This window comes from Salvelinus sp. IW2-2015, linkage group LG26 (genome assembly GCF_002910315.2).
Source record: "Salvelinus sp. IW2-2015 linkage group LG26, ASM291031v2, whole genome shotgun sequence".
Taxonomy (NCBI): Eukaryota; Metazoa; Chordata; class Actinopteri; order Salmoniformes; family Salmonidae; genus Salvelinus; species Salvelinus sp. IW2-2015.
In genome coordinates, this window is record NC_036866.1 from 13611326 (window position 1) to 13673279 (window position 61954).

Consider the following 61954-nt stretch of genomic DNA (forward strand, 5'->3'; position numbering starts at 1 on the left):
CATATGGATGAGTAATGTAGGGTATATAACCATAAAGTGGCATAGTTTAAAGTGGCTAGTGATACATGTATTACATAAAGATGGCAAGATGCAGTAGATGATATAGAGTACAGTATATACATATGAGATGAGTAATGTAGGGTATGTAAACATTATATTAAGTGGCATTGTTTAAAGTGGCTATGTACATTTTTACATAAATTTCCATCAATTCCCTTTATTAAAGTGGCTGGAGTTGAGTCGTATGTTGGCAGCAGCCACTAAATGTTAGTGGTGGCTGTTAAACAGTCTGATGGCCTTGAGATAGAAGCTGTTTTTCAGTCTCTCGGTCCCTGCTTTGATGCACCTGTACTGACCTCGCCTTCTGGATGATAGCGGGGTGAACAGGCAGTGGCTCGGGTGGTTGTTGTCCTTGAGGATCTTTATGGCTTCCTGTGACATCGGGTGGTGTAGGTGTCCTGGGAGGGCAGGTAGTTTGCCCCGGTGATGCGTTGTGCAGACCTCACTACCTCTGGAGAGCCTTACGGTTGTGGCGGAGCAGTTGCCGTACCAGGCGGTGATACAGCCCGACAGGATGCTCTTCGATTGTGCATCTGTAGAAGTTTGTGAGTGCTTTTGGGACAAGCCGAATTTCTTCAGCCTCCTGAGGTTGAAGAGGCGCTGCTGCGCCTTCTTCACAACGCTGTCTTGTGTGGGTGGACCAATTCAGTTTGTCCGTGATGTGTACGCCGAGGAACTTAAAACTTACTACCCTCTCCACTACTGTCCCATCGGTGTGGATAGGGAGGTGCTCCCTCTGCTGTTTCCTGAAGTCCACAATCATCTCCTTTGTTTTGTTGACGTTGAGTGTGAGGTTATTTTCCTGACACCACACTCCGAGGGCCCTCACTCCTCCTGTAGGCCGTCTCGTCGTTGTTGGTAATCAAGCCTACCACTGTAGTGTCGTCCGCAAACTTGATGATTGAGTTGGAGGCGTGCATGGCCACGCAGTCTTGGGTGTACAGGGAGTACAGGAGAGGGCTCAGAATGCACCCTTGTGGGGCCCAGTGTTGAGGTCAGCGGGGTGGAGATGTTGTTACTACCCTCACCACCTGGGGACGGCCCGTCAGGAAGTCCAGTACCAGTTGCACAGGGCGGGGTCGAGACCCAGGGTCTCGAGCTTGATGACGAGTTTGGAGGGTACTATGGTGTTAAATGCTGAGCTGTAGTCGATGAACAGCATTCTCACATAGGTATTCCTCTTGTCCAGATGGGTTAGGGCAGTGTGCAGTGTGGTTGCGATTGCGTCGTCTGTGGACCTATTGGGTCGGTAAGCAAATTGGAGTGGGTCTAGAGTGTCAGGTAGGGTGGAGGTGATATGGTCCTTGACTAGTCTCTCAAAGCACTTCATGATGACGGAAGTGAGTGCTACGGGGTGGTAGTCGTTTAGCTCAGTTACCTTAGCTTCTTGGGAACAGGAACAATGGTGGCCCTCTTGAAGCATGTGGGAACAGCAGACTGGGATAAGGATTGATTGAATATGTCCGTAAACACACCAGCCAGCTGGTCTGCGCATGCTCTGAGGAGCGGCTGGGATGCCGTCTGGGCTGCAGCCTTGCGAGGGTTAACACGTTTAAATGTTTTACTCACCTCGGCTGCGGTGAAGGAGAGCCGCAGGTTTTGGTAGCGGGCCGTGTCAGTGGCACTGTATTGTCCTCAAAGCGAGCAAAAAAGTTATTTAGTCTGTCTGGAGCAAGACATCCTGGTCCGCGACGGTGCTGGTTTTTCTTTTGTAATCCGTGATTGACTGTAGACCCTGCACATACCTCTTGTGTCTGAGTGTTGAATTGCGACTCTACTTTGTCTCTATACTGGCACTTAGCTTGTTTGATTGCCTTGCGGAGGGAATAGCTACATGTTGTTATTCAGTCATGTTTCCGGTCACCTTGCCCTGGTTAAAAGCAGTGGTTGCGCTTTGCAGTTTCGCGCGAATGCTGCCATCAATCCACGGTTTCTGGTTTGGGAATGTTTTAATCGTTGCTGTGGGTATAATGTCGCCGATGCACTTTCTAATGAACTCGCTCACCGAATCAGCGTATTCGTCAATGTTGTTGTTGGACGCAATGCGGAACATATCCCAATCCACGTGATCGAAGCAGTCTTGAAGCGTGGAATCAGATTGGTCGGACCAGCGTTGAACAGACCTGAGCGCGGGAGCTTCTTGTTTTAGTTTTAGTTTACCATGCACTTGGAGCAGTGTTATGGAGCCCAGCGTAGCCTGAACACTCCCTCTAATGGAAGTATTGAGCCCAGCAGCTCCGTAATGCAGTGACCTCAGTGCTTTTACAACACTGCCAGATGATAAGTGGCAATATGCTGTATCTTATAAAATTAACAAGACTGAGGTAGGGAGAGTGGGCTTGGGCTATGGGGGAGGCAACATTCTACACTTGAGAATATTGCCTGTGTGAATGAAGGGATTGATTGAGTTTACATTCCTGACTGAGGCTTTATTGTCTTGTGCGTTATGATGATTTTATATTTTTTCTCGCTGTCCTTTTTGCTGTCTTAGAGGGTTTTAACTGGATATGTTTACAAGGCTATTTATGTCCCCATAATGTCTTTCTAGGCATTTTAATGCGGTGGAATTTATGAAAGCTACTGTCGGAACAGGCGCTTGTGAACCTGACAGTGGCTGGCTATCAAAGTGACTGCAGCAGGATCTTACCCAGAATGCCTTTGCAGTGCCACAGGGTTGTCTGACTGCACTGATGGGCAGCCATATTCTCCCCCTCTACTGAGCCAGTACGCTCTTGTCTGGGTATGAGCTCAAAGTGAACTGTTTCACATTGCTCCATTTTTCATTGTATTCCTAAACATCTAAACCTGGTAATGTGGCATGTGTCATAATCCGATTGTTTTTGAGGGATCGCGGTGCACCCAATGCACCTTCACAGCCATTGTATTATTACGTGGGAAACAATATTAACCAGACATGTATCCTCCATCTTAACACATTCGAATCAAATGCATTTCCAAGCAGCATACCTCCCAGTATAACCTCCTCACCTCTCCCACACAGTCATGGGATACAAGGGGTAAGAGGACCAGGGTGCAGATGTTTAAACTGCCATTGTTTGCTGCCTGCGTTCCAGGGCTGGATAGTTAATTATTCATGCAAGATTTGAATACATGCAAATGCATTGCTCTCCTCTCTGGCACGGTTCCAGGTACCTATGGCAACCGCGCCTCCAACATGAATCTCTGTCCCCGTCCCACTCTCACAATCCCAGGCCCCCTCTGTCCATTTTATTGCACAGTTCTATTGTTTAGATTGTGGTGGTACCAGGTTGGCTGTTCACTGTTGGGTGGCAGGGTATCCCAGAATTCACAGTCAGGGTCACAGGTAGGAGGGAGGGAGGCAGAGAGACAGGGAGGCAGAGAGACAGGGATGGAGAGTGATAGGGAGGGAGAGAGACAGAGAGGAAGGCATGGAGGCTGAGGCAGAGAGACAGAGAGGCAGAGACAGAGGCAGAAAGACAGAGAGGCAGAGAGACATGGAGGAAGGAAGGCAGAGAGGCAGAAAGACAGGGAGGCAGAGAGACAGGCAGGACGAGGCAGAGAGACATGGAGGGAGGAAGGCAGAAAGACGGGGAGGCAGAGAGACAAGGTCAGAGAGACGGAGGATGAGACTGAGGCAGAGAGGCTGAGAAGCAGACACAGGGTCCTCTCTCCAGCCAAGTGGTCGGTCAGTTGGTCTGTCAGGTGGCAGCAGACACCCAGGATCACACCCACTGGTGTGTATCATTAACTGGCCACAGAAGGGGGGTTAGGTGGCTCCACATTGGGCACAATATCGCCTCACCATACTTTGAGGAGCATGAGCAATACATAGAGTGTACTGACTGGATAAAGCACACTGAAGCAAATGCATTTGTCAAATAAAAGATTGCAAGATATGACACTGTGAAGGTATTATTTAGCTATTCAGAAAGTTATAGTAACATTTGGGTAGGAGCACCTGGAATTTCCTGGTAATTTAAGGGACTACTAACATTGTTGTTTTAAAATTGTCTTTTTTTAATCTCCTAAAATTAGTTGAGATATCTTCAATGGTTATCTGTGCTTGTGCGGGTATGCCCTTAAGTGAAGTGCCAATTCAGTTCAGCCCTGACATTGTGGCACCTCACAGGTTGACTGATAATTGTTAAGCTTTGGTAAAAAGCTTTGGGGAATAAAAACAGTTATATCAAAGAAAGAACTCAAGGTTGAAAACTCTATAAAATGGTGCATAACTTGACTAAACTGCAGATATTCTGTGGCACTAGAAAGAGTGGCGTGGGTTTGCACTCAACTACATTGACATAGTAATATGTAGGAAATCCAACCAGTATATTGAAAATAAAAAATGTATGATATAAAATAGAAAGTGTTTGTGTGAGAGGATTTGTTCTGCACATTAGTGGGTGTATAAATGTGTAAAAAGGTATAGTTTCAGTAATGATCCTACTCAAACCCCACAGTGACCAGTGTGAAGGTCAAGGTAAGGCAGGGTGTAATCAGAAGCTGAACTATGTCCCATCAGGGGCTAACCTGAGGTTCACCAGGGGATACTGACAACTAGTGATGCTTATTTACATCAAACCACTGTCGCTCTGTGGCTGCACCGTCTCAGAGGTATAGCCGTAAAGGATAGGATCAAATATATCAATATATATATATCAAAATATATCAAATAAAATGACAGATTTTGAAACAAAATACTATAAATGATCTAGAATTTTGCACATTTTATTTTAGGCTAAGCAATTATGACTTGACTTTTCAGCATAGTTAACTAGAATATTTCACTCTAGTATAGGCCAGCTTTTAGTTTGCTGATCACTTGGCTCCACCTTATGGACAAATAGAGATACTGTTACGAAAAAATATATTTTATTTCAAGTACAGTTCTGTTTTTCCTGTGTTTTATTGTACAACAGCTGATGAAACTAACACAATAGAAGTGTGAAAATGTGATCAGTGTTATTTTCTGAATGTTTACCAACCAGCCATAATCTACAGAGGAAATTCTAATCAGCAGGTTTGCATGGGCGGGGGTTTTGGCTTTCCATGCTCAACTCAACATGCAGTAAATTAGTTAATAGACCAATAATAACAACGACAGTTCCAAACCTCTCTGCCAATAACAGTTAGTTTTCAGTTTTCCCCTCCCCACTCAGAACACTAACAGACAGTCCTAGCAAACGTCTTCTTGAGAATTTTTTTGGGGCTAAAAAGCAATATTTGGCCATTATGATAGAAAATATATTACATTAAGGTACTCAATTGTTACCCAAATGATTTGATATTGATATAAAAACAGCTGCGTTGGGCCTTTAAAATGTGCCCTTGCCAACATAATACCCCAATCTCAAACAAAGATCAGGCCTCGAAACAAAAAATCTTTCACATTGTCATACCTCTCATACTGCAGACATCTGCACACATCTACCCAGTTTGAGGACACTTATTTTGGCCCTAGCGCAGACACTCCATCCATCAACAGCAGGAGTGGGGGTCTGGCTGTGCGTGCTTAATACGGATGTGCGTTTAAATAAACTGACAGCTTCTGCCTCCTCCTGTCTGTCCAGTACAACCCTCTCCTTAGAATTCCTATTTGACATGTAGTGCCCTAGGTCTACTGAGAGGATCCATATTGTGAGTAGACAGATCTGGTATATTATTGCCATTCTAGTCCCCAGGGGCACAACTTTGGTTTTAGAAGTGCGGGGGGCATATTTTTTGTATTTTGTAAAAATCCAGTCAGAAAAACACTCCAAACAGCCTACCCGACCGCTCGGAGGCGTCCACATGGTCCTAAAGCACACCGTTGCCTCATTTTGTATCACAATCCAATGATAAAACTCGGGGGGACAAACATGCAATTTCAGAATGGGGGGGGGCATGTACCCCTGTCCCCAGTGAAAGTTGCGCCCGTGCTAGTCCCTGTGAGCGAATGACTGGTCCCAACAGTGAGCTTCTCATCTGGCTCCCCCTGCTGGCTCAGTATGTGAAGTATCCCAGCTGGTGCATCTTGTGCAGGAGGTTGTGCATAAGGTCAAAGGTGGTGAAGCTGACCCCCACAGCGATTGGCCCTTTGATCCAGCTCATACTGAGGCCCTTGTAGAGTCCACGCACCCCCCCTTCCTGCACCATGATCGTCTTCATGGTGCCCAGGACGCTGCCGTACTGTTGGCCCGTCACCCCGGCCGTCTGCATGCGTCGGCGAACCATGTCCAGAGGGTAAGAGGCCGACTGGCCGATCAGGCCGGCGCACGCACCGAACGCCAAACGCTCGTAAGAGTACGGCTGGGACCGCCTAGTTCTCTCTGGAGAGAGGGATGGGAGGAGAGAGAAAGAGAGGGATCAATTTAAGTGAATCTCAGCCCTTCATTAAAAAGTTGATTATCCAATAAAGATAATTTAAAAAAAATTAAAGTCTGTACCTGCATGCAGTTTCTTGAGGGTCTCGTATGTGAAGAAGGTGATTCCTGAGTACGGGATCACTCCCAAGATGGTCGGGCAGAAGCCTCTGTATAGGGTCTTTATGCCCTCCTCCTGCATGATGCGCACAAAAACGTGCATGATGTTGCTGTACCTGCAACCGAAACAAGAACGATAAGAGAAGGATATTAACCTATAAGGATATTGATTAGGATAGTAATATGACCTATACTAACTTACAGTACATGCCTGTTGAACACTGAACAAGTGTGCAAAGGGGAGCCACATGCAGGTATGTTTTTACATTCAAAGATAAAAAATGACGAGCGTTATCGGAGTGCCCTACATTTGCCTGGGCGTCACCGCCATCCTGGCCCGCACCATGTCCAGGGGATAGGTGAGCATGACCGCCGTGGTGCCAGCTAATGATCCTGCCAGGAAACGTGGAAAAGGAGGCAGGGCTCTGAAAAAGACAAGATGGATTCCATCATGTTACAGAACATCTATGTTTTCTACAATGAATGCGTATCATTTGTATTATTAGGAATTGTCACAGTAGAGAAAATGGTTTGTTCTGTTCAAGAACGATCACTGAAGGGTTGCTTTGGAGGCTGATGGAGACCACCAGAGGTCAAATGGTGCTACATTAAACAGTGTGTGTATTTGCGATTCTTTACACTGATGGGTACTCTACTCACTTTCCCTGGAAGCCGTAGTATCTCCCCAGTATTCCCTTGTACTGGTCATAGAAGCAGAACTGGATGGCAGCGTAGGGGATGACCCGCACCATGGTGGCAGAGTTGCCCCTCCACAGGCTGAGGAAGCCATCTTTCATGTACGTACAATATATGAGTCTGAAAGCTTCCTGGGGGCACACACAGCAACACAATAATGCTACTGTACCTGTAGACTTCCAGTCATTGCGCTAACGCTGGTTAGCGTTCGCCCACGAAACTACCGCTAACTTCCTTCATACTGTACACAGAGACATAAAAATGGTATCCACTAATTCATCTGACCCTGGGTAAGTAGAACAAGGGCTTAAGCGTAGTATCCCTTTAACACTAGCTCAACACACCTTGGGGCAAATCCTACCTTTTTCACTTAGTCATGCATTGAAGTCAATGGGAGACTAGGTGAATTTTTTATTTAAGTGGAAGTTAGGATTCACCCATATGGCAGCATGCGTACTAAACATCAAGTACATCTTTATTTAGTGTAATGCAAGTTATATAGGAGACTTGTAATAGACTCACCTTAGCAGAGAATTTTTGTGAGGATACTAAAGTAGGAGGAAGAAAATATGTATTAAGACATAATAACTGGTAAAGATACCAACAATGAAATATGTATTTAGCATAATAACTGGTAAAGATACCAACAATGAAATATGTATTAAGGCAAATAACTGGTAAAGATAATAACAATGAATATGTATTAAGACATAATAACTGGTAAAGATAATAAACAATGAAATATGTATTAAGCATAATAACTGGTAAAGATAATAACAATGAAATATGTATTAAGACATAATACTGGTAAAGATAATAACAATGAAATATGTATTAAGGATAATAACTGGTAAGATAATAACAATGAAATATGTATTAAAGCATATATATTGGTAAAGATTAATAACAATGAAATATGTATTAAGACATAATAACTGGTAAAGATAATAACAATGAAATATGTATTTAGCATAATAACTGGTAAAGATAATAACAATCAAATAAGTATTTCCGAAGGGAACCCCTACTTTGTGTTCCTAATGCATGTTCTTCCAGAGAAATGGACTTACCTTGGAAGATGATCTTGGTTCTGTCCAGGGGGGCTATGAATGTTTTGGCCACAGCACCTGCGGACGCTCCACATAGCAGGGTGTCCAACACTGTCAACACTGTCAATCTCTGCACACAGAAAGAAACACTGAGTACTCAGCTTCACACGGGACACGAAAGACAAACACACTTTGAAATGATATCAGTCAAAAACCTATTCCATAACTCACACCCCTGCAGTAATGGAGACTCTAACATGGCATTATCACTGGCTGCAGATATAGGCTAAAGGTATCAGATGGAAAGACATGTAGGCTTAAGGTTTCTTATGTGCTTGGACTGCCAGAGTGTAATCTGAACTGTCTTTCTGCAGATTCCTAACCCACTTTCCTAACCCACTTTACAGTAGACTTTAGTAAACCTCTACACCATTTATACATTTCTTCATGTTCAAGTTTTATTGTCACATGCAGAAGTACAGTGAAATGCTTAACTTGTGACCTTTACCCAACAGTGCAGTAATCAATATTTAAATTGTATAACTAATAAAATAAATAAAATATATATTTATTTAATTTAACTAGGCAAGTCAGTTAAGAACAAATCCGTATTTACAATGATGGCCTACCCCAGTCAAACCCTAACCCAGACAACGCTGGGCCAATTGTGCGCCACCCTATGGGACTCCCAATCACGGCCGGTTGTGATACAGCCTGGAATCAAACCAGGGTCTGTAGTGATGCCTCTAGCACTGAGATGCAGTGCCTTAGACTGCTGCGCCACAATATGTTCTTATAGTCTGGATGGAAGATATCCATATTACAGGGATCTAAACTGGAGCTACCTATTTAAGAGATGTATTACAAATAAGTAATGTAGGGATTCAGAGTGACATAAGTACTCAATATTATTATCATAATCAATCAATGCAAGGAAAATGTAAACATTGCTGCACACCAGGCTGAAATGAATGCGCATAACAAATCCTTCACCTTTAATCTGGTTTACTGTGTGTGTGTTTGATGAAGATCCGGCAAATCTTCCAAATTATTTCACATTCAATGTTTAACTCTACTGTCGTCTTCCGTCCATATTTCCTTGTTTGTTTGCTGTTGTTCTGTCAATCTCTGTGGTTTTGCAACGCCGCCGTCTATTTGTCAGTCTTTCAGTCTTTCACACCGTTGAGGTTTTGACTAGATTGACATTCTCCCAAACTGAGACAGGCGGTGGTTTAAATCTAGGTGTTGTCTGCCTAAAAGTTATTGGAGTTTTTCTCGCTCACGAGATTATTATAGCACGTAAGGCACGTACTTGTTTTGGACTACAAATATAGATTATTACGGCACGTACTTGTTTTGGACTACAGGTACCATAGATGTTTTAAAAAACAAAGATCTCGCTTGTAGTCGAAAACACGCGAGGGTGACACGGTGCTCAATAGTTGTTGTTATTGGGAAAATGGCGTCCAACGTAGAGGCCCCGGAATCTTGGTACCTCGCCCTTCTCGGCTTTGCAGAACATTTCCGCACCTCAAGCCCACCCAAAATTCGTCTGTGTGTACATTGTCTTCAAGCTGTTTTCCAGTTTAAACCTCCGCAAAGGGTTGAGGCAAGAACTCATCTTCAACTAGGCTCGGTCCTCTATCATCATACGAAGAACAGCGAGCTCGCGCGGAGCCACTTGGAGAAAGCGGTGAGGAGGGAGAGTTTGAGAAAGCTCGAGGATGGAGTCAGAGATGCGCTAATCGGGGTCTCCTATAGTCAAATGGGAAAAAGTTGTATTGCTAGCTTTAGATCCTGACCCTTTGATAATTTCATTCATATGTAATTGCATTCAGAATAGTATTTGTTAGTTAGCTCGCATGATATTTTAGCCGCCAGTCCTATTGCATCTACATTTACATTTACATTTAAGTCATTTAGCAGACGCTCTTATCCAGAGCGACTTACAAATTGGTGCTGTAACGTTAGCTAGCTTCACTGTGTTACAAGTTGCTAACAGTTGATTACTTTGACTAAGTTATGCATCTATAATGTGTATTTTGTCTCTAACATCTCTTTTCTTTTTAGTGGTTCATTTCACAACAAGTATCCTTTTCAATGATATGGTTTCAACCCCAACACTAGCTGGGGACCAACACAGAGCGTAGTCCTCTGAAACTCAGTTGGTAGAGTATGGGTTGTGGGATCGATTTGCGTACGTAAAATGTATGCATGCATGACTGTAAGTCGCATTGGATAAAAGCGTTTGTTAAATGGCATATAGTATATTACCAACTAGCATTACAATGTGCAATTCTTCAGAACATTTCTCAGATATGTGTTTGCTGCTCCAAGCACATCTCAGTAGTCAAATTACATGTCAAGATTGTGCATATTGCTAGGTATTATTACAGCAATGTTGGAGCTAGAAACACAAGCATTTCACTGCACCAGTGATAACATTTGCAAATCTGTGTACCCGACCAATACACTTTGATTTGATGAGGTTTCCTTCATGGAATATCTCAGATCCCACAGTTTGAAGATGTTAAATTTGAGGCTGCAAGTCTTTTATCAGAACTCTACTGTCAGCAGGTACCGGTAAATAAAGCTAAAATACATTTGAAATCTTTTGCTGTCTGGAGATCCATTTGAAAAACATGTTTATATGCAAGTGTAAGGTAGAGTAGTTATGACTCTACATGTTCTGTTTTCAGAATCTGGTGGATTCTGCAAAGCCTTTACTGCGAAAGGCAATTCAGATCTCACAGCAGACTCCCTATTGGCACTGCCGCCTGCTGTTTCAACTGGCGGTACGTTGTGTCGTGCTTTATTGTAAATACTGACTGAACTGAATAGTTGTATTTTTTTTAACCCTTATTTTACCAGGTAAATTGACTGAGAACACATTCTCATTTACAGCCATGACCTGAGGAATAGTTATAGGGGAAAGGAGGGGGGATGAATGAGCCAATTGGAAGTTGGGTATGATTGGGGCCAGATTGGGAATTTAGCCAGGGCACCAGGGTTAACACCCCTACTCTTACGGTAAGTGCCATGGGATCTTTAGTGACTACAGAGAGTCAGGTCACCCATTTAACGTCCCATCTGATAGACGGCACCTTTCTGTTGGATGTTTGGTTGTAGACTGATACATTGCAATGCATTGAATTTCTCTTTTTTTTAACCCTATCAGCAACTGCACACTCTAGAGAAGGACCTTGTGTCTGCATGTGACCTCCTGGGTGTCGGTGCTGAGTACGCCAGAGTGGTGGGCTCGGAATATACCAGGTGCTGTAACCTTGATGCTATGAACTATTTACTTTTTATGTCCACATTGATTCATCATTGAAACAAGAGCGATGTTATTCAACATGCCCTCCAATAGACTTCATTTACATTTACCTATAACGATAGACTGAATAGGTGATGTCTGCTTTCACAGAGCGTTGTTTCTCCTGAGTAAAGGAATGGTAAGTCTCAAATTCTTTGTTATGAAAATGCATAATTTTGAATGGCTGTCTTTTGCATTTAATAAGGGTAAACAGATATCTTGAGTATGTTATGCACTTAAAGGGATACTTCAGGATTTTGGCAATTATCTATTACCCCAGAGTCAGATGAACTTGTGGATACAATTTTTATGTCTCTGCGTCCAGAATGAAGGAAGTTAGAGGTAGTTTCGCAATATACCATAGACGTCCTTCCAGTCTGCGCTAGCACTAGTTGGCAATTTCCTTCAAACTGCACACAGAAGCATAACAATGGTATCCACGTGTTCATCTGACTCTGGGGAGGGTCTCATTGCCAAAATTCTAAAGTATCCCTTTTAAAGGATGGAAATAAAAAATAATTTTGCACTGGATAGTCTTTACCATAATGTGTCTTTTTGTCCTGTGTATCAGCTCCTACTGATGGAGAGGAAGCTGGGGGAGGTGCACCCTCTGCTCACTCTGTGTGGGACCATCGTGGAGAACTGGCAGGGAAACCCCATCCAGAAAGAGTCTCTTAGGGTCTTCTTTCTGGTGCTGCAGGTCACACACTACCTGGACGCTGGACAGGTAAGGACTCCTCTTGGCTAAGACCAAGGTGCACAACGCTTGTCAAGGACAGTGAATTAAGGACACCTATGACAACAGGGGTGCACCCCTGTTCAAAAATAAATACTTTCCCTGTAGTTTGTATCGCAATTGTTAAGTAGTTGCATTGATAGTGACCCACCCCTTCCTTACGTTGTGTGCTGCAGGTGAAGAGTGTGAAGCCCTGTCTGAAGCAGCTGCAGCAGTGCATCCAGACTATCTCTACACTCCACGACGATGAGATCCTGCCCAGTAACCCGGCTGACCTCTTCCACTGGCTGCCCAAAGAGCACATGTGTGTTCTTGTCTACCTGGTGAGCCCAATCTCTTCCTCATTCACCTGATGCCTGAGGACTGATTCCGCCCTAGATACTTGTGCAGATCTGAAAGGATTGGATGGCTATACTGTGGTAATATCAACATGTTACATGGTAATAACTAGGGCAGGAATGATCCCAGTATCCCGATAGTAAACAAAACACAATGCGTCTTTACTAATCTTGTAAACAAACATCATCATGTTTTCATCCAGAGTAAAATGTATTTATTTTACAAGCTATTGTACACAATATTCTACATACAGCAGGTTCTTAAAACCTCTCTAGGGTACGTGAGACGTTAGCCCACCTCTTCAACAGCCAGTGAAAGTGCAGGGCGCCAAATTCAAAACAACAGAAATCCCATAATTAAAATTCCTCAAACATACATGTATTTTACACCATTTTAAAGATACACTTGTTGTAAATCCAGCCACAGTGTCCAATTTCAAAAAAGCTTTACGACGAAAGCAAATCAAACGATTATGTTAGGTGAGTGCCTATTCACAGAATAACACAGCCATTTTCCCAGCCAAAGAGAGGATTCACAAAAAGCAGAAATATAGATAAAATTAATCACTAACCTTTGATGATCTTCATCAGATGACACTCATAGGACTTCTTGTTACACAATACATGTATGTTTTGTTCGGTAAAGTTCATATTTATATCCAAAAATATGAGTTTACATTGGCGCCTTACGCTCAGAAGTCACAAAACATCCTTTGATTTTGCAGAGAGCCACATCAATTTACAGGAATACTCATAATAAACATTGCTAAAAGATACAACTGTTATGCATGGAATTTTAGATGCACTTCTCCTTAATGCAACCGCTGTGTCAGAGTTTTAAAAAGCTTTACGAAAAAAGCAAACGGTGCAATAATCTGAGTCGGCGCTCAGAGCCCAATCAAGACACAAATATAGCCGCCATATTATGCAGTCAACAGAAGTCAGAAGTAACAATATAAACATTCAATTACCTTTGATCTTCATCAGAATGCACTCCCAGGAATCCCAGTTCCACAATAAATGTTCGTTTTGTTCGATAATGTCCATAATTTATGTCCAAATTCCTCCTTGTTGTTCTAGCGTTCAGTACACTTTCCAAACTCACGACGCGTGGGCAGGTCCAGCGGAAAGTACGGACGAAAAGTTAAAAAAGTTATATTACAGTCCGTAAAAACATGACAAACAAAGTATTGAATCAATCTTTAGGATGTTTTTAACATAATTTTTCAATAATGTTCCAACCGGAGTATTCCTGTGTCTTCAGAATTGCGATGGAACAGAGCTTGCTCTCACGTGAACGCGCATGGTCAGAGCATGGTCACGTCATGGCAGACCTGACTCATTCCTCTCTCCTTCGGCCCCACTAAACAGTAGAGGCATCAGACAAGGTTCTAACGACTGTTGACATCTTGTGGAAGCCTTAGGAAGTGCAACATTACCAATATCCCACTGTATCTTCAATAGGAGCTGAGTTGAAAATCGATCAACATCAGATTTCTCACTTCCTGGTTGGATTTTTTCACAGGTTTTTGCCTGCCTGATGAGTTCTGTTATACTCAGACATCATTCAAACAGTTTTAGAAACTTCAGAGTGTTTTCTATTCAAATCTACGAATAATATGCATATTCTAACTTTTATGGCTTTGTAGCAGGCCGTTTACTCTGGGCATGCTTTTCATCCGGACGTGAAAATACTGCCCCCTACCCCAAAGAAGTTAAAGGTCTGCTTCGTGTTTTCATTTTTGCCATGGATAAACTATTGCAATACTGTATCGTCACAGCCTTAGTAATAACCAGGGTTGGGTAGGTTACTTACTAAATGTAATCCGTTAGTTACTCGTTACCTGTCCAAAATTGTAGTCCGTAACGTAACTTTTGGATTACCCAAACTCATATTTAATCTGACTTGCCCCTTAAGAGGCATTTGAAGAAGACAAAAAGGATCCACCAAACGCATTTGGTGTGTCATCATAGTGGTCAGACTCGCTCAGGTGGAACAAACCTTTTTTCAATGCTGAATTTGTCACAGAGAAAACAGAAAGTAATCCAAGAGGTAATCATAATTGTTTTTTCAAAAGTATCTAATCTGATTACAATATTTTTGCTGGTAATGGATTAAAAAATAATTATATAAAAAAAAAAAATCAGATTACATAGCTGATTACATGTAATCAGATATTCCCCAACCCTGGTAATAACCTTGTTCTCTATATGTTCCAGGTGACTGTCATGCACTCCATGCAAGCAGGGTATTTGGAGAAGGCACAGAAATACACAGACAAAGCACTCATGCAGCTTGAGAAACTAAAAAGTATGTGATTTGAAGCCCACTTATCTCACCTCTGTTTAACACTCACTGTTGTCTAAAAGGTCTTCTTGGCTCAACCTCTATTTCAGTGCTGGACAGCAGTCCCATCCTCTCCACTTTCCAGGTCATTCTGCTGGAGCACATCATCATGTGCCGACTAGTCACTGGTCACAAGGCCACCGCATTACAAGAGGTAGTATAGAACCAACTGTTGACCCATTTTTATTTCTGTTCAACTTTACTCATTCACTCTGAAATGAAGTTATAGTGGAATGTTAAAAGTTTAATCAAAGTAGCTACGGAACTATATGATAGGCATTTTCGTGCCCATTGGCAGTTGAGATAGGATAGAGATTAGGAGCACCATGTCATTTATGAGGATGATAACTTTTTCTCCCCGTATCCCAGATCTCCCAGGTCTGCCAACTGTGCCAACAGTCCCCCAGGTTATTCACCAATCACGCTGCCCAGCTTCACACTCTACTAGTGAGTATTTTAAACCTTCACCCAGAAGACATACCCTCAATTCACTGCCTTGAATAACAGTTACCACCCCACTTCTGTAACTGGGGCCACTGTATCTCTAAAACACTCAACTTTGTGTATATGCTGTTCCATTTCTCAGGGCCTGTATTGCATATCTGTCAACTGTATGGACAATGCAGAGGCACAGTTCACCGCCGCTTTGCGGGTAAGCGACGTAAGTCGTAACGCTAAGCTTATTATACGGGTTTATGTCTGCATGTGTTTAATATGTTTTACATTGTCACATTTGTGATGGTGAGTAAATCTGTGTGTTTTTTCCCCAGCTAACCACACACCAGGAGCTGTGGGCGTTCATTGTAACAAACCTGGCCAGCGTCTACATCAGGGAAGGAAACAGACACCAGGAGGTTGGTAGATACACATACACACACACACACTATTCATTTTTACTCAAAATAAATTGTCAACTGTATTAACTTTGTTCTTTCTTTTAAAGCTCTACAGTCTCCTTGAGAGGATAAACCCTGATCACAACTTTCCTGTGAGGTGTGTAAGCGCGTATTGCATAACAGATTTTAATGGTTACTCAATCTTGCTCATCAGAACCAAATACCTTATTTTTTAAGGCTACGTGTGCAGCCTGTTGGTGAGAAGGTGTATTGACTTCGAGTTGACTGATGTGTGTTTGTTGCAGCTCTCACTGTCTCCGCGCTGCAGCCTTCTACGTCCGAGGACTCTTGTCCTTCTTTCAAGGACGCTACAACGAGGCCAAGTAAGTCTCCCCCACCTCTTTTACTGAGTTGCTGAGAAGTGTCCCATAAGTTCCTCAAACTTTCAGTGGGAATTGGGAAATAATAATTTCATAATGATATTCTTATTGCAGACGGTTCCTTAGAGAAACTCTGAAGATGTCCAACGCGGAGGACCTGAATAGACTGACAGCCTGCTCACTGGTTCTGCTAGGCCATATATTCTATGTACTGGGAAACCACAGGGTAAGATCACTCCACAATGGTCACAAATGGATCTTTTGCCAGAAATGTCTACCCTGCCCCTGTTGGTTTATTTATTGGTATATTCGGATCCCCATGAGCCTTTGCTGAAGCAGCATCTATTATTCCCGGGGTCCACAAGTAACAAGACACTGATAGACTGATAGACTAGGAAACCAGGTCACACAAATTTAAAATACAACGATATACTAAAAATAAAAACATAATAGTACAAACAATACAACAAAAAATGTGTGCCTGTGTCCCATATACAAACCTTTCACCTTTTTTTGTTCATGCCGTACTGTTTATACATTTTATTCAACGTGTTTGCGGCAAAATATTTTGCTTCTGTAGGTTGCATAACAATATGTTGTTGTTTTTCTCCAGGAGAGCAACAACATGGTGGTTCCAGCGATGCAGCTGGCCAGCAAGATCCCTGACATGTCTGTCCAGCTGTGGTCCTCGGCCCTTTTAAAAGGTATGCCCACACCTGCACATTTTCTTTCTTTGGTTTGAGCTTCATTACTCCCTACTAGGCTTAAAGTATTTGAGGTAGGTTTCCTTGACCACATTGTTTTTGTCTTGTCCTTGTAGATCTGAATAAGGCCCTGGGAAACACCATAGATGCCCATGAAGCAGCTCAGATGCACCAGAACTTCTCGCAGCAGCTTCTCCAAGACCACATCGCTGCCTGCAGCCTCCCCGAACACAACCTCATCAGCGTACGTATCAACTTATCCATGTTAACTTTTTATCTTTCATTATTACTGCCATCAAAGTTGTGGTTTGTAGATCGATGATATAGCTTGTTTAGCTGTGTTTTTCTGTCTGTCCTTTGTCTTCTCTATCAATCTGTATGACTGTCTGTCTGGCTCAGATGGGTAATTAACAACTCTAATCTGTCTCTCTCTTCTCTGTGACAGTGGACGGACGGCCCACCACCTGAGCAGTTTCAAGCCCAGAACGGCCCAACATCCAGCCTGGCCAGCCTGCTATGAGCACCAGGCTTGTAACACAAGGGCTGCCTTCCTAAAGGCCTCAAAGATGTCTAGAATTGAACCATAGTTTCTTTCTGTCTTATGAAAATTTGAGGGGGAGTGTGAAAACATTGTAGCAGTTATATGAATAAGGTATTCATGTTTTTTTTCTCTCCAGCTTTTCTTTGTATGAATGCAATATCTTCTCATGCATGGAAGTTCCTGATATTGATTTACTCTACACGTGTTGCTAACCATCTGCTGAAGATTTTCACAGCTTCATTGTTTTGTACCACCCCCATCCCATCCTCATGAATTAGTGTAGGTACAATTGCCATCACTTCTCATGTATTGAACCAGTAACATGTTTTGTTTCATGCTAAGTTTGGACTTGGATCTGAATGTTAACTGGGTAGTGTTGTTGAGCTCAACAGTTTGAATTTCTTGCTGAAAGACTGCAAGTGAGAATAGCGAAATAATTGAATGTTCAAGTGCAGTTACTTAATGGAACAGCAGGTGTCCCTGTTGAGCTTTCCTTTGAAAAACCTGCTTTGAGAGATTTTGTTAAATTTGGCCTGTCATAGATTAGCAAGATGCATCACAAACTCATCTGTTTTCTGTACATATGAACTATAGTTAATTTAATTTCCATAGATCATGAAGTTGGACATTTTATGAACATACAAGGAACCTCAGATAAAAAAAATCTATGCTACTTTTTGTAATATTAGAATTTGTCTTTATAGTTCTAGTTAAGGGTTTTCTTGACAATACATTATATCGATATGCGACATACGAAACCTTTATTGTACAGTGACATTTTATAACGTAAATGTAGTCAAGTGTGTAATGAATTTTAAACTCTCAAGATGTAGTACTCCAACTCAATGCTTGGCATTTAAGTCAATCTTAATGAGTAGACACATCAGAAGCTTGAGTACTTGCCATATTCTATTCAATGCCTATACTTTTATTGCTTGTTTCAATAATTTTTCTGACTAAAGTCAGAATAAACATGGTATTTGCAACCATAATTTTGCATTGTTTGAGAATGATTGTCAGTGGGTGATCTTAGCTATCTTTAATTAAAAAAAATGTAACTTTTCTGACAAATGTACTGAAAATACAACATGCATACAAGTAGCATATAATGATTTCATACCATGATAACTATTTATGAAAGATATTTATGTCCACATGGTCCATAGATGAGAATGCAATTCACTAAGTTAATTTAATTCTAAATGATTGACCCCCAACTCCCTGCATAGTGCCGTGCTGTGTGTGCATCAAGACTAAATTGGAACTGGGCAAACGGGATCAATGAAAAGAATAATCAGAAAAGGGCATGTGCCTGGCAGATGCTTCATTCAATAATACGTTTTCACTTTGCACCATTCCATGTATTCTCAAATTATTTTTGTAATCATACATAGAACAAACATTTTTGCAACCACTTCAACAAAGGCTGCGTTTACACAGGCAGCCCAATTCTGATATTTTTTCCACTAATTGGTTGTTTGACCAATCACATCAGAGCTTTTCACATCGACACTTTTTCAGAGCTGATCTGACTGGTCAAAAAACAATTAGTGAGAAAAAGATCAGAATTGGGCTGCCTGTGTAAACGCAGGCATAGTAAACGGAAATCCGGGACACTCAAATTAGTATAATATGTTATGTTTGGAATGGTATTTTTTAATTTGTGTATGTCCATCATTCATTTGTATAATATGTTACGAATTTTCAACATGAATTATATGGTAAGAATTCGCTGGTAAGAATCATTCTCAGTGTGAGTAAAGATGCTACAACATAGGCCCCATAATAATACTAGATGCCTCTGTTTCATGTGATGTTGCTGCATTAGGGATCTGATGAGAAGCAGACAGAGAAGTCTGTTTCTATCATTGAGGATCAGTGGAGGCTGCTGAGGGGAGAACGGAACAGAGCAAATGGAATAGCATCAAACACCTGGAAACCACGTGTTTGATATATTTGATACCATTCCACTGATTCGCTCTAGTCATTACCATGAGCCTTTTCTCCCCAATTAAGGTGCCACCAACTTCCTGTGTTGAGGATATGCAGGAGAATTCTGTCTCTGTTGTTGAGGATGTGAAGGAGAATTCTGTCTCTGTTGATGATGTGCAGGAGAAGTCTGCCTCTATCCTTGAGGTAGTGCAATAGAAGTCTGTCTCTATTGTTGAGGAAGTACAGGACGTCCAGGAGAAATGTACATCCTACAAATGCTCTGCCATCTTTGGTTCAACCAGCCACGGTGTGGAGAACAGTTCCATTGAGGAAGTCAAGGCCCCTAGTCCCTTCCATCCTGAGGACACTGGTAAGAATCATTATACCGTTATTCTTAATGTGAGTAAAATATGCTCTAAGAGTGGTCACATACTAAAATTAGATACCTCTGTGTGATGCTGCTTCCCCTACCACTATTGTTGAGGAGAGGCAGGAGAAGTCTGCCTCATCTATTGTTCAGGAGGTCCAGGAACAGGCTGCCTCTTCCACATTATCTGCCTTTACCAGCAAGAAAAAGTCTGCTGAGGAAGGGAACAAGTAATCTTTGTCCCTTGCTGCACGTCCATCCCATGGGGAGGATTCAGAGTTGGCTGCACAGAGGGAGGCTCTGAAGAAGGAGAGGGCAGCTAAAGCTGTTCTACAGGCTTCACTGGACGAGGAGCATTGCACAAACACACAGCTCCGGCTGAGAGACAACAAAATTGCATCAGACTTTAAAACGGAGCAGCACAAGATCAAGAAGCTTGAGGCTGAGGAGCTGGAGCTGAATGGCCAATCAGGAACAGAGCAAAACCAAGGATAATCTCTGACCAACTGGCCTCTGAGCTGGCAGAGGAACAAGGCAGGAGCCAACAGCTATGGTGAAAGACCTATATGAGTTGAAGTCTGCTACATCTGCAGATAAAGCTCAAAGTGACCAGCTGAAAGAGAGAGAGAGGGATCTCTGAAAAGCGAGATCTGAGCTCCCAAGGGCAGGACCTGAGGGCTCAAGTAAAGGCCTTCCTTCAAGTAAATGCAGAAATTAGTCTAAGCACCATCAAAATGACCTCTGAACTATCAAATGAAAAGATCAGAAGACAGAAGCTCCAGACTGACCTCGAGGCGACCAAGCATTAGAGTGTGTTGGAGGAGCTTTATGAGACCAGAGCAGTCTGCAGTGACCTGGAGGAGTCTGTGGCCTCGGAGATTGTCAAGGCTGAGAAATTCCATGAGAAGAGTCTAGCCCTGGAAGGTGAGGCCATGGTCAAAGATCTGAAGTCAGCTTTGGACACAGCAAAAGTCTACAGTGTCCAGCTGAGTGAGAGGCTCCAGACAGAGAGCTCAGCATATGAGGCTCTGAAGGCACAGCACCAAGCACTTATGTGGCAGCACCAAGCCCTGATGTGGCAGCACCAAGTCCTGATGTGGCAGCACCAAGTCCTGATGTGGCAGCACCAAGCCCTGATGTGGCAACACCAAGTGTTGGAGGGTGAGCATCAGGCACTCCTCTGGGATCATCACAGCCTCCTCGCTGAATACTAGGAGCTGATCTCCAAGCAGAAAACAATGGTCTCTAAACATCAAACCCTCCTAGTTCAGCATCACAGCCTCAAATCTAAGTTTCAGGATGTTGAGGCAGACTACCAGGGCCTCCAGAACAAACTCCAGACTCTGACCAGTTAGTACAGGGCCATGCAGACAAAGAACAAAGCCTTGAAGTCCATGTGCAAGAACCTTTACTCTGACCACCAATTTCGGGTCTTCGAACACAATTCTGTCCTCTCACAGTAGCAGCCCCTCCGATCAGAGCTTCAGGAGCAGCACCATAAGCTGCATTGGCAGCAGCAGGAGCACTGCAGGGTGGCTGCAGCCCTCTCAGAGGACTACCAGAACCTGGAGAAAGTGCTACAGACAGCTGACAGAGTGCTGAGCCAAATAAATAATAGTGACATTGGTTTACAAGGATACTATGGGAGGATGCTGGGAGACTATGCTAAAAAGTATTATTGCCCCACTAAGGAAGAGGAGGAAAGGCAGGCCGGGACCAGGGCAGAGGCATCTTTGTTCCAGGGTACTCTGCAGCTGCTGGACCACAGAGAGAATAACAAAGAAAGAGGCAGCCAAAGAGATATGACCACTCACACTACTTGTACCAAAGACACTGGGCCAAAGGAACCCAAACTGTTTGGCCCGACTGAGGAACAGGAGGAAAGAAATGCCAGGAGGAAGACCAAGTTGTCCTTGCTGAAGTCTACTCGGTGACTGCTGGAACACAAATATAAGAACAAAGAGAGAAGCATCCAAACAGATATAACCACCCGCAATAATTTATTTTAATTTAAGGATTGTTGTTAGGCTAAGTTGTGGTTAACAGCGTGGTTTACTTTGCATGGATGTTATTTTCCTTATGCATTGAGTTTACTAATATGAATCCACTATGAATAATAGAATTGCTGCTGCTAGCCAATTCCTGAGGATTTTCTAGTCATCATTTTGTAGCACAACTTTTGAATTAAATAGTAATATAAGATTTGCATTTCTTGTCCACCAAGTGCAGTCATTTCATGGACCAGCATGGGCCGCATTTGAGCTGTATTTTGATAAACCTGATTTGAGACAGTGAATTTCAGTAACATTTGGCCCTGTCATAAAAACCCATCTGCCTTTTTGAATATACATCTCAAACTATTTTTGAATTACCACAGTTGGAAATAACAAATATATGGACACAAAGTTTGAGTGCATGCCATATTCTATTCAATGCATGTGTTTTTAAATGATTACACAGTTTTTCAATTATTTTTGGATAGCAGTCTGAATAAACATGGTATTTGCAACCAAAGTGTTATGGAATGTTTGTCAGTGAGTGTACTTAGTGTTTATTAGAAGTGAGTTCTATATTGAGTTCATCATGACTTTTCCCACTACCATGTTCCCACTGGGCACACACTGGTTGAATCAACGTTGTTTCCTCGCCATTTCAATGAAAGTACGTTGAACCAACGTGGAATAGATGTTAAATTGACGTCTGTGCCCAGTGGGTTGTGATAAATATGCAGTACTTTTATATAGCCTACATACATTTCTATTATAGAGATACATTGACTTAAATCCTTATTCACACAGTAGTCATCTATATTCATATTGTACTGTGCAGTTACTTAGGAATAATTTCCTTTATAGTTATCATTATATCACTTTCATAAAATAAATTGTCCCCAACTAACTACACAGTACAATACATGAGCCCATAAAGACAAGACAAGACATCATGTATCTTGTGGGTCCAACATGAGATTCAGAGTTGAGTTCATTTGGGGAGAGTATCATTCAGGCACAGGACAGAGGAGGATACCTTGTAAAACTACCCTTTCTCTTTGACTAAGGCGTCTGATTTGTAGATCTCGTTTAATGTTCCTTATTCAGGGGAATGCTGAATCCCTCCTGATGGTGAATTACTGCAGGAATAAATACCGACCTAATGGTCAGCCAGTAATGGTCACATGACTGTCTTTGTTACCAGTCAGCCATGCAGATGTCATGGCTGTCTTTCCTTTGATATGACTTGCACACTCAACAAGTTTACAACAATTGCTGTTCACCCCAAAAAATCCAATCAATTTATACGAATCAGCCTCTCGATTTGTACGTCATTTTAGAAAGTAATATGTTGTTGGATTTTAGGTATGTTCATAAGTGCTGTTGGGCAGTGATGCTTGTTAGGTGATAAGTGTCAGCATAAACAGTTCTGAAAGGAGACGCTTCCTGCCAAATAGTGAGTCCTGTTGATCGTGACAGGGAGGGGTACTTCCTTGTTTTGCTCCTGTACTTCAGTGGGGATTAAGTTGATAGTGCCTTGTTGCTTTAAGCCAGTGTCACACATTGTGCCGACATTGATATGACTCATCTTTTTTTTGTACTGGTTTGAAGCTATAAAGCACTATTTCTCAATTTTCTCTAAAGAACAGGTTTCTGACATTTCACACATCGCTTGACATTTGGCCCCAATTAAAATGGATTGTGCAGAGTGCATAGGTACTGTTTAATTGCTCCTGTTTCTTGAGGTTGTTTTCCCACACTGCTCCACCCAGGGAAGGGAATGTCACCAACTCCTTTAGAAAAGGATGCCAACCTTATGCCACCGGAATTCTTTTGAACTACTTCTGAGATCACACTACAAATTAGGTCTCGAGAATGCAGTGGCCAGACAAGGGCATTGATTTTGTGTGCCCTTAGTTTTTTTGGATCAAACCTGAGAGTTCAGGCATAAGATACATTTTTGGCCAATGTATGCGATTGCATGTTTGAATTCATAACTGATTAAATTAATGAGGGCACCAAGAATAGTTAGTTCGAAGACACTTCTATCGACACCCAGGTGATCAGTATTAGGTTTGGTTCACTTCAGATTGGAATTAGGTTCACAGCATTACTTAGTCAGGGGGATAATATTGATATCACTGCAGTGGGATTGTGATATTGATAAGGGTCAATAATAGTGATATTCAGGGGTTGAATTTACCCCAAAATTTGATCCTTTTATTCAGCCCCCAGTTCCCACTTATGTTACTTGTCTCTGATTCCGTAGTCTCTCTCTCTCTTGTTCTCTCTCTTTCCCTCTCTCTCCCTCAATAACTGATATGTCTGCACTGAGATACTGTTCAAAGATCCTCATGCCCCCAAAGACATGATCAGGAGAATTATTGAGATTGGTCCGGACTCATTGAAAGACAGTGGAGACATCACATTCATACATCTGGTATGTTACACGTTGGTACCAATATTGTGTTTGTTTGTTTGTTGTTGTTGTTTGCTGTTGTATGGACTGTGAATGAGAGAGCTGCCCATGGCTGTTTTAGGGAGGATTCAAAGCACTGAATTGTCAAGTACCATGATAACAATATGAGAAATATTTACACATCATTAACTGTTTCCATTGACTAGCTATAGGACTAGATTTTTACATTAAAATAAAATAAATGCTCTGTTAGTTTCATGGAGAGACAGTAATTGAAATGTTTTATGACATTAATTCATGTTAGACATTGATAATTGGTGAATTGACAATTGATTACAGCACTGGTGCAAGGTAGGTAGAATGATGGCAAGAATTCCTGTGGTGGTTGTGGGGCAAAGCATTGCAATGATGAGACAGGCTACTGAAAACTGGACTTTTGAAATATATTTTTACACACATGATATGCTCAGTGGCCCTAATGTACTCGGACTCGGTTGCCACCTTGTGTGACCACATGCGCATGCTTAGTGATGTGACGCTATGTTCCATGTGTGAGAGAGAAGCTCATTATTTGGCAACCGGAGTGGCAGCGGGCAGGGCTGAAGAGGGGATCCCCGGGATCGTTTTTTTTTTTTTTTTTTTCTTTCTTCATCGAATTACAGGAGTAAATAGTCTGTCAAAACAAGTGAAAAGCGTTACAGCGACACCTCTTCTCCGTAAGTTAAGATATCATTTAAATTGATGGGTTAAAGTAATATTGATTTTGAATTTAATTAAGCAGACGAAGTTAAACTTATTTCCAGTCGTTAACGTAATTATATATCCTTACCTAGCTGGCTAACTGCTGTGAGTGCTAGTCTAGGTAATGGTTTGTGTGTCTCTCGCTAGCTGTAATTAGCTAGCCACACACACCTAACGTTACTAGCTAGCGACTGCAAAGTCAGAACAAACCGTCTCAAAAGTAAAAGAATGCATGTAAACTTGTACCGGTTAATGTTCCAAAAGTCGGATACAAGTATTTTCTTTACAACATGCATTAAAGTAGTCCAAAAACAACTAATTGGTTTCGACTCTCAAAAAAGGGATTCCTTTATTATTTTTGTGACTGAATCCCGGAGTGGCTGTCTGTCTGTACATGCGAGTGTCAGAGCGAGTTCGTTAGCTAGCCAGCCTGCTTACGTTATCTTGTCATGAGTGGGCATTTGGTGAATCCCACCACTTACTGGTTTATATACACGAAATATCATACATTTTAAGAATAAATTTAACCCAAACACGCTCAGGACGTTTTTAACTATGTTCCCGGTAATAGGAATCAAGTGTCAATTATGCTAACTTGTGACGCTATCTCACGACCTGGCTTTAGTTCGCTATGTTAGCGAGTTGGAACACCGATTTGGTTGGACTGTGGTGGGAGACAGGTTGTTGTAAGCGACAATGTTTTAAATTTTATTTTTATTTTTATACTGTATCACAGTACAACAAAGGATATTCAATAATTGTATATTTGTTATCAGTAGCCGGAAATCTCGCAGAATTGTGTGAACACGTTTTTATTTTGATGTGAAGTTGAATGTTATCTCATTCATTAAAAGTGTGTGTGTGTGTGTGTGTGTGTGTGTGTATATATATATATATATATACTTTTTTTATGGTGGACGATGTGCGCGCCACATTCAGTATGGCAAGCAAGCAGTTATCATGGTTCTGTGTCATGATTAAAGTACCCATTTGGGTAGTTCCATGTCATTTCAGCAATCCATGACACCCACCATCTCAGAATGTTCTGACATCAGATACGATTAGCATACCAGCAACATTGTTTTGTTGAAATATAATTTGATCTCTGAGAAATTGATTGGAGACAAATTGGGTAGTTTAATTTATAGGATTCATATAAATAATATTATAGTCGTAAACATCCAATTTGGATCAAACTGTTTTCTAACAATGAGTAAAACATGATGAATCCAAAGAAATGGTCAAAAGCCACACACATACCCCCCACTTCAACAATGAGTGTATATAGTAGGCCTGGAATTTCGTGATTTTAGGGGCAAGGCCATTTAGTCTTCAAGAGGTGCCCATCTGCCATGGCACCAACATCTGCTAGGGCACCAAGGCTATTAACCAAAATATCCAATTAAATTGGTTTGAAAATCGAAAAACAGTAACTATTCTGTTAAGAAAGACATCAGTGTATATAAATAATTAGCCTACATGTAGAAGTGTAGGTGATAGCCTATGCATATAAGGGAGGCACCTGAAAATGTAGCCAAACTTTAATGAGAAGTTTTATTACATATAAGGAAATCAGTCAATTGAAATAATTGAATTATGCCCTAATCTATGCATTTCACATGACTGGGCAGGTGCCCAGCCATGGGTGGGCCTGTGCCACTTGGGAGCCAGGCCCAGCCAATCAGAATGAGTTTCTCCCCACAAAATGTCTTTATTACGGACAGAAATACTCCCCAGTTTCATAAGATATCCGGGTGGCTGGTTTCAGATGATCCTGCAGGTGAAGAAGCCGGATGTGAAGTTCCTGGGCTGGCGTGGTTACACGTGGTCTGCGGTTGCGAGGCCGGTTGGACGTATTGCCAAATTATCTAAAATGACATTGGTGGCTTATGGTAGAGAAATGAACATTCAATTATCTGGCAATAGCTTTGGTGGACATTCCTGCAGTCAACATGCCGATTGCATGCTACCTCAACTTGAGACATCTGTAGTGTTGTGTGACAAAACTGCACATTTTAGTGGCCTTTTGTTGTCCCCAGCACAAGGTGAACCTGTGTAATGATCATGCTGTTTAATCAGCTCCTTGATATGCCACACCTGTCAGGGGGATGGATTATCTTGGAAAAGGAGAAATGCTCACTAACAGGGATGTAAACAAATTTGTTTACAATTTAAGCAAAATAAGATTTTTGTACATATGGAACATTTCTGGGATCTTGACAATTGTAATGTAGGATCATTATTAATATCTAAAGGCTTGGTTCTGTCCACATATTTGAGGCATGTTCATTCCGATAGGAGACTAAGACCTGTTCCTTTTGCGCGTTGCAACGTCACCCACCTTGCAATCTGAGCGGAGGCAGTCAACATTTTGAAACTATTGAACCATAAATGTAATTGTTTAAAATCTGGATGTGGAAGGTCTTGCCATGTTCCAACCATAGGAATGTTAAGGAGATTATTTTAGAAACACTTCTTCATATGCCATTGAAACCAGTATTTCTCTCATGTTCTCAACTGTCTTTCATTATCCAGCAGCCAAAGACACAACCTAGTCATATTTCCAACCCATGCTTGTTGTTGCATCTTTAGATTTTCCCTCTATTACATTTCTGAAGGATATTTTCATTTGTCATATGAAACTGCTCGCATTTGCAGTGCACTTTTGAGAAAGAGAAAAAAGAATCACCTGATAGCCGGAACAGCATCATCTAATGGTCATAACCTGGTATTATCAGGATGTAGGACAGGACATAAACCTAACAAATCCATATTCATGGCAAGCTAACGAGTAATGTCTCTGAACAGGGGGAGAAAACCCCACCAAATTGAGTGGGAATACATAACATAGGATGAAGAAACAATATTCAGAGCCACAGCTCCATACTAAACTCAGCAAAAAAAGAAACGTCCTCTCACTCAACTGCGTTTATTGTCAGCAAACTTAACATGTAAATATTTGTATGAACATAACAAGATTCAGCAACTGAGACATAAACCAAACAAGTTCCACAGACATGTGACTAACAGAAATGGAATAATGTGTCCTTGAACAAAGCGGGGGGCAAAATCAAAAGTAACAGCCAGTATCTGGTGTGGCCACCAGCTGCATTAAGTACTGCAGTGCATCTCCTCATGGACTGCACCAGATTTGGCAGTTCTTGCTGTGAGATGTTACCCCACTCTTCCACCAAGGCACTTGCAAGTTCCCGGACATTTCTGGTGGGAATGGCCCTAGCCCGCACCCTCTGATCCAACAGGTCCCAGACGTGCTCAATGGGATTGAGATCCGGGTTCTTCGCTGGCCATGGCAGAACACTGACGTTTCTGTCTGGCAGGAAATCACCCACAGAACGAGCATTATGGCTGGTGGCATTGTCATGCTGGAGGGTCATGTCAGGATGAGCCTGCAGGAAGGGTACCACATGAGGGAGGAGGATGTCTTCCCTGTAACGCAAAGCGTTGAGATTGCCTGCAATGACAACAAGCTCAGTCCGATGATGCTGTGACACACCGCTCCAGACCATGACGGACCCTCACCTCCAAATCGATCCTGCTCCAGAATGCAGGCCCCGGTGAAATGCTCATTCCTTCGACGATAAATGCGAATCCGACCATCACCCCTGGCGAGACAAAATCACGACTTGTCAGTGAAGAGCACTTTTTGCCAGTCCTGTCTGGTCCAGCGACGGTGGGTTTGTGCCCATAGGCGACGTTGTTGCCGGTGAAGTCTGGTGAGGACCTGCCTTACAACAGGCCTAGAAGCCCTCAGTCCAGCCTCTCTCAGCCTATTGTGGACAGTCTGAGCACTGATGGAGGGATTGTGAATGATTTTGAAGCTTTGAGGCAGCTAAGACATGGATAGTGTGTGTGTGCCATTCAGAGGGTGAATGGGGAAGACTAAATATTTTAGTGCCATTGAACGGGGTATGGTAGTAAGTGCCAGGCTCACCATTTTACCCCAAGAACTGCACGGCTGCTGGGTTTTTCATGCTCAACAGTTTCCCGTGTGTAAACATCCAGCCAACTTGACACAACTGTGGGAAGCATTGGGGTCAACATGGGCCAGCATCACATTGTAGAGTCCATTCCCCAACGAATTGATGCTGTTCTGATGGTGCGCAACTCAATATTAGGTGTACGTAATGTTTGGTATACTCAGTGTATACTTATTGTTGGGGGGGTGCAACTCAATATTAGGTGTACCTAATGTTTGGTATACTCAATGAATACTTGTTGGCGGTGGGTCCGTGGGTAGCTTTTGACCATTTCTTTGGATTCTTAATGTCTAATTCATTGTTGGAAAACGTTTGGTCCAAATCGGATGTTGATGTACTATAGTTATATAATATTATTTGAAATTAAATTGGACAATTTGGGTGCAATAAATTAGCTTAATTTCGCAAAGATCAATTTATCTTTCAACAAAATAATGTTGCTGGAATGCTAATCTATTCGGTGTCTAACAACCTAAACAATTGTTTATCTCGTGATGGGCCATAGAGCTGACTGAGTAGCAGTGCCCCTTGTTGAAAAACTCTTTAAAGAATGAGGCAATCAGACAAGCATGACTCTGCTGACTTGTAATCCATAGGTGCTGCATCAGGGTAGAACTTTAGAGCGAACTAATACTAGACTGGACCACATTGATAAAGAAATGTTGAAGTGAGTGAAGTTATGTTTTGCTTCTCCTTTTAATGGGTTCTTTTCTACCCTTCCATCCCCACAGTCCTCAGCCTTTACTCTCGTGTGGATTTAAGCAAAGCTTTTCAAAGACCCGAGGGTGTACCCAAATTCACATTGAGCTATTATTCCAGCATTGTGTGGATCCGTAGCCTATTATTTTAGAGGAGTCATAACTGGAGAAGTAAAGCCACATTGAACTTGATTAGAGGACTGAATTGCACTGCAGGCAGCTACCGATGGCTCATATAGGTGATGACTTTCATTACAAGCCAGTGTGTCTGTCGTAATTCAAGTGACCACAAAGTAACAGTTCCTGTTGCAGTGTGACTGTAAATTGTTTTGTGGTGACATTAAAAAGGGACTTTATCTCATTGCATTGTCACCAGATGGGCTTACCTTTTCTCATAAGATTGATGCGCTCTGGACACTCGACCTCGTTAGGTCATTTTACCTCCGTCTGAGAGGTTAGTATGTAGTGGTTATTACTATAGGCCTAGTATGTTCATCCATTGTTTAGAAAGCTTACAGAATGCATGGGATAGAAATGTTTTATTTGTTTGGTGCTTATCTAGCAGCCATTTCAGCCCCGCAGAGAGCAAGCTGGACCTCTGATTTCCCAGAGATTTCCCAGAGAGATGTCAGAGATGTCAGTCTCCTCAGCTGATTAATGACTGGAGATTCACTGATAGAGGGGCACCTCTGTGATAATACAATTTTCAGCTCTGCGTCGGTCGCTTGTAATGCTCCTCAATTTAGGGCTAATTTAGAAGCCTACTGCACTAAATGGAGGGGTGAATATTGTTTCCATCCATCCATATGTCTGGCTGATATATTATTATAATAGCAAAGCAGCAGGGCACCTTCAAGGACAGCAGTGGGAAATGGAACCGATTGATTGTTGAACAGGCCGTAGCATGGTCATCTTGAGCGATGAGGTTATAAGGGAATGGGAGACAACTATGGATTGGCTGCCGGTCAGATAAAGAGAGAGAGGGCTGGTGTCCTCTCTCTGCTGTGATCACTGGCCAGGGAAGTGTACAGCGTCATCGAGTGGTTAACAGGAAATGCAGGAGGGCCAGCCACGCATGGTCTGAGTCAACCAGTCACAAGCTTTGGTTTCCCTGAGACCAGCTTCCTGACACTGTAGGGAGGTAGTCATGGAGGATGGGTTTCTGGGGCCTTACGGGGGCTTCCGATTCATGTACTACTACTAGGCTATAGCCTACTAGCAGCAGGGCCAGTGCAGGGATTCAAATCAGGGTGTGTAGTATGAGGTAGAACCAACCTATAGATGCACACGCTCATATTATCTTCAGAAGAGACTTCATTAGCAAATTTGATGTGCATGTTACGACTAGAGCTCCAGGGAGGGAGCAAATTACGAAATGTCCCTATGATATGTCACATAATGTGGCCCTGTAATGATTTCTAAACATTTTTCAGAGGGCAACACATCAGGTTGTCTCTATTGGGATCTGTCCTGTGGTGGTATTGTGCACATTTCTAGGCTATGCCTTATCTATCCATATGTTTGTTTTCTTTGTACCGAGAGAATAGGCCTTTAGCTGTGTTGGTCACCAGATCTCACCAATCAGATCTCAGGCCCTAGGCTATTCTGAGAGGTGGGGGAGGAATCTCAAGTCTGTACTCTTCATGTTTACCCTGTTGGACTTCATATTGACTCAACTGTGTGTACCAAGTCTACAGTTTCCTCATGTCAGAAACAGAACAGCTCTACCACTTGAGGAACGCTGTGTTTGTGTTGGATTCAGCCTAAACCTGGTAATCCAGAACAGATTAGAACTTCGGTGATCAGGTGCATGGATGGTCAATATAAATGTGAACGCTGACCAATGAGCCTTAGTTTTAGGTAGAAGAGAGCACCCCACTTCGAGTCCGTCACAATAGTATCTTTCTCTCCTTGACTCCTCTGGACTGGTTTGACAGGTGAAGGCAACAGGACAGAATTCTACCAATAAATTGCTTTCAGTTGACCTATTATTTCAGATCATGGATGGCAGAGGAAGATTGTTTTATTTTTAAACGCACCCTTGAGCCCTTGACTGAGTTGTGTACTTAGTGCAGGCCATCATCTTCAACATGGCAACTCATTGCCCAGGGGGTCAATAGGCAGCTCAATTCAAGCATGGTTCCTCATTGTGTAGATTCACAAATGAGAGGCTCCACTCTTTCAACATGAAGCTGTGAAGCTCATCAGACATTTGGGGTTGGCTCTGGTATTCCATAGGGAAATCAACCTGTTAACCAGGTAGGTAGGCCATATGGGCTAATCAAGAATGATGTGCTTGTGTCTACTGGTGTTCTATATATTTATTGAGTCGTGACTTTTTATGAGAACCACATGACTTATCCTGTCTGCGCCAACTGTTATCATTGTGTCCTCTATTTTCACATGATTAATGCATTGAGTTGACTAGCGGACAGATGTTTGCGACGACATAAAAATGTAAACTCATCCTGTTACAAAATGTGATCAAACTCCTTCTCTTGAATGCCTCAGAACGTTCTCAATTACTCCAGGTTTAGCAAGAGTTGTGGATGAAGAAGCAAGGGCTATGGCATTGCTACATTTTTCCAGTTCTTCTCCTAACAATAGCTCCCACTGTCTGTTTTAACTGGCCAGTGCTGACATGGCAACTCTGGAACACTCAGTGCGGCAGCCACACGAATACAGCATCAAGGCACTCATCCAAGAGGGGGACTAAGCATCCGGGTGCCCTGCTGCCTGCCTGTGTCACAACCAGGCCAGTTAGCTGTGTACTGAGCTGATGTCACTCTAGTGTAGGTGCTGACTGAGCTTCATCTAGCCCACCTATAGAATGTGTGTCACTGTCACAGCTTCAATAGCTGCCTAAGTAAATGCTTAGGAGCAGGCTTCCAGGTAGGCAGTAGCGCTGTAGGTCGGTTACTGTTTTTTTTGGTTGCTGTGGCTGTGACACAATAGGAGTGTGTAGTCTTTTGTTCATTGGGATACCCTCTGTGTTCAGTGCTGTGGGAGAGAACAATTTTTTTTTATGCCCACTTCCTCCCGCAGGCCATTTCCAAGAAATGTAATCTGATATGAATGTGTGTGGAGAGTCTTTTGGTATGGCTGTCTAGATTCAGGGGATTTGTGATGTGTGTTTTGTAGTAATTTAGCTGAAATGCGAGATTATCACTCATAGGATAGTCTGTGCAGATCACATATCCCTTGTCACCAGGAATGTGTGGTTTGAAGGTTAAATTCAATAGGAAACTTATCCCAAGCCACCTTGTTTGGTACAATTGCAATCGGTTGTGGCTATACATTTTCCTTGTTGTGGATTCCTTCAAGGCTTGGTTCGAGATCAATGTTAGCAAATACTTGGAACTTTTGTAGAGTTCCAGGATGGCAACTCGTGGTTGCCAGAGTGAATGGCTGGATGTCTCCGGGCTTAGAGTTCTGTATTTGATGTAAGGATAAGTAATCCCTGATGTTGATAGATACTGTATGATGATTTAAGGGAATTTGCATCAAGATTCACAAACACCTGTAACAGAATAGATTTAAAGGGAAATGTTAGTATGTTGTTCATTCGTCCACTGTTGATGTGGTCCCAAAAAGTGTGCATGTCAGCAGTAAAGCACTTCCAGTTCAAAGCAAATAGTGTGATGATGATGTTTTTCATCATATACAGATAGCCTGCTCCAAAGATTCAAGTTCAGCTTTTGTTACCAGCATATTGGCTCAAGTATGTGTTAGACGCAGGGCTCTAAATGAACATTTTTCATAGCACTGGTGCTCCCAACGTAAAAATGTTGATTGATTGAGATGCCTACACTGAGTGTACAAAACATTAGAAACACCTGCTCTTTCCATGACAGACTGACCAGGTGAAAGCTATGATCCCTTATTGATCAGTGTAGATGAAGGGGAGGAGACAGGTTAAAGAAACAATTGAGACATGTATGTGTGCTATTCAGAGGGTGAATGGGCAAGACAAAAGATTCAAGTGCCTTTGAACAGGGTATGGTAGTAGGTGCCAGGTGCACCGGTATGTGTCAAGAACTGCAATGGTGCTGGGTTTTTCACGCTCAACAGTTTCCTGTGTGTATTAAGAAGGGTCCACCACCAAAAGGACATCCAGCCAACTTGACACAACTGTGGGAAGCAGTCAACATGTAGAGTCCATTCCCAGACGAATTGATGCTGCAAAAGGGGAGGGGGTGCACCTCAATATTAGGAATGTGCTCCTAATGTTTTGTACACTCAGTGTATATTGGGCATATATGAATTCTTGCTACCAGGGGTCCTGTTACCGCAGAATTCTGTGTTTTTCATGCAGAAAAAAAAGAACGCATAAGAAATATCTTGCTACGCAGATCTAAAATGCTTCTTATTGTAATTTCTGCCAGCCAAAAAGTGTTGCACTTTTGTTGTCATCTGATGAAATTAATCTATTTTCTGCTGAAATTGTTGCACTGATGTATTTTCTGTGACGGAAAACTAGTTGCAGGTCCCTGATCACTAAGAAGCAAAAAACACTGACTTTCAATATAAAATGCAGGGGATTTATTTTTAATATCTGCATTTTTAAAATGCATATTTCTGAACTTCTAACTTCTTATGGATCCCTTCGCGCGCCAATCCCTTTAGCGGGATCGATTTGACAACACCCAGGGAAATTGCAGCGCGCCATATTCAAAAACAGAAATACTCATAAGAATTCATAAAGCATACAAGTGTTATACATCAGTTTAAAGATTAACTTCTTGTTAATCCAGCCGCAGTGTCAGATTTCAAAAAGGCTTTACGGCGAAAGCAGACCATGCGATTATCTGAGGACAGCGCCCAGCATACCAACACATGAAAATCAGATTTCAACCAGGCAGGTGCTACACAAAAGTCAGAAATAACAATATAATTCATGCCTTTGAAGATCTTCTTCTGTTGGCACTCCAAAATGTCCCATAAACATCACAAATGGTATTTTTGTTCGATAAATTGCTTCTTTATATCCCCAAAATGTCAATTTATTTGGCGCGTTTGATTCAGAAAAACACCGGTTCCAACTCGCCCAACATGCCTACAAAGTATCTAATAAGTTACCTGTAAACTTGGTCCAAACATTTCAAAAAACGTTCCTAAACCAAATTTATGTATCCTAAAACGTAAATAATCAATAAAATTTAAGATGGGAAATACTGTGCTCAATACCGGACAAAAAACAAAAGTGAAGCACGTTCCAGGTCGCGTGCACCTGGAGTGACACATGGAAATAACAGGGCTACTTCTTCATTTCTCAAAGGAAAAACATCAACCAATTTCTAAAGACTGTTGACATCTAGTGGAAGCCATAGGAACTACAAGCATATTTCTATTAAAAAGGGATTGCCATAGAAACCTAATGGAAAACAGATTGACCTCAATTTTATTCCCCCTGGATGGATTGTGCTCGGGGTTTCGCCTGCCAAATCAGTTCTGTTATACTCACAGACATTATTCAAACAGTTTTAGAAACTTCAGAGTGTTTTCTATCCAAATCTACTAATAATATGCATATCCTAGCTTCTGGGCCTGAGTAGCAGGCAGTTTTCTTTGGGCACGCTTTTCATCCGGACGTGAAAATACTGCCCACTAGCCCAAAGAGGTTTTTATAACGCAACCTCTGAGCTACTTTTGAAGCACATGTTGTGCCCTAGAAACTAATACTGTATGTAACATTGTAAAGACATTATTATTATTATTATTATTATTATTATAAAAGCTAAAATGTTGATACCAATACCGGTCATTGAAATTACGAAAGTAGGTTTCTACATTGTGTAAAAGCACTATTTTCCTATTGAGATGCATTACATTGAACATTTGATCTTGTCGTTTTGGCAATATCGCAATATTATTTTTGCCGTAGTTGGCTGTACCTGCACAAACACGTTTCTTTAATAACGTCTTGTGTTGTCAACATACAAGAGATCTGTCATTCACGCATTGCTATGATCATTGATCTGCTGAAGAAGTTATCACTTCCTTTTTCTGTTACTAGGTGGTTAGCTAGCCAATGAGGTAATATGACTGAACAAAGTGTAAACCAATGGTTAACGATGTGCGAGTAGTGTTAGAACAGCCCATGATCCGTTATAGGAAGATTTAAAATGTTGCAGCGGTAATATGGATCAGATCTTTTGACCTGGTTGGGCTTGAAGCAAACCGCTTTCGCTGTAGTAATGGTGCAACCATGATCCTATTGAATATGCACTCATTTTTTTCCCTCTAGGGCCACAACGGTACAGCACGTAACAATTATTATCTGGAAGATTTTTTTCCTAGTCAAAAAGTGCTCTCAAAATAAAACTTGTGGTCACAGCAAATTTTTCTCACACTTTAGAGCCCTGGTTAGACAGCCATGTTCTTCTGAGTTAAGCTAGGCCTAGTCATTGTTTGCTCGGAGTCAGCACTGACCTATAACCTACTGTAACCCTCCTGTAACCCTCCTTAAGCTTAACTTCAATGGAGATGCTACCATTAAAATTCATGACTTCAAGGCAAAACAAGTCTAGTCTAGCTGGTGAGTTTATCCACTGGCTGGTTCATCATGAAGATCAGATGGTTAATGGAATTAGAGGTACAGCTGCTGGTTTTTCATTCTATTTATGATATGAGTTTATCTGCTCTTAATGTCCCAATGTAGTGCATGCCACGCCGCGATCGGCCTGAATCGTGATTGTAAACACTGTCAACTAGTCCTGTCCTTCTCCGAGACTGGGATTGTGTGTGTGTGTGTGTGTGTGTGTGTGAGAAGGGGGAGGGGGGGCAGTGTTCTTGGTGTTTGTGAGTGATAGTCTGTTCCGTGTGTGTGTCAGTGTGTGCATTCCTCTGTGGTCACATGTAGGGGTCTGGCTGCACTTCCTGGGCTTTGGCCATGCCGTTCGTCGTCATGTTGCTAAGTGGAATCCAGGTGGAGCCTAACTGGCAGATGCAGGGTTAAAGGCTTCCATTTTGTTAGGTAACACCCTAATGGCCTGATCTGTCAGTGGTGTTAAAATGGCAGTACTTAACTCTTGGTGTTCAGTACCGAACCAGTAGGGGCACCTTCTCTGCCTCTAGGCTGCCACAACCAATAGGAGAGAGAGAGAGAACGAGGGAGAGTGAGGACGCAGAAGAGCAAGAGTGTTTGTCAGTGTACAGTAGATCTATGGCCAGGCCAGTCACCCCTCCCCCACCACCCAGTCAGCTTGCTCTCTCTCTCTCTGTCTGTCTCTGTCTCTCTCTCTCTCTGTTTAGTACCCATGTACTCAGTTTAGTGAAGCCAGATTAAGCAATGTTTTTTTTTTGCACAATCAGATATTCCAAAGACAGCACTGGGTTCAGTGGGTTGACTTTCCAGTTTCTTTCAAAATTCATTCAGTAATTTGGACATGTCCTTCTCAACCTAAATGTGATCTGTAGTGACCTCAAATGAATAATCAAGCAGAAATTAATTGCGTTAATCAAATCTAGAACGATACATGGGAAGGAGATTCATGGCTTTGTGTGCAGCCCATTTTATTGGGCAATATTATACTGTTGTTCCCCTCTCACTGGATCCAATAGAGCCTGTATTCAAAAGCATCCGTGTGCTTTAATAGGTGAGTCCCTAGGGAAGATCATTACATCCAACATATCAGATAGTAGATGCTAGCCACCTGAGTAAATGGATCAATTGTAATACTCCGTCTCCCTAAAGGACTGCCCATGAAATTAGAATGAGCTCATTGGAGAGTCAAACCAGGTCGTATGTTCTCTATGCTCTCCATCTTGCCTAGTGTATTATGGCCATTGTTTCTAGCAGGAGTCGCTGAACATGGAATAATTCACTTAAATTCTAATGGTAAATTGTACATTGGTAAGAAGTCTTCAACAGTACAGGTCTGCAATCAAAACATGAAAGCGAAAAATGGATGGTGTGTGTGTGCAGCTTCATTCTGCTTGCGATCTGGGTGGAAATTGGACGATGCAATAAAAAGCAACACCAATGTTGGTGTGTTTAATATTAATCTGAATGGACACGTGATCAGACTGCTGGGTGGCCTGTTGCTCCTCTGGCTGTCTCTCTCGCTCTCGCTGGCTAGATCTGCCCCAGGCCTTGTTTTCTACCAGAGACCTTAGAGTTCTCGCCATAATGTCTAGGGAACATAAACCAGTAATCTCTCTCCACTCTCTATCTCTTTGGACATTTTGCATGCAACTCCATTATCAATGTAATGAATCTTGTAGGGATGGGCATTGTACTGATAGTGCAGTTAATTTGATGCTGAGAGCTTTAATGTTATGTACGCTTGCTGGTATCACTATGCAAATGCATGGGTATGTATGCAATAGTGCAATAAATGAGTACCCTTAACCATTGTCATTATGAGACCTGAGATGATTGTTTGCATTTAGAATGTGTAGATTAATGCTGACTGTTTTTATCAAGACTAATTAAAGCATTCATTTTCTGTCTCTTAAGTTACCATCACCTTCGCAAACAGGTAGCACTTTATAACGTGTTATGTGCTGAGAGTATCAACACAATGACATTGGTTCTCACCCCACTCCCAAATGTGGCTTACAAACTTGAATGGAGGATTGAGATGTGATGGTGTTTAGCTTGCCTGAAATTCATAATTTAGTCAGATCTGTCAGTTCCTTTATTTAACATTACCCTTACAGGTGTTGATTAAATTGTCAGTCTCCCAAATTCCACTGTATGTTACTGACTGATACTGGAGTTGCCAGATATTGCCTAATGTCACTCATTGATTCTGTACTGAACAAAAATATAAACGCAACATGCAACAATTTCAACGATTTTACTGAGTTACAGTTCATATAAGGAAATCAGTCAACTGAAATAAATAAATTTGGCCCTAATCTATGGATTTCACATGACTGGACAGGGGCGCAGCCATGGGTGGGCCTGGGAGGGCATAGGCCCACCCACTTGGGAGCCAGGCCCAGCCAATCAGAATGAGTTCTCCCCACAAAAGGGCTTAATTACAGACAGAAATACTCCTCAGTTTCATCAGCTGTCTGGGTGGCTGGTCTCAGACTATCCCGCAGGTGAAGATGCCGGATGTGGGGGTCCTGGGCTGGCGTGGTTACACATGGTCTGCGGTTGTGAGGCCGGTTGAACGTACTGCCAAATTCTCTATCACATTGGAGGTGCCTTATGGTAGAGAAATTAACATTAAATTATCTGGCAATAGCTCTGGTGGACATTCCTGAAGTTAACATGCCAATTGCACGCTACCTTTTGTGTGACAAAACTGCACATTTTAGTGGACTTTCATTGTCCCCAGCACAAGGTGCATCTGTGTAATGATCATGCTGTTTAATCAGCTTCTTGATATGCCATGCCTGTCAGGTGGATGGATTATCTTGGCAAAGGAGAAATGCTCATTAACAGGGATGTAAATAAATGTGTGCACAAAATGAGTGAAATATGCTTTTTGTGTGTGTATGAAATTGCTGTGTTTTATTTCAGCTCATGAAACGTGGGACCAACACTTTACATGTTGCATTTATATTTTTGTTCAGTATAGATCCATAGTTGGGCCTCTGCCTACAGCAACATAATGATCTCCCATCAATTTCAAAATAAACATGTTTTTTAGTCTGTTGTCCTGGCCAAGTAGTGAAAGAAATCCTGAACTCATATTTTCATGATGAAATGCTTTTAATGTTCTTGCATAGAGGTCACTGACTGAAAGCAATGCCTACACAGTAACACTCTGTTGATTGACACCCGAGTGCTATAGTGAAAAGCACAAATAAATGTAATTATCAATCTGTCCTTGTATGGGCTCTAAGCTCTCTTTCATCATTCCAGGCCTCCACTCCTTCCTGCAATCACCTGCTTCCAAAACGCTCTCTCAGCCCCATATCAGTGCAGATGACAGGCTGAAAGACTGATGCAATGTTATTTCCCAGTCACTCCCTCTCGTGTCACTTTGAATGGCAGTGAATGTAGACTCTTTTACTTTCCTTTTAGTACATGTGTTTTAGCTGTACTCTACTGCTTTTTTTCTGCTATCTGATTTATTTCCCTGTCATCCCAGGGGTTGTCTAATGCAAAATCTCCTGATTTTCTCACATAGATAGACATTGCTTGGTGAAAAGCAAATGAGCTTCAATGGAGTGGTAGGTAGGCTGAGTGTGATGTAACAGTTGAGGACGGACACATATTGTGCGTCTCCATCTTGAACGCACACACGCTGATGTTCTATTTGGTCTCCTCCCTTTGTTGCTTAGAAGCAGGGCCTACAGCACAGTGGATGTTGCATCTTCATGATGCCATCCATCTCCTATGAGACGGCTCTAGCCACCTGCCATGGAGACAGACCCCGACACACTGCGTAATGCACGCCTGAATTACAAACAAGAATAGCTCCCTTAGAGATGACTCCACTGGATGTCATCAGCAGGGAGGACATTGAGGCGGCCGTTCTGGCTCCTATGATTCTCATGTAGACTGACACCAAGAGCAGTTCATACGTGCTTGCAATGTGAGCTTGAGGCAGTATAATTGTTTGAAACCTGAATGTTTTACTTCACGTCAAATAATGAGGCAAGTCTTACCTTGCTTCATACTACACTGTATCGTGCCACTCAGGTCCTGCGGGCATTTTTGTCCCTGGTTGCATTCAGGGAGCGCATTCAGTGACCACCAGTCCCTTCCAGGGTCACTGTGTGTTAATGTTTGAGCTCAAATTTTATTTGTCACATACTTCGTAAACAACCGGTGTAGACTAACAGTGAAATGCTTACTTAAGGGTCCTTTTCCAACAATGCAAAGTTGAAGATAAATATAAATAGTGACATGAGGAATAAACACAGTAAATAACAATAATGAGTAAAAATTGCATGGCTATATACAGGGAGTAACACTTGAGTTGTTGTGCAGGGTTACGAGATTATACAGTGCATTCGTAAAGTATGTTTTTCTTCCCCTCTAATCCACACACACACTACCCCATAATGACAAAGTAAATCAGATTTTTAGAAATGTTTGCAAATTTATAAAAACATAAATTAAAAATTAAATCACATTTACATAAGTATTCAGACCCTTTGCTGTGAGACTTGAAATTTAGCTCAGGTGCATCCTGTTTCCATTGATCATTCTTGATGTTTCTACAACTTGATTTGGAGTCCACCTGTGGTAAATTCAATTGATTGGACATGATTTGGAAAGGCACACACCTGTCTATATAAGGTCCCACATTAGACAGTGCATGTCAAAGCAAAAACCAAGCCATGAGGTCAAAGGAATTGTCCTTAGAGCTCCGAGACAGGATTGTGTGAAGGCACAGATCAGCATTGAAGGTCCCCAAGAACACAGTGGCCTCATCATTCTTAAATGGAAGAAGTTTGGAACCACCAAGACTCTTCACTTCCTGACATCCCTACCACCGTCATGTCGTCAACAAACTTGATGGTGTTGGAGTCTTGCGCGGCCATCAAGTCGTGGGTGAACGGGGAGTACAGGAGGGGACTAAGTTTACAACCCTTGAGTGTCCCCCTTTTTTATGCTTAGCGTGGCAGATTTGTTGTTGCCTACCCATGCCCCTGGGGGCGACCAGTCAGGATTTCCAGGATCCAGTTGCAGAGGGAGGTGTTCAGTCCCAGGGTCCTGAGCCTGGTGACGAGCTTGGCAGGGACTATGGTGTTGGATGCTTTGCTGTAGTCAGTGAACCACATTCTTAGATGTGTACATTTTTCCAGGTGGGAAAGGGCAGTGTGGAATGCAATAGAGATTCCGTCATCTGTGGATCTGTTGAGCCGTTATGTGAATTGGAGTGAGCTCAGGGTGTCTGAGATGATGGTTTTGATGTGAGCCATGACCAGCCATTCAATGCATTTCATGGCTATAGATGTGAGTGCTTTTGGCAATAGTCATCTAGACAGGTTACCTAGGTGTTCTTGGGCACACGAACTATGAGCTGCTTGAAACAAGTTTATTACAGACTGGGTCAGGGATAGGTTGAAAATGTCAGTGAAGACACTTGTAAACTTGTTAGCGCATCCTGGTATTCCGTCTGGCCCCGCCGGCTTGCGAATGATAACCTGTTTAAAGGTCTTACATCGGCTACGGAGCGTGAGAGCACACAGTCGTACAGAACAGCTGGTGCGCTCATGCATGGTTGTTGTTTCCCTCAACACTAGCATAAAGGCATTTAGCTTGTCTGGTAGGCTCACATTGCTGGGCAGCTCACTGCTGGCTTTACCTTTGTAATCCGTGAGAGTTTGCAAGCCCTGCCACATCCGTCAGCGCCGGCGTTGTAGGATTTGATCTTAGTTCTGTATTGATGCTTGACGCTTTGCCTGTTTGATTGCTCGTGGGAGGTCATAGCGGGATTTCTTAAGCGTCCGGATCGTGAAGAGCTGTGTGCTCTGTGGTTTATGCATGCTCCACCCCCTTCAGCTGGATGCCCTTTGTGCTCATTGATGGGTACAAACAGGGCACATCTGTCCTTGTTATGTTGCAGAGCTCCCTCCCTATCCTCTTAGCTCAACAGTGTTTCACCCACCATTTTATAGGCCGGGTGCCCTGCTCCCAGCCCCACCTACATTTTGCATTAATGTTTTGATTGAAATGTGATCTGCAATAGGCAGTGGATGTTGCTTTGAGGGTCTTTTTGCCCCTCCCACCTTGAAAATAGCCACATTTTTGTGAACACTGAGCAGATGTGGAGGATCACAGTAAAGGGATGTTCAGGACCAGTAAATCTCAGTGGTAATATAGTCACTGAGTGGGAGAAAAATGCTGAGTTGGACATTTTCATCAGCCTGGCCAAGTTGTTCTTGTCATGTTAGAGAATTTTGGAGTTTGAGTTCCTATTCTGTCAGAGGACCATTGGAGGCTGTTTACTTTAGCCTACTTCAGTGCTAGGAGTGGCTGGGATTGATATCCTGGTGTGCATGTATGTGCGGCTATCAATTACTCAAAATTAATTCTGGGACAGTTGTGGAATGATAGATCCCAAATTCATACAACCGCTAGGCCTACGGTACATATATATTTTTTGAAACGAGGCTGATGCAACAGATCAGAACGTTTTAGCTTAATGTTGATTAAATATTATTTCTCCACATTATAAGCGCAGCAATTCGCACAAGGCAGCTACGTGCGTGAATGTTCATTCCGTAATGCTGTTAGTGGAAAAACACTTGTCAGAAGCGCACCGCACATGGGAGAGGTTTTTTGACACAGAGATTAAAATATCCGGGGACATCAAAAGATTCAACAACTAGCATGGGTTGCTAATATGATTAGGATTGTGTCTTTTGGCTACTGGACAATTATAGAAATTGAGGGATATAGGCTAATGGTTTCAATGGCATATGGTAGTCTTTATAAAATTGCTTTCACGGTTGGTCGTATTTTGGCTAGGCTACTTTGAAGCGAGGTAAAGATACCTCAAGATATAGTTCAGGTTCAGGTTTCAAACAATTAAATATATTTTCAAAATGCGTACTGCCTCCAGCTCATTGCAAGTGGTGTGTGACGCGCTGAAGCCTGCCTACCGTTATATGCACTGGAATGGGAAGTGCACTTCAGTTGCCAGTTGAGAAATAAAGATAGTAGCTCTTTTTTAATGATGGCTATCAAAACTGTTTTTAATATTAGATTATATTTAGAATTGTTGCGCAATGATTGGGCTTATAAAACATATTACCTCAACTACCTCATACCCTTGCACATTGACTCAGTACCGGTAGTGATTATGTTAGGTCAGTACCTAGTCACAGAAAAACACAGCCATTTTTCCAGCCAAAGAGAGGAGTCACAAAAAACAGAATTAGAGAAAATTAATCACTAACCTTTGATGATCATCAGATGACACTCATAGGACTTCATGTTACACAATACATGTATGTTTTGTTCGATAAAGTTCATATTTATATCCAAAAATCTAAGTTTACATTGGCGCGTTATGTTCAGTAATGTTTTGCCTCCAAAACATCCGGTGATTTTGCAGAGAGCCACATCAATTTACAGAAATACTCATAATAAACATTGATAAAAGATACAAGTGTTATACATGGAACTTCAGATAAACTTCTCCTTAATGTAACCGCTGTGTCAGATTTAAAAAAAACTTTACGGAAAAAGCACACCATGCAATAATCTGAGTACGGCGCTCAGACACAAAAACAAGCCATACAGGTACCCGCCATGTTGTGGAGTCAACAGAAGTCAGAAATAGCATTATAAATATTCACTTAACTTTGATCTTCATCAGAATGCACTCCCAGGATTCCCAGTTCCACAATAAATGTTTGTTTTGTTCGATAAAGTCCATAATTTATGTCCAAAATACCTCCATTTTGTTAGCGCGTTTAGTTCAAAAATCCAAATTCATGACGCGCAGGCCAGACAAAAAGTCAAAAAATTCCATTACAGTTCGTAGAAACATGTCAAACGATGTATAGAATTAATTTTTAGGATGTTTTTAACATAAATCTTCAATAATGTTTCAACCGGAGAATTCCTTTGTCTTTAGAAACGAAAAGGAACGCAGCTACTTCTCACGGGGGTGCGCCTGAGTGAGCTCATGGCACTCTGCCAGACACCTGGTTGAAACAGCTCTCATTCCCTCATCCTTCACAGTAGAAGCCTGAAACAAGGTTCTAAAGACTGTTGACATCTAAAGGAAGCCCTAGGAAGTGCAATATGACCCCATAGACACTGTATATTGGATAGGCAAACCTGCAAACCTCAGATTTCCCACTTCCTGGTTGGATTTTTTCTCAGGTTTCTGCCTCCCAGGTTTCTGTTATACTCTCAGACATCATTCAAACAGTTTTAGAAACTTCGGAGTGTTTTCTATCCAAATCTACTAATAATATGCATATCTTAGCTTCTGGGACTGAGTAGCAGGCAGTTTACTCTGGGCACCTTATTCATCCAAGCTACATAATACTGCCCCCAGCCATAAGAAGTTAACCAGTAATGACATCATTAACAGACCATAGTCAATTGGCTGATGCAATAGATACTCTTTAGGAGAGACGTGAGAGAGACCGAATAAGTGAATTAATAAAGTTTTTGGTGGCAATCATCTTTAAAATCAACATATTTTGTGTTATGGTTTGCATATTATCCTAAACAAAGTACTAGGGTAGTCAATTGATGTTAGCTTTCACTGTCAGCTAGCATAGCAAGGAAAGTTGAAAAAGCTGGAAGTTACCGGTGTCTTCTTGCATTGTAAAGTGTTCTAGCCTGTATGGACATTGTTTTGCGAACAGTTTCAACATTTCTACATGCTATGTCACATAATTCACATAATAGTTTGTTAATAGTTTGTTAACTTCTGTGCAAAACATTTTAGCGGAGTGACTCTTTAGTTTTAGAGTTAATTTCCTGCAATTCTACTCATTTTGCCATGGGCCGTAGAGAACATTTTGCATTTTTCAAGCAAATTGGCTATAATTCTACACATTTTGCCATGGGGCGGATATAATTAAAAAAATGAATTGTATAACTAATTTCCTGCAATTCTACACATTTTGGAATAAGGTGGAGAGAAATTATGGTTTTTAATGATATCTGAGTGAGTGATTAATAAAATCAATGGGGATTGATTGGTAATTCGACCATGATTACAAGTTTAGATTAAACATGTTTAGCTGACATGGGCTAAATGAGTGACTGTCAATGACTGACATAAAAAGAGAAACTGCTGATGCACAATAACATTTCAAAATTGCTCCTTGTGTATTCTACTATTCTAACTCTCAACATTAAGTTGAGACCTCAACTGAGATGGTGCTATTCTGTTTTTCTGAATGAGTCCGTATTTCTTCGGTGCGATGATCATTGGCAATCAGTGTTTTAAATGGTTGGATCTACACCAAAATAAAGTTACAATCTCAGTTTCCATTTGACTTTATATATGCTACATGGATTTCTATTGATGGTGATCGATTCGGTGATATAGATTTTTTTGTGTCCTCAGTTGTCTGTGTAAAAGTTTCAGTGGCCTTTTCTCTGGCAGGCATTTGTGTTTTGGAATCCAGGCGACGCTGTCTCCCTCCCTCCCCAGTTGCAGGCGGCTGTGGCCTCTCCCGCTGCCAGTTGGTCTCTCCAGGGATTAAAACCACAGACCGGTTTAAACCAGTTCTCAGGGAAGTGCTTTATGTCTCCCATGGAATCTTGGGAAGGGTCATGTGGAGCTCTACTCTGATGTCACAGTGGATGAAAAAGACCTTGAGTCAGCAGCTTTCTTTTTCTGATGGGAGAAGTGTGTACACAGGTATACAGTGGCTGCCCCAATGATTGTTTAGAACCTCTATAAGGGGAGAGATGAGGCAATTATATTTCAAAGTCAGACCGTTTGAAAGGAGATAAGAGTAGGTTTCCCTGTACCTCAACTCTAGTCCAGAACGCACACACTTTCGAGGTCACACTGAACTCTGATTCTTGTTTCAATTCATAACCTGCGTTTGTGTGTCTGTGAGATATTTGCATGTCTGTTTGAGTGATGCTTTATCCATGGTGCGGTGTAATAGTTGTGGGTGAAGCTGGTGTTTTGAGCTGAGTGGGTCTCCCTTCTACACCGTCTATTATGGTAATGAGGGGGGAATTGGGTCAGCGTCTGGGGAACAGGCACTCAGAGACAGGTCTGTGTTGCAGTCAGGTCAGTCAGACAGAGAGCCCCCCTCCCCAGTACAGCTGGAGGAATTAATACCCGGCCTGCTACCACAGTCCACAGTCCACACTCCACTGATATGGTGCCCTGGTGGGCATTTAGGTTTGATTTGTGCTGTTTTCATTGTTTGTATTGCATGACCACACTCCTCATTATCAGCCAGTGTTGAACTTCCAACTCATTTTGAGGCGGTGCTTCATTACTAAAACTATGCTGTCCACAGACACTGACCTGTGTGTTTATCCATATCTCTAACCCCCGTCTCTCTCTATCCCAGGCAGTGATGTCGGAGGAGGCGGTGCGTCAGACGCGCAGCCGGAAGCGGGCCCTGGAGAGGGATGTGGTTGCCCCTGGCAGCCCTGGATGGGAGCTGGACAGTAAGAAGGTAAAGCTGGAGAACTGTGACCTGCTACCTGCAGCAGATGGACCTATAGCTCTAGTGGCTGTGGGTGGAGGAGGAGATGTGGTGAAGACTGAGCAGACAGCCAAGGTGGCCAGCATGAGCATCCTGAAGACCGGTGAGGTTAAGGCTACCATCAAAGTGGAGGTGCAGACTGGGGACAGGCCTGTAGATATGAGCACATCCAAGAGGTGAAACAAACGGATTACACACACACACTGTGGTAGCCTACACTATCTGGCTGTAAATTTGAACCAGTCCTAACTGAACTGCGGTACCCTCAGACACTGTCTCTTTTTTTTAGTATTACTGTCACACTCTAGATTTACATTTCATTTTCGAATGTTGCTCTAAATTGTTATTTTTCCCATCTGGCCTGTGGTGCATGTTTACAATATGATGGGTTGTCTCTGAGTCTGTACAGGGTCTATTTAGGTGATTAGATTATTCTACTGCTTTGTTTTGACTGGAAAGGGACATTTGCTTGACAACTACTGTGTGTGTGTTCGAACTGTCTGCACTAGCTAGCGAGTGGGCTTCTCACACAGGAAGTGCATGTCTGTACTCCCTCGGTTCTGGGTGGCCTGCCCCCATTTTGAAAAGTTTGAGGCTCCGGCTGACTGCTTCCATTTTCTCCAGCACCTGAACTCTGCCTCACTTCACACAAAATGAAGGTCACAAACTGTCACAAACTGGTTCCAGCTGGCCGTTGCCATGGTTTCCACACTGGAGATTGGAAGAAGCAGTTGGGGGAAGGAGGGGCTGTTGTTGGGTGTGTCACATGACCAGGGGAGGGAAATGTCACGCGTTCTCTAAACTCGGTAGAGTGATTAATATACACTAGAGGTGAGGGCAGTAGTGAGAAAGGAAGCTAACCTCCAAGGAACGACCTTTTATGTACTGCAGAAGTTTCCCCTTGTCACCTTTGCATCACCCTAAGCCTGTACTGCTAAAGTTTAAAAAAATGTTTTTTATTGAACTTGTAGTGTTTGCGCTGTAGAGGAGATCTAGCATTTTGATCCAACTGTTTTCATAAACAGGGTGCGAAGGCTAGAATAAGCATTGCATTCCACTGTCATTGAATTATAAATATATTTTTAAAAACACTATTTTTGCCAGATAGACCTTAATAGACTAGCTAGAGAGAACTGTTGATGACGTTTCTGTCCAGTTTCATGAGTAGTGGTTTGAAGGAATGCACTTTTTCTACCTGATACTTTGCTCCCACGAGTTTACTAATTCAGTGGGAGTCAATACTGCAGAGTATTTCAGAGAAGCAGTAGCTAGTAGAAACAGAAGCAGTGGGGTTCTGGATCTTATGTAACCAGGTACGTGGCTTTTGTTTATGCTTGTCTAATCAGCTTTCAGGGTGGAGCAGATCGCCTTGTCACCACAGATAATAACCCTCACTTTGCCCATTGCCAGGGCTAAGAGTTTCTCCTGGTTAGGTCACTGTGTGTGTGTCTGGGGGGCCTCCCTATCCATCAGTTTACTCTTTGCCCAATGTGGTCCCTTGCTTTACATGGCCCCTGTATAACCAGCTGTGGATGGTGTGACTGTGAATCATAGCTACTGTATTTCCCTCTGCCTCCCCTCTAAACTGAACCAGGCGTCAGCCCTGTTACCACAGTAGGGATCTGGGATGTTTTGCACCAGCCAGGGAGACTGTGCCCTTGTTGAGTGCCCTACCCTCTGCACCGTAGCCCAAGACACACGGTCAGTAAATGAGTGAGTGAGAGTGAATACAATAGGCTGGGTCCTAGCCACGTTCCCCTCTCCCCTCCCCCACCCCTCTCGCTTTCCCCTCCAGTGTCTCCTGTAGGCCTCTGCGACTCTGATGTCAGCAGCTGGGAGGGGTGGGTTCCTGACGTACCGGGCCTCAGGCACAGCTACTGTCCCTACCAAGAGTCACCAACCCCACCCCTCCCCACCCACAGGGTACGAGCGGGACGCCTGCTGTGTGGGGGGGGGGGAAGCATTCCATCTTCGTTGGCCTCTCTGTCACAGGGTCCACACTACATACCGCTGCTCCCCTTTGTCCTCCTCAGGCTGGAGGAAACAACAGCTAGCTACAGCCATAGAGGAAGCAATGAGGCCAGATGTAATCTCCCAGGCTGGACCTACAACTTGGTCATAAACTCACTACTTTTGGCCCAAGTTTCTGACACTACCATACCAGTGAAAAGATATGAAGAGGAAGGCTCTTATTCAGACCCACTATGATGGGTCTATGAATCTCAGATCGACTTTGGTGTCCCAACACTATCCACTCACTCGTAGATCACTGAAAAGTTATAATTTACCGCCCTCTACTGGACAAATGCTGATTCTGTCTGTTTGCATACTGGCCATAAGTGGCCATCATTTGTAATATGATTTAATGAATGTTGTATGAGCACGCACAAATTAATGTGTGAGGAGAGGGGGTTTGGCTTTCCATATCATCTTTGCTTTCCATGTCTTATTTTTTCCTACTAGTAAAGTCGAGTTTAGTTATTTCGTTTTAGTTTTTTCTCTCTTCTCTCAGTGACGTAAAGAAAGAGAGGCAGCCCCTGTCACCAAACAATGATGTCATAGTGTTGTCAGACAACGAGCCGTCCATCCCCGTCATGAACGGCCTGAACTACTACAAAAAGACAGACACTGACCTGCTCAGGGTACGAACACACACACACACACACACACACACACACACACACACACACACACACACACACACACACACACAGAGAATGACTTCTCTTTGTGCTACTCCCAATGTGTCTTCATCCATCATGGATGCAAATCAATTCTAATGTAATTTTGTGTATGATCCCCTGCTGTCTTCCCTTGTGTAGAAGAGCAGCCCAGATGAGAGGGAGCGCATCATCAAACAGTTGAAGGAGGAGCTGAGACTACAGGAGGCCAAGCTGGTGCTGCTGAAGAAACTACGACACAGCCAGATCCAGAAGGAGAGCACTGTACAGAAGGTATCTAAACACACACGTACACACACATACAGTGCATTCAGAAAGTATTCAGACCCCTTTACTTTTTCAAAATGTTCTTACGTTATAGCCTTATTCTAAAATGAATGACATTTATTTTTTCCCTCATCAATCTACACACAATACCGCATAATGACAAAGCCAGAATTGGTTTTTAGAAATGTTTGCAAATGTATAAAAACAAAAACAAAAATTTAAATACCTTATTTAGTTTAGTATTCAGACCCTTTGCTATGAGACTCGTAATTGAGCTCAGGTGCATCCTGTTTCCATTGATCATCCTTGAGATGTTTTTACAACTTGATTGGAGTCCACCTGTAGTAAATTCAATTGATTGGACATGATTTGGAAAGGCACACCTGTCTATATAAGGTAGGACAGTTGACAGTGCATGTCAGAGCAAAAACCAAGCCATGAGGTTGAAGGAATTGTCCGTAGAGCTCCGAGACAGGATTGTGTCGAGGCACAGATCTGGGGAAGGGTACCAAAAAAGTTTTACAGCATTGAAGGCCCCCAAGAACACAGTGGCCTCCATCATTCTTAAATGGAAGAAGTTTGGAACCACCATACTCTTCCTAACAAACTCTTCCTAACAGGCCGCCCGGCCAAACTGAGCAATCTGGGGAGAAGGGCCTTGGTCAGGGACGTGACCAAGAACCTGATGGGCGCTTTGACAGAGCTCCAGAGTTCCTTTGTGGAGATGGGAGAACCTTCCAGAAGGACAACCATTTCTGCAGCACCACCAATCAGGCCTTTTATGGTGACCAGACGGAAGTCACTTCTGAGTAAAAGGCAAATGACAGCCCTCTTGGAGTTTGCCAATAGGCACCTAAAGACTCAGACCATGAGAAACAAGATTCTCTGGTCTGATGAAACCAAGATTGAACTCTTTGGCCTGAATGCCAAGCGTCACGTATGGAGAAAACCTGGCACCATCCCTACAGTGAAGCATGGTGGTGATGGTGGCAGCATCATGCTGTGGGGATGTTTTTCAGTGGCAGGGGCTGGGAGACTAGTCAGGATCAGGACAAAGATGAACGGAGCAAAGTACAGAGATTCTTGATGACAACCTGCTCAGGACCTCAGACTGGGGGGAAGGTTCACCTTCCAACAGGACAACGACCCTAAGCACACAGCCAAGACAACGCAGGAGTGGCTTCGGGACAAGTCTCAATGTCCTTGAGTGGCCCAGCCAGAGCTCAGACTTGAACCCGATCAAACATCTCTGGAGAGACCTGAACATAGCTGTGCAGAAACGCTCCCCATCCAACCTGACAATGCTTGAGAGGATCTGCAGAGAAGAATGGGAGAAACTCCCAAAATACAGGTGTGTCATACCCAAGAAGACTTGAGGCTGTAATTGCTGCCAAAGGTGTTTCAACAAAGTACTGAGTAAAAGGTCTGGATACTTATGTAAATATTAGATTTCAGTTTGTTTTATTTTATAAATGTGCAAAAATGTCTAAACCTGTTTTTGCTTTGTCATTATGGGGTATTGTGTTTAGATAAGGGGGGGGGGAAACTATTTAATCAATTTCAGAATTAGGCTGTAACGTAACAAAAAGTGGAAAAGGTCAAGTGGTCTGAATACCTTCCAAATACACTGGATGCACACACACACATGCATGTGCACACATACTCACACACGTATGCAAGCACGCGCGCGCACGCACACAGGCACAGACTCACACGCACAAAGCTTGCCATCAATTGTCTGGTCTCACTCACTCACTCTTTCTCTTCTCTCTTTCACTCACTCTCTCTTCCTCTGTTCTCCAGCCAACCTCTGGCTCTGTGGCCACTCCTCCACCTCTGGTCAGAAGCAGCATCGCATCAGGCAAAGGACCACTACAGGTACAGACAGCTACTGCTCACCGCTACTATACTATACTATACAAGTCATTACATTACTGCTATTATCAGCTATTATCAGAATCACCTTTTTTCCCCTTATTATTATTATTATTATAATATATATTTTTTTTTTTACATATACCCAGAATTTGCCTTAGTGTGGTGCTGCCAGCAATAGACAATATACAAACAGAATAGAGACATGAGTCTACTTGGACATCATACACAATATCCACCCCAATGGACATTTACCCTGCCCCCACCCAATGGACATTTATCATGCTGAATAGCCACCCCTAGTCAGACCACTGCTCCCCCTGGACTTCCTACCCATCCCCCACCCCCGCCTATCTACCCCTATAGACATTCCCACCCCCCTCAACTGACATTTTCACTGCCCCCACCCCAATGGTAATTTATCATGTTAGTTGTAAATATGTATGTTTATTATTTATTTTACTGTTTCATTCACTTCCCTTTGACCTGCACTGTTGAAGCTTAAGATTTTCATTGTACCCTGCATTCACATCTGCAACCCTGTGCATGTGACTTATAAACTGTCTCTCTAAACATAACTCTGGAGTATAGGCTCATTACAGTCGGAATATACAATTTACAGAGGGGATATATCTATCTATAAACTGTGTGGTTCGAGCTTGAATGCTGATTGGCTGGAAGCCATGGTATATCAGACAGTATACCACGGGTATGACAAAACATGTATTTTTACTGCCCTAATTACATTGGTAACCAGTTTATAATAGCAATAAGGCATCATGGGGGTTTGTGGTATATGGCCAATATACCATGGCTAAGGGTTGTGCATAAGAACAGCCCTTTGGCGTGGCATATTGGCCATATACCACACTCCCTCGTGCCTTATTGCTTTAATAAGCAAAGGGAGGGATGTACAGCACATTCACACTCCTTTTAATTGTATATCAGTGTATCCATTCAACCACTAAGCACATTCAAGCTCTCTGTACTAGCTTGTTATCAGTGTGTCTGTTCAACCGTGCTGTCAGAAGTAATCACTTGCATCTTGCTGGGACACTACAGCTAATGTGACATGGCTCTGTTTTGCCTCTACCCGATATGTCTTGACAGAATGATTGATTGAATATGATGTGAAAGGGACTGGCCACTTGCCAGCAAATGTCAACAGTGATCATGTGGTATCATCACAAGATGCTTTCATGGTCAAATCTAATTTCCATTCAATCATGATTTACCTAAACGTCTGAATTACATGTGGATCTTGCGTTAGGAGTCAACCCTCATAGTATGGGTTGATCATGTGGTCACTTTAATAATGTTTACATACTGTTTTACCCATTTCATCTATGTATATACGTTATTCTAGTCAAGGCCAATACTATTCAACTATTGCTGTATATGCATATATATATATATATATATATATATATATATATATATATATATATATATATATATATATATATATATATATATATATATATATATATACTATTCTATCCTACATATTCTTCAGATATACTGCATTTTCTATCAATATACTGTCCATAATGCTTATACATCCTATCATATATCTATATCTATATATACAGTACCAGTCAAAAGTTTGGCACACCTACTCATTCCATGGTTTTTCTTTATTGTTACTATTTTCTACATTGTAGAATAATAGTCAAGACATCAAAACTATGAAATAACACATGGAATCATGTAGTAACCAAAAAAGTGTTAAACAAATCAAAATATATTTGAGATTCTTCAAAGTAGCCAACCTTTGCCTTGATGACAGCTTTGCACACTCTTGGCATTCTCTCAACCAGCTTCATGAGGTAGTCACCTTGAATGCATTTGAATTTACAGGTGTCTTGTTAAAAGTTAATTTGTGGAATTTCTTTCCTCAATGCATTTGAGCCAATCAGTTGTGTTGTGACAAGGTAGGGGTGGTATACAGACGATTTGGTAAAAGGCCAAGTCCACATTATGGCAAGAACAGCTCAAATAAGCAAAGATAAACGACAGTCCATCATTACTTTAAGACATGAAGGTCAGTTAATCCGTAAAATTAAGAACTTTGTAAGTTTCTTAAAGTGCAGTCGCAAAAACCATCAAGTGCTATGATGAAACTGGCTCTCTTGAGGACCGCCACAGGAAAGGAAGAACCAGAGTTACCTCTGCTGCAGAGTACATTAGAGTACATCAGAAATTGCAGCTCAAATAAATGCTTCAGAGTTCAAGTAACAGACACATCTCAACATCAACTGTTCAGAGGAGACTCCGTGAATCAGGCCTTCATGGTCGAATTTCTGCAAAGATACCCCTACTAAAGGACACAAATAATAAGAAGAGACTTGCTTGGGCGACGAAACATGAGCGATGGACATTAGACTGGTGGAAATCTGTCCTTTGGTCTGATGAGTCCAAATTGGAGATTTTTGGTTCCAACCACCGTGTCTTTGTCAGACGAAGAGTAGGTGAACGGATGATCTCCGTGTGTGGTTCCCACCGTGAAGCATGGAGGAGGTGTGATGGTGTGGGGGTACTTTGCTGGTGACACTGTCTGTGATTTATTTAGAATTTAAGGCACATTTAACCAGCATGGCTACAACCGCATTCTGCAGTGATACGCCATCCCATCTGGTTTGGACTTAGTGGGGGACTATCATTTGTTTTTCAACAGGACAAACACCTCCAGGCTGTGTAAGGGCAATTTGACCAAGAAGGAGAGTGATGGAGTGCTGCATCAGATGACCTGGCCTCCACAATCACCTGACCTCAACCCAATTGAGATGAGTAGGACTGCGGAGTGAAGGAAAAGCACCCAACAAGTGCTCAGCATATGTGGGAACACCTTCAAGACTGTTGGAAAAGCATTCCAGGTGAAGCTGGTTGAGAGAATGCCAAGAGTGTGCAAAGCTGGCAACGGGTGGCTACTTTGAAGAATCTAAAATATAACATTCTGATTGAAAACATTTTTTTTGTTACTACACGATTCCATAGGTGTTATTTCATAATTTTGATGTCACTTATTCTACAATGTAAAAATAAAGAAAAACCCTTATAAGTTGGCGTGTCCAAACTTTGACTGGTACTGGATGTATACACACACGCGCACACACTTTGAACTCCGATATTGCTCGTCCTAATATTTCTTAATTCCATTATTTTACTTTTAGATTAATGTGTACTGTTCGATATTTCTACACAGTTGGGAGCTAGGAACACAAGCATATCGCTTCACCCGCAATTACATATGCTAAATGTTTGTGTATGCGATCAATAAAATTTGATTTGGTTGTGTAAAGTTTAAACCCTGGTGTCGTTTTGTGTCCAGGTGTCGTCAGGCCGTAGCTCAGGCATAGTGATCCCTCCTCCATTAGTCCGGGGTGGGCAGCATGTCCCGTCCAAACAGAACTCCCAGACTGTCATGCCACCCCTCGTCAGAGGGGCACAGGTACTTTATACTCTGGTGCTTACTGTTTAAACGTATTTTATTGTTGTCTTATGCAATGTGACTTATTAATATGAATTCTACATCAGTGTATTTTTTCATAATGTTTTTCTGCTACTTTCATGCTGTAAAACACATTATTCCTTGGCAGTGAACTCTCTAAGTAATAGACTAAATGCACAATACTAGTTGGTTCTACACGCAGTGTGCTTGTCAGTCTTTTCCAGTAAATTCATTTTTACAGTGATATGGATATTGACATATTTTCTCTCAATGTCCTTTCAATTCAATGGGCTTTGGGCAGTGAGAAGACACAAAACAATATCAACTAAAAACAACTAGAAATCAACAGTAAACATTACACTCTCCTCTCTGTCCCTCTCCCTGTGTGTGTGACTCCACTTCCCCCTTATGTCCTGCGCTGTGTGTGTGTGTGTAACATTGTCAGCCCATTGCGGTGTCTCCCCAGCAGATCGCGTCCTTGCGGCAGCAGCAGCACTCTGGGTCGGGCCCCCCTCCCCTGCTGCTGGCCCCCAGGGCCTCGGTCCCCAATGTCCAGGTGCAGGGCCAGAGGGTCATCCAGCAGGGCCTTATCAGGGTGGCAAATGTCCCCAACACCAACGTCCTGGTCAACATACCACAGGTCAGAACACACACTATTACCCAGGTCAGTCAGAAACATTACTACATTACTGCCAGGTCACCAACATACTGGCCAGCATCTTACATTAAGTCCTCTTCCAAAGAGCACATTTCAGAAATGCATCCCCATAGTGTTGGACTCCCAACAGCACTATTTCTTCATCTAATTTCATCCTGACTAGTGAGTGTGTCTCTGTTTCCCAGGGCTCTCAGAAGGGCTCATCTGTGACGTCTCAGGCCGGGATGGGCAGTGGCGTGTCCACGGTCCAGGCCAACGAGTCCCCGGCTGCTCGCCAGGCGGCCGCCAAGCTAGCGTTGCGTAAGCAGCTGGAGAAGACACTGCTGGAGATCCCTCCTCCCAAACCTCCCGCCCCCGAGCGCAACTTCCTGCCGTCAGCAGCCAACAACGAGTTCATCTACCTGATGGGCCTGGAGGAGGTGGTGCAGAACCTGCTGGACACACTGGGACGGGGTGGGTTTATACTTTTATTCAAAAATATTGATTCCTTGCGTCAGCATAAGGTCTTTATGGTGGTAGTAGTAATCTTAGCTAATCTCTTACAGTGAGTTGTTTGTTGGCTGCCATGGATTCTTCTCATTCTAGCACCTTGCGCTATTTGAAAAGTACTGGCCTAAGGTACATGTCATTTTTCGGTATTTCACTCTCAGGCAAGAAACAGGGTCAGTCAGTGGCCCCGGTGACCCCCATCCCTATGGAGCCGCACACCTGCGCCCAGTGCAAGACGGATTTCACGTCGCGCTGGCGCTCGGAGAAGAGCGGCCCTGTCCTGTGCGACCAGTGCATGTCGTCCAACCTGAAGAAGGCCCTGAAGGCGCAGCACACCAACCGTCTGAAGGCGGCCTTCGTCAAGGCCCTGCAGCAGGAGCAGGAGATAGAGCAGCGGATCCTCCAGCAGGCTGCCTCCCCCGTCTCCAAAATGCCCTCTTCTTCCTCAAGGATGAAGAGTGAGCAGCAGCAGCATGTGCTGGTGTCTCAACAGTACAAGCAGGCGAGAGCCCAGCTCCAGCTCCAGCAGCATAGAGGCACGCCTATGGCCCGCCACCACTCCTCCATCAAGCAGGTCAGCAGTGGGACACAACACAAACGCTACACACCAGTGGTGTAAAAATACTTTCAAGTACTACTTAAGTAGTTTTTTGGGGTATCTGTACTTCACTATTTATAACAACTGTTACTTCACTACATTCCTAAAAAAAGTATGTACATTTTCCCTTCAACCAAAAAGTACTCGTTACATTTGAAATGCTTAGCAGGAAAATAAAATGTCCTAATTCGCACACTTATCAAGAGAACATCAGCGGTCATCCCTACTGCCTCTGGTCACTAAACACACATGCTTAATTTGTAATGATGTTTGAGTGTTGAAGTCTACCCCTGGTTATCCGTAAATAAAAAAAAACAGAAAATGGCACCATCTGGTTTGCCTAATGTAAGAAATTTGAAATGATTATACTTTTACTTTTGATAATTAAGTATATTTAAAACCAAATACTCTCACTACTAACTCATAAGGAAGGGGAAGCTTGTCTGATGTACATTTTTTGATTCCTGGAAGAAGAAAAAAAACTGGCATACTTTTTGAGTCTATGAACACATTGGTTAATTACTAACGTTCCTGTTTTTTCCCTTCTCTCAGAGCTCTGGTCAGATGTCCCGTAGTGTGCAGCAGGTGGTGGGGTCTCGCGGTGTCACTCACTCGTTCTCCACGTCCTCTCAGCAGCTGCAGAACGCTGTGACCGCAGCCTCGCTGGTCAGCAGGCCAGGTAAGCATGCCATGCGCCCGGCGCAGGGGACAAAGGGCAGCAGCAGCAGTAACCCCTCGGCCAACCCCAACGCCTGGAGGAAGCAGACCACCGGGAACTCAGGTAGATGAATCTCTACAGGACAGAGACAAGCCTGTCCTCACCTCCTTTCTCTCTGCATCTGTTCTCCTCTCCATTCTCTCCCTACCTAGTGACCTGAAATGCATCCTGGTGTAACAAAAGGTTGTGGAAGGTTTGTTTTTACTTCAATGTGGTGACAGTCAGTCTGATATGTAGATTCTCTCTCTCTCTCTCTCTTTCTTTCTTTCTTTCTTTTTGTTTGTTTTATTTTTTTCCCTTGTCTTTCCTGTGTTATTATTCCTTGTGTTAGACTCATTGTAGAATTGTTTCATTCATCGGGGGCTTCTACAGGTTGAGTGGTAGTCAGCCGAGCAGTTAAAAGCCTTAGGCCAGAAACTGAAAGATCTCTAGTTCAAATCCCAGAGCCGATTAGGTGAAGAACCTGTGCCCTTGAGCAAGGCACTTAATCCTAATTGCTTTTGTAAGTTGCTCTGGCTAAGTGACTAAATGTAATTGTGTCCTTTTATTCTGCTATGGCTGTATAGCTTGCAGACAGGCTAAATGAGGGTACAGGGTCTGGTTGTGTAGCCTGCAGACAGGCTAACTGATGGTACAGGGTCTGGCTGTGTAGCCTGCAGACAGGCTAACTCATGGTACACGGTCTGGCTGTGTAGCTTGCAGACAGGCTAACTCATGGTACAGGGTGTTTGAGATGTCTGCTGTTTGGGCCTAATGAACATGTTCCTGTCCTGTATACTCACTGCTGTGGTTGTTGTCTTCCTTCAGGTGTGACCATGGCCTATGTGAATCCCAGCCTGTCTGTCCACAAGACCACCACCTCAGCCAACCTGGAGCGCCAGAGAGAGTACCTTCTGGACATGATTCCCTCCCGCTCCATCTCCCAGACAGCCAACACATGGAAATAACACCACCACTTATTATCAATCTGAATAATAGTCATTCTCATGATTAACCTAATAATGGAATCCTCTTGGGAAAACAACACCAGATGATCTACTCTGGAGTTATGAAATAAAAACAATACCCACCATCTTTCTCTGATGTCCGGAGTCTTCAGTTCCATTGTGGAGTACTGGTGTTACTGGGTGGGTACAGGGCTCTGAGATACGCTACATACCATGGGTCAAAGGGGTTGCATGGACTTCATCTCTCTCAAACAGTTTTGGTGCCCCTCTGCCCTGTCCTCCATGGTCAGTTCTGATCTTCACACATTTGCACTAAGAGGGGTGGATGTCCCAGGCCAGTAGTATCTTTGGCTCTGCAGGTGACAGGACAGTTAACACCCCCCACCCCCCTCCCTTCTACCTAGAAGAGCCAGGACCAGGTCTCTCTGGCCTCTCTGACTGACTGAGACTAGAGGACCATCCATGGAATATGAAAATGGCTTCAGCTTTGCAAAAACAAAATAATAAAAAAGACTTGGGGGAAAAATCTAAACATCTATACATACAGAATGCTTCTCTTTGATCCGACAGTGGTGCAGAACTGAGAAGAAGCCTACAGTGTGTCTGGTTATTTTGTATGGTTGAATGTTAGATTCATTTTTCTTTTTTTTTTCTGTAAATCATATCCTGTGTCGAGAGATTGTACTATTTTGGAACTGGACTCGTGGAGGTCTGTGTTTGAAAGGTAACATTACTGTTGAGGTGGTTTTACATCTGATAGTTTAGTGTAAACATTTTTTAAAGACTTGTTTTCTAAGCTGAAAAAAACATGAAGTAACTGACTTAATACTGTATGTACAAACACAGAACACATTGTGGGAGGACTATTCTTGAAAATAGTTTTGAAAAAATGTTACCTTCCAAAGAAATTGTTGCACCCAAATGGATCCCTTCTTTCTTCTGTTTTAACCCTCAGCGTTAAAATAAAGACAGGATGTGCTTGTTTTCCTGAAATGCAAGAGAGGGGGAAGGGACGTGATCTTATGAAATCATTTTGCTTTTAGTCATCGGTTGTGGTGCATTACTTTTCTTCTAGGCAAATGTCGTCTCTGGGTGTATTTGTAGGGTCATTAGTTAAGATATTGTTTATGCCCTCAGTTCCAATGGATCTCTACTCTAGATTACATGTGTCCAGCGGTTCCTACACGCCCACTCATTGATCTAAAAGGCTGGACAGCTTTCAGAATGTAGTTATGTGAAGCCCTAGCAACATTATACTTTTAGTATTTTCTTTTACAAAGGTGAGTGTATGAGTTGTCACGTCCCTTAATTAGCTAGCTAGCCCATCTGGTGGAAAAGCCAGCGGTATTTTACTTTTATAGGTGGTGCAGTACAGGGTGAGAAGCTGTTGAAAAATGCACCATGCCTACAAAGCTCCCTCTCAGAAGGAATAAGACGTGTCAGTATATGAGGGCTTATGAGGTTGCGCTTCTGTATCAAAACAACATGGTTCAGAACTACACAACAGTTCAGTGGCCTAGTAGAAATTAATCTGAAAGGAAATGATCAAACAACAATGCAGGTTGTGTCTTGTGCAGCCACATTTATTTTTCAATTTTTTTCCTCCTACAAATGCCCATGCTTTCTCCTGATACGTTTTGATAGCAGTGTGTGTGTCCTTAGACAGTACAGTCTTAATTAATTAATACATTTTCATATGAACCCTGTTGTTTTCTGTAACCTTAAGCTATTTGTCTGATCACCTATTATCATTTTGGTACCTTGTTTTTTCATAGCTGCCCCTAGATCAGATTTCAGATGGATTCATTTGCTTGCAGCTCTAATAACACCACATTCTCCATATAGTGAACTACTTAATAAAGAGCTGTGAGTAAAAGTGTTCAACTATATAGGGTGTCATTTGAGATTTGCCTGTTTGTCAATCTCTTGGAGCCCTGCTCTCAGACACATGATGGCTGATGGTGATTGTAATGGCCAGTGTTCCAGGGGTTATGGCTAGAACGGCTACAGCTTATTTGTCGAATTGGCCAAAAATGACTTCGTAGCAGGTTAGGGGAATGAGGTTAAGGTTAGGAAAAGGATTAGGGTTAACGAAAATACAAAAACTTTCGATGTCAATTTCACATAAGCTGTATCCATCTAGCAATGACCTGTTCCAGCAGCCATTACTGTGCTGTCCTGAATACTGCCTGCTGCAGTTTGACAACCAACACCATTCCGTTTTACCAGGGGTGCTAGTACTGTTTAGACTACGGAATAGCACCTAACCCTGAAAACGTTTCTTTTTTTTGTTTACAAGAAATGCTTCTATTTGTTTTTTATTTTTTTTCTCTGCTCTGTCAAGTAATAATAATAAAACTAATTTTAACCCCATTTTTATTCTGGGGTTTGTGTATTGTTATAAAGTGTAATATTGACTTGAATGACTTGCTGACTTTTGAAATGTTCACATTTTTTGTATTGGATTGCACCTTGTAGTTTATAACATGATCAGGCTTATTGGCCTGATCTTTGAAATCCATATGTCACAAGGGATTAAGTATTTATTGCACTCAAATGCATCATCAATTGAAGTTGCCCAAGATTGATCAGATGTTTCGGTCTAAAATTCAAACGATGGGCCTATATGGAAAAAGCCGTAACATTAAAATGACAGTTGTGTTCTCTCAACGCTTCTATTTTGGCAATCCACGTAGGTGCAGCAGCACGGCATGAATTAGAATTCAGCAGAATGTCAATTTCCCATCAAAAGAAAGACTGCATAGGCGTGCGTAAAATATGTTAAATGTGTGCGTAAAATCCTCTGGATGCCCTTAGCGCTCAAATCTGTCAACCACCTTCGGCATAAGTACAGCTGAGATGGAGTTTGGTCAGAGGGAAGTGCGTCTTAATTTCCCCACGCTTCTCTTTGACTAGAGATGATTCTCCCTCTGGCCCCTCTTAACTCCAGTGGTTTGGCGAGCACAGCATTGTACTGCGCCAGTTTAGAGCGGTTGCGTCAGTTGTCTGGTCATGCATRGSWRWWSRATSWRWTYCWAMRYMRYRGTCTRTSSRSKMWSYTMYKGWMGYSGKYRKYYWKARYMGRCMKSRGKRKWKTTRMSRRCYYSYMYWYWTACCWMMMMMTYRRWRTGRRWSYRKTRTWGWYYSWSYMSYWMWSMYYYYWMKYYAAYWTTMMRMKSTGYRWYKWTWTRRKKSMSTRYKATRKRRWTGWMTTACWYMTGTKAKSMKWSRMMRYYYWKMTGWWYKYYMYGWATKKYAKWRWTSTSTWRRYACAYYTRWMRRSSMYSMTMCAMTYKWAWYTMTTKSRWRRYTSWSMTRRKTMYRGYYWSGWYYAGAYYYGMAYWKWAWYKWWWGTKMKCWGYCKWARWMTKCKKSYKWTMKWTMAKTYTMTMWRWRTWTMGTRYRYMCTRTMMTMWMYRSTSKKYASYGMSWARWWAWAYRTTMWRWWRMMWCAAAWMWRAKWYTYYRRWCYTSWWTWKAMKRGWYWAYAMMYGSARWTGTAATAAATGCTGTTTTTATTTGACCTTAACACATAGCTATAATACTGTTATAATGCCTTCCTTATTAAGGCAGACTTTGTTGCAAATATCTTGCTACACCCCACAGTTAAACAC

The 61954-nt window shown here is 42.5% G+C and overlaps 3 protein-coding genes across 11 annotated transcripts; 2 read left to right on the plus strand and 1 right to left on the minus strand.

Moving 5' to 3' along the window:
- Positions 1 to 4820: 4820 nt before the first annotated feature.
- LOC111952310 (mitochondrial coenzyme A transporter SLC25A42-like) lies at positions 4821 to 9690 on the minus strand. The gene is made up of 7 exons (XM_023970878.2): positions 9242 to 9690; positions 8270 to 8378; positions 7722 to 7747; positions 7164 to 7330; positions 6812 to 6928; positions 6468 to 6619; positions 4821 to 6350 (listed from the first exon to the last, which is right to left on the minus strand). Exons 4-7 carry the CDS (start codon positions 7298 to 7300, stop codon positions 6025 to 6027), a joined length of 732 nt encoding a protein of 243 aa, XP_023826646.1. The 5' UTR covers positions 7301 to 7330; positions 7722 to 7747; positions 8270 to 8378; positions 9242 to 9690; the 3' UTR covers positions 4821 to 6024.
- LOC111952307 (MAU2 chromatid cohesion factor homolog) lies at positions 9676 to 18438 on the plus strand. Of its 4 annotated transcripts, none has more exons than XM_070435155.1 (19): positions 9676 to 9941; positions 10319 to 10336; positions 10760 to 10831; positions 10948 to 11043; positions 11427 to 11521; positions 11676 to 11703; positions 12136 to 12291; positions 12477 to 12623; positions 14859 to 14949; positions 15036 to 15139; positions 15355 to 15432; positions 15572 to 15646; positions 15756 to 15839; positions 15929 to 15978; positions 16127 to 16204; positions 16316 to 16427; positions 16815 to 16905; positions 17022 to 17149; positions 17351 to 18438. In XM_070435155.1, the coding sequence occupies exons 1-19, from the start codon at positions 9708 to 9710 to the stop codon at positions 17423 to 17425; spliced, it is 1812 nt and encodes a 603-aa protein (XP_070291256.1). In that variant the 5' UTR covers positions 9676 to 9707; the 3' UTR covers positions 17426 to 18438. The 4 variants fall into 4 exon arrangements, with proteins under 4 accessions (XP_070291256.1, XP_070291258.1, XP_070291257.1 ...); XM_070435157.1 differs by having other exon boundaries at positions 15572 to 15637; XM_070435156.1 differs by having other exon boundaries at positions 10760 to 10825.
- Positions 18439 to 24706: 6268 nt separating this feature from the next.
- LOC111952306 (transcriptional repressor p66-alpha) lies at positions 24707 to 60710 on the plus strand. Of its 6 annotated transcripts, none has more exons than XM_070435153.1 (11): positions 24707 to 24871; positions 46519 to 46832; positions 49169 to 49298; positions 49479 to 49610; positions 51408 to 51482; positions 54811 to 54930; positions 55376 to 55594; positions 55774 to 56041; positions 56239 to 56651; positions 57228 to 57456; positions 58201 to 60710. In XM_070435153.1, the coding sequence occupies exons 2-11, from the start codon at positions 46525 to 46527 to the stop codon at positions 58338 to 58340; spliced, it is 2034 nt and encodes a 677-aa protein (XP_070291254.1). In that variant the 5' UTR covers positions 24707 to 24871; positions 46519 to 46524; the 3' UTR covers positions 58341 to 60710. The 6 variants fall into 6 exon arrangements, with proteins under 6 accessions (XP_070291254.1, XP_070291255.1, XP_070291251.1 ...); XM_070435154.1 differs by lacking the exon at positions 24707 to 24871 and adding an exon at positions 45698 to 45845 and having other exon boundaries at positions 57228 to 57354; XM_070435150.1 differs by lacking the exon at positions 24707 to 24871 and adding an exon at positions 45712 to 45845.
- The last annotated feature ends 1244 nt before the right edge of the window (positions 60711 to 61954 follow it).

Coding starts and splice junctions, on each gene's coding strand:
- LOC111952310 (XM_023970878.2), bottom strand. CDS start 7,300: ATGAAAGATGGCTTCCTCAGCCTGTGGAGGGGCAACTCTGCCACCATG. Junction 6,620..6,811: donor GCGGTGACGCCCAGGCAAAT/GTAGGGCACTCC, acceptor TTTCGGTTGCAG/GTACAGCAACATCATGCACG. Junction 6,351..6,467: donor CCTCAAGAAACTGCATGCAG/GTACAGACTTTA, acceptor CCCTCTCTCCAG/AGAGAACTAGGCGGTCCCAG.
- LOC111952306 (XM_070435150.1), top strand. CDS start 45,825: ATGGGAGAAGTGTGTACACAG. Junction 46,833..49,168: donor GATATGAGCACATCCAAGAG/GTGAAACAAACG, acceptor CTCTTCTCTCAG/TGACGTAAAGAAAGAGAGGC. Junction 57,457..58,200: donor GCAGACCACCGGGAACTCAG/GTAGATGAATCT, acceptor GTCTTCCTTCAG/GTGTGACCATGGCCTATGTG.
- LOC111952307 (XM_070435155.1), top strand. CDS start 9,708: ATGGCGTCCAACGTAGAGGCCCCGGAATCTTGGTACCTCGCCCTTCTC. Junction 11,522..11,675: donor GTGGGCTCGGAATATACCAG/GTGCTGTAACCT, acceptor CTGCTTTCACAG/AGCGTTGTTTCTCCTGAGTA. Junction 17,150..17,350: donor CCGAACACAACCTCATCAGC/GTACGTATCAAC, acceptor TCTCTGTGACAG/TGGACGGACGGCCCACCACC.